Raw genomic sequence first — 72,089 nt, forward strand, 5'->3', positions numbered from 1 at the left:
ACAATATTACATGCAGCTTCAATCTCCGCAGCAACTAACGATAATACGTAACGAAAAGTAACACATTTAATAGTAAGTTTAAAAACGCATTAATACATATATTAAAGAGTAATTTGTACTAAACTAATTGTTGTGAGTTATGACAAATTAAATATAAGGGGCACAACAATTCGCACGTCTCGCCTGGCATAAGGCTGCCAAGAATCGGCAGTCAGTGATACATCTCACAAAACAAATTATGGAGGCACTATAATATTCTTGTTTTTGAATACTTTATTTTGGAATTAGGATTTATTTTCTCCTCGGGCATCAACCGTGGTTGTTCGTTTTCATACACTGTGGGACACATTCAAAGCACGCGGTGTGCAGGTGTTTATAAAGGGTAATATACGCAGCTAACCACCAGAGGGCTCTGTTGCAAATTCAAAATAGAGACATGTTCAAAACACGCGGTGTGCAGATGTTTATAAAGAATAATAAACGCAGCAAACCAGCAGAGGACTCTGTGTCTGTTGCAAATTCAAAATATTGACGGCGAAAGTAGAGCTGCTGCAACCCGAAGCTAGGTGGAAATAGTGTTATAATGAAGCGACGAGTGCGTGTTGGTACGTTATTTGATAGTGCAATTATATCGTCGATGTATCTACGAAAGCGTTTGTGTAGTTTTGAAATCTTCCGTAATAGTTTAGTGTGATAAGCTGTTGTAGAATGTTTGGTATAAGCAAAATATCGGGACTTATTCGTGTGATTGGTGCTATTCAGACCAAGCGCGCGGTAATCCTACAAAAAATCCTCCTGTCCTTAGTTTCTAATAACTTAATCATTTAATTATTGCCTTCAAGAGGATGTTCGGTTGACGATGTTTGCGAAAATGTACCAAAGAGAAAGTTATTTAAAAATACAGTTTGTGATACGTTGTACTGCGTGTGCAGTGCTATACAAGTAGTGTTTGAATGCTCCGGAGAGAATCTTCAACGAAAGATGTGGAGAGAGGGACGATTCAGTTTGCAGATAGCCTATTATGGGAACTTCCCAATAAGGAAATCCAGTGCCTCCGCCTTATATATTTCCCAGTTATTGTAAAGACGTGAAACTGTTCAGTGCAACTATTGTTGTTAAGTGATGTGATTTATTATCTTTTCAGTTCAGTGTTGCCTGACGATTTTTTGTTTATGTTCCCCTCCGGTGTCTAATTTGAAAATTACAGCTGATGAAATAAATTTAAAATTTGTGTTTACAAACATTTTCTTATCTTCCATACAGATGTTCTTGTTTTTATCAACATCTTACTTGAATAATCACAACTTTGGTTGTATATTGATTTCTCTAAAGTGCTTGACACTTGCATTTTATATTTTATAGGTGGTGAAGATGTGCTAAATGCACGAGATCGTCTCAAGGGAGCCCTGCAGGAAGTTTTAGAACATAGTGATGAGTCTTCAGTATCAAGCCAGGATGAAGGAATTCAGTCAGACTCCTTTGCTCGAGTCAGTGTCCCAGTCAAGAAACCAACAGTGTGAGTAAACATGTAAAAGCAGTCTACACAATCAGACGTAAGAGGCTAACTGATTCTCCCAAGTAAGCCATGGAGCAGTATACAAGGTAAAGTATCTGCTCCTCATGTTAAGTTACATTTACAGACTAAAAACATAATAGAAATATATTTTAATACAAATAGGCCGTCATATTTCTGGTTATAATGCAGAGTTGTACTGCACCACACATTACAGTTTGATTTAGAGAAAAGGAACTTGTAAATGAAGTGAATTGGTTTCAGGAAGTCTGTGGTTTTGTTTTATGAAACAAATAAACATGTTTACAGTATAGTACTCTAAAATAAATACATAGTTTTATCATCCAGTAATTAATAAAAATTACACGGTATGCTATTATTATAATATTATTATTTTCAGTAGCCATTTTGATGCAATACAGTTGATACGTGTTGTATCTTTACACATAGATATTGTCAGGTCTTGTACATTAAAGTTTGCTTTTCTGAGGGATATAATAAGTAATGAAATTATAAATTGTTTTTTCAGCAACAATGTCATCATCATCTCAGAAATTTGATGAGAAAACATATTTAGAGGGTAGTATGTTGTTACAAATTCTGCAGTATCATTTGCTAAAATATTATTTGCTGTTTTCTTTTTTTTAGTAGTTCCTGATGCAAGTAGGTTTGGATGCAAAGAACTGTATACTACTTTTGTACTGTTGTTGACAGAAACCAGTGGCATATTTACAATTTTCTTTCTTTCCTCTCTCTCTCTCTCTCTCTCTCTCTCTCTCTCTCTCTCTCTCTCTCTCTGGTGTTTTTTTTTGTGGGGGAGTGCCTTTTTTTAAATTCTGGGTTTACATTTAAATAGAAGCCTAATGACATTTATGAAAAATTTGGAGGAGGATATAGAGTTCAGAGAAAAGAGATAAAGACTTTGGGGCTTTCCCATGACATTATAAATCTTTCAGAGACAGCAAAGGACCTGGAAGAGCAGTTGAACAGAATAGACACCATCTTGGAAGGAGGATATTAGATGAACCTCAACAACAACAAAAGAAGGAAATGTAGTCAAATTAAACGAGGTGATGCTGAGAGAATTAGATTAGGAAATAGAAACTTAATGTAGTAGATGAGTTTCATGATTTGGGCAGCAAAAATTTTCAGTTGTAGACCCCAGCTAATCTGCCAGTCACATCAACCACTGGAACAATTTGCAGGAAATTTTCTCCTATCTTGAGAGCCAGTAGAATATAATGAGCACAAGGAAAGAGTTCCTCTATCCAGTAAAGTCACCACTTTCAACTGTGAAACCTTTGACATCATTATTGTGCTGAAAAATCCTTTCCAGAAGCCGTTTCTTGATGCAACTGATGATCTTATTTGCCAGTTCCTCCCAAATTTGCTTGTACATTTTCGTCACTTTACACATGACATTTTAGAATGGAGTGAAACTTACCCATGTTCTCGTCATCGTGTTTGTCAACTTCAATAGATTCCCCGTGTCCCCTTAATGTAATCTTGTGACGTCCACAAATAATCTCCACCTCCATGATAGATACTGTGCAGTTTCTATTTTTTTTCCCACCTGCTCCACCAAGCCGTGGTCCAGGCAATATTTTATATCTTTTGTCTTGTTTACCATCATGTGAACAAAATTGTCACCATTGATTACAGCAGCCTTACGGTAAGTGTTACCCCCATGGATGTTGAAAATTTAATAGCATGCTTCCATTTTAAAAACTTAAGAGGTTACCAGGGATCCAGTATTTTGATGACTACCTTAACTTGAACTTATCTTGGCGAAAAATGCACAGTACTTACAGAAGCCCATCCTCTTTGGGAGAGAGTACTAGCCAAAAATATTTTGGGAAAAATTATAAGTTGTGTTGGGCACAAAAAGGCTTTGAAAATGTTGTAGCTTCATGTGGTGCTCATCTTTTTTGTTATTTGATTGCATTTAATCATGTATGTCATACTTACAGCCTGGTGATGGAGTGTTAAAGCTTGATGTGTCAGTGAAAGAAGTTGATTTTCCTTCAAGATCTGACAAAGGTGATTGTGAATTAGCAATGATACTTCTAGTGTTGGAGAACTGCGGTGGCGGGAACAGGGGTGGATCATCCATTTTCCTAGAGTTTCTCGTAGTCGAGGTGTTTTGGAGAAGTAGTTTAAATTATCTCCACTTTTTGTTTTGCGATGCACTGTCTTAGCTCTCAGAATCAAGGTTTCACTATACTAGTGTTGCTAACACTGGTATTCGCAACACTTTTATATCAGTAATTTAACATCTGCTATGCAAAGAATCATGTATGAAATAAACTAGAACATTTCCTGGTCATTGAATGCTCTGACATTGTCTCCACCACCTCTGTGCTGCGCATTATTTCTGTATTCATTAACATTCATTTATGGTTACTGTAATATGGTGAGACTGAGCTTGTAAACTGTGTATTTAATTCACCACTGAAGTTAAACTAATAAGTATTACTAAAAGAAATCTGGAAACATGTAAGGTTACTATTTAAGGGGAGTTGGAATGCCCTAGCCCAACAGTGTTAAATTTAGTGACTTGGCTTCTCTGTGTTTCAAGAACCACTGTAGTCATTGACATGAAACTTTTACAGGACATTAAACTGTATTATGATTTAAGTCGACTGAACTGTAATAATTTCATTTCAACCACTGTTTTCGGAAATACAATTTTTTAATTACATGGTTAAAAGTTTGTGTACTTTTTTTGTACGTTATCGTAAATAATTTTAATTATACAGGGTGTTCAAAAAGTCTCTCCACAGTGCCGTATGATTGTTAGCCGTGCATGCCATATGATAGTTCGCCTCCCTGCCTTACTTCCCTTCAAGTGTACTCTCCCAACATTCCACTGTTTCGTTTATCTCAGCCAGCATCAGTAGTATCGTTGGTGTGTGTTGTTACGTGTTGATGTGAACGTTTAAGATTAGCTCCTCTGTTTGTTTGTTTCGTTTTTGTCATTGTTAAAATGCTAACCATTGAAGAATGTGTGTTTTTAGTCCAACGATTGTTCAAAGCTGGCTGTAAATATACAGTTTCAGTATGTCAAACATTTAATTCGGTTTTCCCAGAGACAACACTCCCACAGTGCGATACTGTGCGAGATTTGATTAACAAATTTCGAAGTATGGGTTCAGTGTCAGATGCACAGAGAAGTGGTCATCCTACTGTTTTGTCTGAGTATAAACTACTTGATATTTCTGATATAATGTCCATGAGTCCAAGCAAGTCAGTAAGAAAACTTGCCCAGGAAATTGATATTAGTGTCAGAATGGCCCACACAACTGTAAGGAAAAAATTAGAACTTTTCCTATACAAAGTGACAGTCGTGCAAGAACTGAAAAATACTTATCATGGCAAAAGACTGCATTATTGTCAATGGTTCAAAAATTTCGTTCAACAGAACAGAAGATATATTCTTAAAGAAACATTTTTCACTGATGAGGTGTGGTTTCATTTATCAGGGTACATGAACTTGCAAAATTCTCATATGTGGAGTACTGCAAATCCATTGTGTATTCATGAGGAACCACTTCATTATGTGAATATAGGAGTTTGGATTGCAATTTCTAGACGTCGGATTGTGGGTCCCATATTTTTCAACGAAACAATAAATACACAACGATACTGCAGTGGTATTCTGTATCCATTCATTGAAGAACTTGTGTTTTGTGAAATACTGAACTGTTATTTTCAACAAGATGGTGCAACTGCGCATACAGCTCACATTTCAGTGTCACTGCTTGCTGATGTTTTTTGGTGGTCGCATAGTTTCACAGGAACTTTGACCTCCACGTTCGTCTCACCTAACACCACCTGGCTTTTTCTTCTGGAGTGCAGCGAAACCGTCCAAAATCCATCGATGAATTGGAAACTGCAATATCCACTCTCACTGCTTCTGTTACAGAAGAAATGTTACAGCTTGTGTTTGGAAATATTAGACGAATTGAATTGTGTATTCAAAAAAGGGACACTTTCAACATTTAATGTGAAAATTTGTAAGTAAAAATGAATATTCAATAAAGTAATAATTTGTATTTCAATGAGATTCATTTCGATATATTCACTGCAGCATACCGCACATGCGGCTAACAATCATACAGCACCGCGGAGAGGCTTTTTGAACGCCCTGTACATAACGTTATGTTCTTCTTTTAGTTCAGTAGACTCAGGATATGTATGTTATTACTCCCTGAAAATTTGAATACTCTACTCGAAGTGGTTTCTAAGATTTATGGGAAAATGAAACGGAAAATGTAAATTTTCAGGAACAGCTTCTAAAGTTTCAAAAGACTATAACTCACTTTATATATGCTTAATTTTTTTTTAATTTTTAGTCACTCAGAAGCACCCTGCACCATACTGTATATTATCCTCTTGATCTATTTCCAAGTTTTTTCTTCTTTCTGGACTCCTTAGTGGTCAGTTGTGCTGCATACTCTGCTTTATCAATGCGAACTTTGTCCATCCATTCAAGTTCTCTGATGCAGTTTGCTCCAGTATTAATTTCCATATGCTGTAGCACTTTCAACCTACTAATGTTGCATCATTAAAAGCAAGAACAGCATCACTGACCCCTACTTTAGTGTCTTCATTCCAACAAAACATTTTTTGGTAAGCAAGTCCATATAAGATTATTGAACGACTAATTGGGATTTTGAGTAGACTATGCAGACACTTCTCCAGTAATTCAGGATTTTACAGGTCCCTGTAAATAGGTTTTATCATATCCATGACTGCTGCTGGGCTGGAATGTTTATGGCTGTATGAACTGTTTGAGTACTGGGCATTGCGGTAATTGCACCATGAATCAGATCCAGGAGGGCAAAGGTGGTGTAAAGGTTTTTTATCAGTTGTCAGTCTGTGGAAGAAGGTAGCCCATTCTACCTGCTTAATTTTCAACAAATACTCAGTATTATTTCTAATGGCCATCCCATAATACTGTCAGCCTGCCTCTTTCAGATTTTACCATCAGAAAGTTTCTTCCAGAATGAGATACTGGCAGAAGTAAAGCTGTGAGTACGGGGCGTGAGTCGTGCTTCGGTAGCTCAGTTGGTAGAGCACTTGCCCGCAAATAGCGAAGGTTCCGAGTTTGCGTCTTGGTCGGGCAGGAAGTTTCAGAAAGTTTCTTGTCTCTCAAACTTTGTTCCAACTTCCTCAGCCTGACGCCCATCCTCTTCTGGACATGATCTTTTATACCACAGCAATCCACAGCATTATATAAAAAAATTACATATTTTATTAGATCTTGAAGTGATGCATGTAAAAATTTTAACATTTTCAACCGGTGTAGATTATATTTAAAAAAACAAAATAAAATACTTCCCATGTGAGTTTATAATATAATATAACCAACGGTTGCTTCTTCAGGAAAGAGGGAAGGAGAGGGAAAGACGAAAGGAAGTGGGTTTTAAGGGAGAGGGTAAGGAGACATTCCAATCCTGGGAGCGGAAAGACTTACCTTAAGGGGAAAAGAGGACAGGTGTACACTCGCGCGCACACACACACACACACACACACACACACATACATATCCACCCTCACATACACAGACACAAGCAGACATTTGTAAAGGCAGAGTTTCATTGCCTTTACAAATGTCTGCTTGTGTATGTGTGGATGGATATGTGTGTGTGCGCGCGCGCGAGTGTACACCTGTCCTTTTTTCCCCTTAAGGTAAGTCTTTCCGCTCCCGGGATTGGAATGACTCCTTACCCTCTCCCTTAAAAACCACATCCTTTCGTCTTTCCCTCTCCTTCTCTCTTTCATGAAGAAGCAACCGTTGGTTGTGAAAGCTTGAATTTTGTGTGTTTGTTTGTGTATCTATCGAACTGCCAGCGCTTTTGTTTGAAGTCACATCAACTTTGTTTCGAAAATTGCTTTATAATGAGATAAAAACCCGAAAATGTGGAAAAACTTTTTTTCCATTGTAACTCCCTTAGTAGAGCATTAGTTTAAATAAAGGAGCTTTATTGCTTTATAAAAAGCTCTAGGCTCTATTTACTATTAACCAATCACAACATACACACAAACCAGTCATCAGTGACTCTCTTTTATGCAGAGATTCGTTTGGAAACCATCTGTAGTTGGCACATTGTAGCAGCACACAACCTGCTTCTTTACTTACTGAAGAAAGTTGTTTATCTTTGTTTACTACCGATAATATTATGATATTGTGTGCACTTGCGCAAGAAAACATGTCTGTAATTTCACATTTTGGGGGTGGGGGCAGCTTAAGCCTAGAATCTTCCGCCCCCCCCCCCCCCCCCCCACACACACACACACAGCAGCAGCTTTAAATATGCTGCTACCACAGACAGGGAAACTGTCACACAAGTTGCACTACAAAATTTTGTTAAATATTTTGTTTTCACAACTCAATATGACATCATTCAGGCAACTTACAGGGAAATCATGTTGTTGTTTGGACTTTTGAAGCATGCATGGCAACAGTTTATAGAATAGAGGAGCCCCCACCCCCATGTGGTTCTGCTTTCTCTGATTCCGTGCAACACATTTTGCTGTGCAAAGCTTGTTTCATGTGAAATTGTTCAGTGACCCATTGCCCTTATATCACAGATGTTTGTGAACATTGGGTGTAAGAATATATGTAATGAAAGCGTGTTAAAACTTTTTTCCACATTTTTTTGATCAAAACTAATGTTAGGAGTCCATTTTGAAATGTGGTCCTTTTTCACCAACTTACATTGAGAGGCAAGATAGCTTGTAAGTTATTTATAAACCAATCTCAAGCTTTTTGCTACTGTCATAATAAAGAGAGAGTACAGTAGTACCTCAATTATTCAATTTTCGATTAACCAAATTCTCAGATTATCCGACCATGTGTCCAACCATCTGACTGTGCCAGCGTTATTGTTAAATTTTACCCCTTTTACAAAAGGTACCCATCTGAGTCACCCTTCTCATGCGTGCTTATTTGTGATTAAGAAGTGTAAGTAATTTTGAAAAACTAAAAGTGGCAATAAATCAGAAAAGAAAACGTGTCCCCAATCGAACAGAAACTGAAGACTTAACAGAGGTTAGTCAGTTAGTAGATTAGCCTCTAAAATCAGTTAGTAAATTAGTCTCGGAAATAGGTGTTGGAGACACCTGTGAGACTGGAAAAAGAAACGAAAAGATTTGAGACTTTTTTGTTTTTATTAACTGTACCTGGTGAAAATGCTTTAAAAATAGAAAAACATTGAAAAAATCAAAACTTAAGCTCTTAGAAGACAATGTGTGGTTTGGTTTCGTTGGGAAAGGCATAAGGGAGCGGTTAGCTTCATCACCACATTAGGCAGGTTGCTATTCCAGGTGAAAAACTTTCTGATAATGATGCAAGTAGGTAGTTCATTAAAAATTTGAAAAAAAAGTCTCAGAAAATAACCTGGCAGCTAATCAGTTATACAACAGTGACGACACTGAGCTAAACTATAAATGCTCTTCCAAGAAACTCATGCTTCAAAGAATGAAACATTCACAGGCACACAACTAGCAAAGGACAGGCATGACCATTGCAACATGCAACAATTTAAGTGGTGACCATAAATTACCATTATTTGTTAATTGACAAATCTAAGAAACCAAAAACATTCGAAAACATAAACACATCATGACTTGCCATTCATTACAAAGCTAAGTAAAGCACTTGGATGATTGGTGATTTGTTTAAAGAACAGTGTCTCAATGCATTTGTTCCACATGTTTAAAAATATTTTAAATCAAAAAACCTACCACCCCATGAATTTTTATAGCTGGCCAACATCCCACCACCCTCAGTGTCTGAACTTCGACAAGGTGACAGGAAAGCTATGATTTTGGCCCCCCCATATGATTTCAGTAATCTAACCAAAGGACTGGGGTGTTATTAAGTGGTTAAAATGATGTTACAGGAGGAAGTACGTCAGTGGTCTGTGATATTTTTGAAGCAATGAAAAGTTCCAACATAAAAGATGCTGTTTACATAGTCACTCTACAAAAATCACGAAATAAAGTGTGTTCTGTTGTAAACTCAGAGCAAGAACTTCAGAATGTAACGAATCAGGTGCTGCAACTTTAGTTGCCAATTTGCAAACTCTTTGGAATGATATCCAGCATACTGATGTAGAGGAATGAGTAGCAGAAGGTCATGTTGCTGCTGTTAACAATGAAGAACTTGAAGACAACCAGATCATGGATCTTGCTTTGCAGTAGTAAAGTGTTGAACAAGAGTAGTCAGATGATGAAGAAAAGGAAGAAGAAGAGGATCAGCCAGTGCCATCAGAGTATGAGTTTGAGACTGCCCTCAAATAGTGGCAACAACATCAAACTGCTATAGCTGTGGGCAAAGAAGTGGCGTGATGCGGCTGCCATGTTAAGGTTTAAGAAAGTGAACCGAAAAACATTTTATGCTTTTTAAAATGTTAGGTTTATATAGCTTTCTGTTTTCCTTTCTCTTTATTATAAGTGTAATTTTAGTTTATTATGCTGTTTTGAGCACTGTAAATAACTTGTTTCGTTCTGCTCTGATTATTTAATATTTTTAGTGTTCCAACAACTGCCTGGTCCCAAGAGTGACAGTTAGTCGAAATTCTATTGTATAACAAGCTGGAATTTTGCATACAAATAACTACAAATCTGTAATGAATGTCATTTATAAAGATTTCATTTTGCAAATGTCAGGAATTCCCACCCCCCTCCCCCTGCGTAAATGACAAGTTTGCCATCTTAATTTTTGTTCCACATATTGCCTATTGTCGCACTTTTCAACATAAAAAAAAATCGGAAGATGTTTCTGCTTTCTTGCTATTTTTTGTGTGTCAGTGCCCCTGTTTCTGCTTTCTTGCTATTTTTTGTGTGTCAGTGTCAGTGCCCCTGCTCCTGCTGTCTGGTAAGTTATTCGAAAATAGCATACTAGCTGTAGCAGGCTACATGAAGTTTCCTGCTGTGCCAGGTGAAAATCTTATTTGTTCCCTATCATAAGTGTTAGAGATGAGATGAATTAGTCATCAACACTTTCTTGTTACCCACTTTCAGATTCTTCATAATTCATCTTTGATTGAGCGATTGTGTCAGAAAAAGTAAAATCATCCAGCTCTTTTCAGCAACATACACCCTTGATGTAGAAATCGTCATGGAAAACAGATGTTTCGTCACTTTTGTGTCGGTAGAAGTGTGTCACAAGTAAAGCAGTAATAGCAATGAGATTGACTTAATAGGCGCATCAAGTCTGAATCAAGCTGAATGATCAGTTTCTGAAGCTAAGGAGTACCTGTGAAAATATTGACTGTTTATTCTTCTCATCAAAGTCTGTATTTGGGAACATTTGAAGACAAACAACTTGCTGTGATCCTTTTAAAAGGCATAGTAAAAAGTCTTAAGAAATCAAGTGCATTTATGATTTCAGCAGCTCATCCATTGCAGTCAGGTTGGTTAGAGTATAGAGTAGCCAGTGAGAATCGGAGAATCTAATGACTTGTTTTGACAGAAAACATGAACTGATGATTTGTTTTCGATGTAGATTGTGTGAGATTGACTATTATTGATTTGGCTATTCTGGATTATAAAGTTAGTTACTGGTTTTGAACGTATTTTATGTTTTCAGAGTATGACAGGTTTTCTTGAGATATTGTTTAATATTCTAATGTTAACTTATAGTTTGTTTCTGAGTTGATAATGTCAATGAATGTGACAGAAGGAAATCTTGCTGTAGTAACAGACCAATCTGTAAAGAAGCCCAAAGTCTAGGTTAGATTGAAGTGGAACAGTTTGGTTGTGAGTTTGTGAAGCCAACAAATGTGAGTGGAGGAAAATTGGCTGTGGCAACAGACTGATTTGTAATGTAGACCAGTGATTGTTTTGAAAACATTGTGGATATTTTCCAAATGTCCAAATTTCTGAGATGGCTGCAATGCATGATCCTAAGAGTATTTCAGTTTTAAGGAGTTTTTTGTTTTATATAACATTCTGCACAATGTATTCCACTATGGAACCATGCAGTTTTGTACATTTATGGAATGCTATTTTCTCATTGGTTTCACCACCTTATGTAATCATCCAACTCATCATTTGCTCTGTTCACTTCCCATCTTCACCACGCAATCAGTCACCAACTGCAGCACCCAATGCAAGAGCAGCTGACATCATACAGCTTTTGCATATAAGAAATCTGTGAAGTTGTTTCCTAAATCATGGTAAGGAAGGATAGAATTCTTATATTTATCTCAGATACTAAACTTTGCATACTATGCTATAAGGCCATTTTACCTTCCACATTTTATAGTTTACTATGACAATGATATAGGTCAATTCTCCGGAGCTAAAAAAGACTGAAAGTGGCAAAAGTGTGTATAAGACAAAAAGACTCACTTGCTTAATCCAAAAGATTTGTACTTAGTTTAAGAATATCTGTTTGATAAAATTGATTTTACAAAGCTTTTGGAACGTCGTCCAAAAGAACATGGTACTGTAAACAGTCATGGGATTCTGAACATTTCTGTACATTTATCACCGAGATGTAAAACCATTGATGCTTGCCGCAGTTTTTTTCTTTTTCCTTTTTTTTTCTTTTTCTTTTTTTTTCTTTTTCTTTTTTCGGTCTGGAAAATGAGGAGTGCATGCCGCATTACTGTTTGTCTCTTAAAGAATATGATCTGCTTACTGTTTTGTTGGAGCTGGAATCCTTACAATATGATGAAAAAGTTGTTTTTAACCAATGGGTCCAACACTGGACACATTAATGACTACAGGCAATGAATTTGTTTTGTATCTCACCCATAAACTTCCGAATTTGACACAACATAATTACATATCAGAGTCTCACAGCCACTACTTAAAATCAAGCAACAAAACACTCCCTGATAATCTGTGCGTAATTACAGTGGCTTTAGGGAGGGGGGGGGGGGGGGAGGCTATACATGTTTGCTCCAAAATACTGCACAAAGCTTTCACTGGTAGAACATTCAGATAACCCTTCATCCTTTGTTGTGTATTATAAATTGGAGGATTGTATTAAGTCAGTGTCATTGTGTTGTATAAGTGATTGTATGCAGCATTATAAAAACACATTCTATGTTTCCTAGAAAACAGCTCTAACCTATATAGTCCCTACTTGAACTAATACCGCAAATCCAACATTGTATTTAATTCAGTGATCTCAGTTCTGCGCAATATAAAAACTTTAAGAACTTTTAAATTTGTAGCATTGCAAGCAAGATCAAAATATCTGTTTACATTTTCTAAAACTCAAGTTCCAAGAATAAAAACATTATATGTTGTGACATAGGAGATAACAAATTTCCCAAACATGTTACGGAAATGATATGAGACTGGTTCTACCATTCCTGGGACAAGAGTTGGTCATTTTTTCAAACTGTTGAATGAAAGTAGGTCACTGATAAAGCATAAACCTTCTAAATTCATACAAGTTGATCTTGGGTTTGAAAAAATGGCCTCTATCACTGTTAAAGAACATATATTTTCATTGCACCTGTCTACAGTACTAGTGGTGGCTTGAAAAAATTCTGGAAGTCATTGAAGAACATAAAGACGCAAAGGTCAAATTCATGACACCAAGCGGACCCTCCTCAATTTATTCATAGCCATTTCATGCAGATGTTTGTTGGATCCCATATGAAAATGTTTTAATGATTTTTGTCTGCTCCCCGCACAAGCATAGGTCACTTATATACTTTCCTATCAGATGCAGTATTCTTCATTGATGACTTGCTTAAAAGAATAAACACTTTTTACGATGCTATGAATGTATTTTATGTGAATTGAAGATCATTTGTTTTGCACTATTTTGAGTCATAAATGAAATGAATGTATTTTTATTTATGTTCTTTTAGTTTTAAGTCACTAACTTTTATGTTGAAAGATATGATAATAGGCATTATGTGAAACAAAAATAAGACAGTACGGCCAGATTCATTTGATATAAAAGTTTTCTAAGTATTGTACTGCGTAATAATGTAAAAAAAAAACTATACTGGAGAAACCACGTTTTGGCAACGATTACAGTGGCCTTCTCTTCTGGGCTGAGTAGAACCAGGAGGAGGCCACTAACTATGACTGAAATGGTTGTTTCTCCAGTATAGTTTTTTATGTTGTGACACAATACAATACTCAGAAAACTTTCATGTCAAAAATAAAGATGGTAAAACTTGTGATTTTGGCAACAACAAAAAATTGGAGAAATGACATTCAATCCTTTTATATTTCCAATGACACCTCACTGAACAAAACTGATCCATAAATAAACCAGTTATAGTGGTTACGAACTGTTAACCCATCTTTCCTACTGAGGTCAGTATTTGAAAATGACTCTCATCTCAAAATGGCTTCCTCAGTATAGTTTAATCAAAAATTATTTTAAACCTTTTGTATTGTGCACTTCCATACAACAAGAAAACTTTTATTCCAGATTATATTTTTACAACTTTGTTTTCGTCCATTTTAAGTACATACCACACTTTAACATTGTTTATACAGATGGACCCCAGCAAGAGGATGTCCCTAGTTGTTCTGCTATTTTCCCTAATAGGGTAAATGAAAGTGTGTCTTCCAGAACAATTTATAAATTACACTGCGGAATTATATGGCATTCTGATGGCACTGGAGAGGGTTCACAGATATCACTGTACAAGGTTTCTTGTCTGTTCTGACTCACTTAGTGCATCAAGAGCACTTCACTAAATATATCCAGTAGATGGGCTGATTCAGCTCATCCATGACTTCTTATAGCGACTCCAACACCTTGGCAAGGAGGTGATCTTTTGCGGGGTATCTGGCCACATCGGGGCACAGGCCAACAACATGGACGACAAAGCGGCCAAGGAAGCATGTCGGGTTGGTGCTGTTCAGCAATGTTCCATCCTGTCGCATGCCATCATTTTATTTTGTGACAGATGCAGCATGTGTCAGTGGGAGACTGAATGGTTGCAGTTGACAGAAAACAAACTGCAGTTTCTCAAATCGACCACAAAGGCAGGGCGGACTTCATGTCAGCCTAACTGCTGGAAAGAGGTTCTGCTTACCAGACTGCACATCGGACATAGCCCTTTAACACATGGCTACCTCCAGCAGCGGGAGGGTCCAACACACTGTGAAGTTTGTGGCATGCCACTTTCAGTTCAGCATGTCGTGGCAACATGTGTTCTGTATTCTGATATTTGGGCAGACCTCAGTCTCACTGAAGATCTGCCCACAATCCTCGCAAATAATGATTCCAGTGTTATATAGGTGGTGAAATTTTGTGAACTGTCAGGTCTTGTCCCTAAATTGGTGGGGAAGTGAGGTAGACTTCAATACATTATAAACTGCTCCACATGTGGGGACACCATTTGTCCCCACCCATGAGATTACCTTACTGACTTTTCGTCAGGGTGCTGATGACCTTGATGTCAAGTGCCCCTGATCTCAAATCATCATAGTCATCATCAGCTAGTTTTGTGCTGTTGTCTCATGCCTTAGTCTATGAGATCGCATACCCAGCCATCTGCCACTTACCCCATCTACCTGCACCCCTAGCTAGCCAACTGTTGGCTCCCCCCCCCCCCCCCCCCCTCTCCCATTAGTCAATAGACACTTCGTCCCCAACACCCTTCCTGCTCCCTGCCTCTCAACAACCTTCCCTCACCCCACCCCATATCCCCACTTCACCCAAGTATACTTATCACAATGTAGGGAGACAAAAGCGCACATGCTTGTGTGTGTGTGTGTGTGTGTGTGTGTGTGTGTGTGTGTGTGTGTGTGTGTGTGTTTGCTACAAGTTTGAAAAAGGAAGTGCGTTCTGAAAGCTATACAAGCTTTATACCTTTTGGTTGTGTATCTATCAATGATGCAGCAGTTCTGCCTTTCAGTGAGATGTCTCCTTTATTCCCAAGTACATCGCAATTCTTAATTAGAAGTTTCCATACATTATTAGATTTATAACAGATGTAGATGTCTGTAAATCTGGAATATACCTTTCAAAATCTCGAAGATAGCAGAAATAAGATACTGGTAGCAAAGGATATTTAGAACTCATACAAAAACCGTATGGCAGTTATGTGAGTGAGAGGACGTGAAAGGGAAACAGTGTTTGAGAAGGGAGGAAACAGTGTTGTAGGCTACCCCAATGTTATTCAATCTGTACATCGAGCAAGCAGTAAAGGAAATTAAGGAAAAATTTGGAGAGGTAATTAAAGTGCTGGGAAAATAAATAAAAACTTTGAGTTTTGTTAATGGTTTTATTTTGTCAGAAATGACAAAGAACTTGGAAGATGAGGTGAACAGAATGGAAAGTGCTTTGAAAAGATGTTTATAGATGACCATCAGCGAAAGTAATACAAAGGTAATGGAATGTAGTAGAGTGAGATCAAACAGTGTTGAGAGGATAAAATTTGAAAATGAACCTCTAAAAGTAGAAGACCAGTGTTACAATTTGGGGAGCAAAATAACTGATGATGGACAAGGTAGAGAGGATGTAAAATGTAGGCTGACTGTAGTAATAAAAGCATTTCTGGAACATTGAAATTTGTCGCTGTAATCCACCCAGTCAGCCACCCGTGCTGGCCCTGTATCGACTCCATCTGGCTGATTGAGGATGTGGGCTGTAGTGTCAGCTAATGTGGATGTAGTTTTTAGGCAGTCTCCCACACCCAGCCAGGTGGAGACTGGTTTGGTACCCACGTCCTGCATCAAGCAAGCATTTAGAAAACACACACTTTCATGTGGGATAACACTAGACACAGACACGTAAGGTGCATACATTCCTTGGTGGTGAGGCAGAAAGGATCGTGGGGCGACAAGGAGGGCATCCAGTATGGGATAAACACCAGGAAAAAGGAAGAGGAGGAATTTGTCAACTTCTAATATAAATTTTAGTGTCAGGATGCCTTTTTGGAAGGTATGTGGTCAGAGTGTAGCTTTGTGTGGAAGTGAGATGAGGAAGATAAATAATTCAGCAAGGAAAAAAGCTTTTTAAATAGTTGCTGCAGGAGAATGCTGAAGGTTAAAGAGAGAGATGGAGTTAAGAGTAGCTGGTGAGGAGTTAAGAGTAGCTGGTGAATTGATTTGACGTGGGGGGGGGGGGGGGGGGGGGGAGATTATAACACAACTTGACTACAAGAAAGGATCAGTTGTTAGGACACAAGCTGACATTGAGGAATCATTCACTTGGTAATGGGGAAAATGTGTGTGCAGAGAGGAGTTGGGGAGATACTAGAGGGAGATCACAGGTTAAAGACAATGAGCAGCTTGAAATGGATGTCGGTTGCCGTAGTTAATCAGAGGTAATGATAGTTGCACCGGATAAAGTACCATGGAGAGCTGCATCAAACCAATCTTCGGATAGAATACAACAACTTTCTTTCAAGCCAGCGATTACTTTACATCATTTAAGTTAAAGATCATTTGTAATTCAAAATTGGTTTAGGACCATCTCATCCTGTAAATTTTGTTTATTACGTGAATAATTTCTTGATATATTTATCACGGCCATCAAAGTATAAGTTAACATCACATGGCTTGGAGGAACATTATGTCTTGATAACATATCTTGTAATAAAGATACAGAAATCTCATATCATCTACTGACAGACTATCAGAATATAGAAAGCTTTGAAACAGGTTCAAGTAATATGTTCACAGACTCAGTTACTCCATTTCATTTGGTGCAACTACATGAACTCATGAACCTGTGGAAGAATCTCCATGGCTTGGGTATCAGAAAGACAAAACCAGAAACACACTCTCAGGTCGCAGCTGATGAACTGAATTAATTTTTGTCAACACCAGTCAACCTTGATGCAGAAAGGAAGTATCACCTGTAAGAACACTCAAGACTACATACTACAATAAACACAGAAAGAAAAGCAGTAATGAGAATCTGTTCTGAAATGGTTGATAAAAACAGTATTGGCATGACTTGGATCAAGAATGTAACAGATAACCTAGTAGCAATGTGAAAAGTAATTTTCTAAAATATAATGTAATTGGACAGATAGAGAATCTACTCACCAAGCGGTGGCAGGAGAGCACATGTATAAAGGTATTGAAATTTGCAAGCTTGTGGAGAAGTGTCGAATGGGAAAGAAGAGGCCGGAGGAAGGAGCCAGTGGCTTTAGGAAGCTTGTACATTTCAGTACCTTTATATGTGTATTCTGCCACTGATTGGTAAGTACATTTTTTTAATCAATCCAGTTAAGTTATATTAGTACCAGTCTTGACACACATATTTCATTTTTTCTTTCATGACTGAAAAAGAAACATACTGACTTATCCCTAAGAACAAAAACCCACAATCAAATTGTGATTAAGGCCAATTAATATTTTATTTGCTGAGTTTAAAGTCCTGGAATATAGTGTTCACAATCAATTGACTGAATGCAAGCTCAACATATATGACTAACATCATTCTGCTTCTCATAAACACAGTAAAACACACATGCCACTAATTAAGGTAATTTATTGCCTCAGACATGCCATAGACCCCATGAGGCCACTAGATGCTACTAGACTCAGCAGTTCTGTTCTCTTCATACATTTCTGTGTCAACAGCCTCCAGCTTTACTTAGGTGGCGCATTGGTTAGCACACTGGACCTGCGTTTGGGAGAATGACAGTTCAATCCTGTGTCCGGCCAACCAGAGTTAGGTTTTCCATGATTTCCCTAAATTGCTTTAGGCAAATTCCAGGATAGCTCCTTTGAAAGGGAATGGCCGTGTTCCTTCCCCCTCCTTCCCTAACCAGATGAGACTGATGACATTGCTGTTCGGTCTCTTCCATCAAATCAACCCAACCCAACCCAACTTAGGTGCCAGACCTGAAGAAATCAGTACCATTGCCCAAAAGAATAACTCTCTCTCTCTCTCTCTCTCTCTCTCTCTCTCTCTCTCTCTCTCTCTCTCTCTCTCTCTCTCTCTCTAAAATAATGATATGATGAGTGCACAACCTGTTACTTAAAGAAAACCTTAAAGAGTTCCAAGTAATTTTAGTATCATATTAAAAATTAATTAATTAATTCTGAATTTCACAAAAAATTGTCTTCTGCTCTTCTTGGTGATATCCCAATACTATATCAGAAAACTATGAAGAATTTAGGTATATTTTTGGATGATAATCTCAACTGGGCAGAAAATACTGTCACCACATGCAGAAAGACTCTGGCTTATCTCTGTACCCTTTAGATGTTTTGGAACATATTTCTGCAGGATGAGAAATAAGCTTCTGCAGTATCTTATTCTGGCAAACCTACATTGTTGTGATGTAATCCAACACAGCACAAGCAATAAAAATTCTGGGCAGTTAAAACTAACCCTAGTACCTGTGTGGGCTACATCTTCAACATCTGTATATTTGATAGTGTCAGTGTGTCATTTGCCCATCTATTACGATGCAGATCATAGAATTTGTGGGACTACCAAATGCTTTGTTTATGTGTGCCACAGGATACCTCATGAGAGATCAAGTACCTGTTAAATGTTCATCATCATACGCAAGCGCTCCGAGAAGTGCACATCTAAAAACAAGAACATTTGCAAACTTCTATGTCGCTGCTGTCCAGTTATGGAAAATGCTACCACATACCCTACACAGAGTGAAATCTGCCCTGTTGCATTTAAAAGAAGGTGAAGCAATTTCATTTGTCAGCCTTATACTCTTTCCCTAATAAATTGATACAAATGGCCATTTCTTTCATCCAAACAGTAACTTGATTTATGTCATAGTTATTTCTATTGAATTCCATATTTGATACAAGACTTCATGTGTGCCATGATGAATGTAATAGATTTTTTGAATAATGTATTACCATTGGTGCGAAGACTTCAAAGAAAATTTCTGTTGAATATCTTTTGTTTATTTTCAAAAGAAATCTCACAAATTGCCTGTGAGTCCTTCAATACCTTTAATATTGTTTTAATGTTCTTATTTACAATAATGATAACACCTGAATCTCCCCTTCCCCTTGGTCTACTCCTTTGTAACAAAACATATGCAGTAATTTTAATTCTGTTGTGGAAAAATTCTGGTAGCCGTATTAAATCCCATCTGGTAATATTTAACTCATCGTCCAGCTTCACTAACCTATCTCCAGATCCTGAAGTTGTGCAGTTTATTGTTCCTAAATAACAAGTATCAGAAACCGTATACAGCATTCACAGTAGCTTTTGAGCACTAGCTCTTTTTATAGCAATAATACATACATTCACACACACAATCACACAGACTCCCAAAGACACACTCCTGTAACCACTGGGTCATTCCACATCAAATCAACAAATGAAACCATTGTTTTCAACCTTACCCTCTTGGATTTAAATGAAATTAAGTATGCCTGTAGTACTCATAAATAATACCACAAATTAATTTTTTCACATTTTTCTGATAAAAAGTTACCGAGTAATGGACTTTCAAAAATTGAAAAAATTACAAATTTTTGACTCGCGAACAATGTTGTTTTCTTTATAACTCGTGTTCTAATTAAGCTAGAACAATAAAATTTACTTCATTGGAAAGCTCTTTTAAAGAGCGTTTATATGATACCAAACAGCATTAGTTTAATGCATATATACACATTGTTTATAAAAACAACATTGTTGAATTTATCGAATTTTGAAAAACTGTATTTTTAAAATTCTCAAAAATATATATGTGAAAGATACACTTTACATCTACATATTCTGAAAGTTTCAACTTCGGATGAGCATGCGATCACTATCAAAAGCAATTTTATGTTTACCATGATTCTCCTAAATGAAATTGTTTTAATAAGGAATTGAACGAAAATGAGTATGGCTTGGGGACTTTGTTTATTACTCTGATGAACTGGATGAAATCGGAAATAATTACCATCAAAATCTTTAGACTCTTGGTGAGAGGAGAGTTCCGCTCCAGGATATATAAAACTAGTAAAGAGCAAGTAACAGTATTAGTTTTGTCAAATGCTACCAGGACCCATAAAATGCCTTTGTTCCTTATTGGAAAACCTAAAAATCCTAGATACTTCAGAAGTATCAGAGTTCCCTTAGTTCATATATATATATAAAAAGTGCATGGATGACTGCCGAAATATTCATTGACTGGTATGACAACATTTGTATCCATGAAATAAAAAATTAAAATAAAATAAATAAATGAAATTGGTAAACAGAGAAAACTTTTACTGGATAACGCACCAACCAGTTTTACGACTGAACTGTTTGAGAGGAAATAGTATATTTACAGTAAAATTTTTGCCTTCTAATGTAATCCCTACTACAACCAATGGGTCAAAGTGTTACTGAAATATTAAAACAACTTTTACATAGATTGTTATCTGGTGTTGAAGGTAACATAAGTTTTTTTTTATCAAGCAAATGAAGTTAAAGGAGTGTTGTTGCTTGGTTGTCCTTGTATTGGATTTGATTGAAAGGAAGACTTTGAACAAAATTTGGATCAGAATACTGAAACAGAGGGGTGAAAATTCAGTAACTGGTTCAGATAATTCTGTGTGGAGCATTTAAGTGAACTAATGACAAACATAAAATATGCCAGGAACTTGGCTCCGATGATAGGATAAAGTGGCTCTCTTGTGACAGTAATGATCAAGGTTTTCAGATCATGTTGAATGACAAAATTGTTGAAAACATGTTGCACACAAACGAATGGCAGGAAATACAAGAAGATGAAACAAAAGAAAGCATGGATGTGGGAAATGGTGCAGGACCATCTCGCGTGGAAGCATTTCAAGTTCTGGATATGGCTTTCAAACGGTTCAGAAAACAGTACAGGATACCATGAATATGCTACAATTAAAACGAATTCATAATGTAGCAGCAATGAAGAAGAAAAATGTTTGTCAGATGACAGTTACCAAATATTTTTAAATAAAGATTGTCCTGTGTAACTTGTGTTTGATATTTCATGAGTAAGGTTGCAGTATTGTTGAAATTTCAAGAAAATATACAAAACTGTGTGTCTAATTTCTTTATAAACATTTATTTTTGTTGTTTTTAATAAGTTTAATTCATTGTCATGCTTTGAGTAAACACCTAATGTTGTGTATTAACCCTAGAAAAATAACCATACGATAATGTACCTAAAAGATATAATTTATTGTTGAGGTTACAGTATCTTTCTCATCACGCTGTGTGTGGTGCGAATTGGTGGCAGTCTGTTGTATTTATTTCCAGTAAAACAGATGCATGAGTAGTAGCCATGTTTTAATTCCAGCCAAAAAATTGGTTCTCATGGACAACCCCCTTCAATTTCATGGATGAATTTTTATTTAAAACTGGTAGCCAGAAAAAAAAAACAATTTTTAAATGTAGTTTCATGACTAGAGCTAAAACAGTTTCGTTCATGTCAACACTAATAACTTACACATATCCTGTAAACTGAGTTGTACCACATCATTTTGATAAAAGAATCATTCAAATTATCTACAGAACATATAAGTGACTTACTAGTTGTATGGTGTGAACATCTGAACTGGACATTGGGATTTCCTTAATCCTCATTAGGCAGTAATTAAGACCTCTCCACTCAGCTCTTAAAAGAGTTTTTTGCTATTTAAATTAATATATTTTTCCAACTTGGACATGCACCAATGTAGTAGTAGTAAGGGAACACTGCATCTAGCCTTTCTGTTGATGACAACACTTTCTTAATTGCACAGAAAGTTCTGGTTGAAAATTACGAATTATTTAGGAATAAAGGAGGTGACTCACCAAAAGACAGAAGCACCGTGTCATCAGTAGGTACACAAACAACTGGGGCAGAGCTTGGCTAGATTTGGAATGTATTTCCTTTTTTTAGTTGTAGGAAAAACATGCACACAAACACCAATACACTTACTCACATGTATTCGCCTGTCTCCCTACATTGTGCTCACTTGACTGCCAGCTCTTTACTGGCCCTTGGTGAGTGTACTATGGGGAGGTGCTGTGGCTGCAGTAGAGCTAGTATATGACATGGCTGCTTTCACAGGTGGCTCAGCCTGTAATGGGGTAGGATAAGTCTGTGACAGGACTGGAGTAAATGGTGCTGGGTGGGTGACTTGGGCAGGTCTTGCATCTGGCTTTTTCACAGATTGGTCCCCCGTGGCAGGGGATCAGGGGTGGGAGTGGCATATGGATGGACTAGGATGTTGTGGAGGGTGGGTGGATGGTGTAACACTACTTTTGGAGGGGTTGGAAGTATCTTGAGTAGAATGTCCCTCTTTTCAGGGCATGATGATAATAGATAATTAAAGCCCTGATGAAGGACATTGTTCAGGCATTCCAGTCCGGGGTGGTATTGAGTGACAAGGGGGTCACTTTTTTGTGATTGGTTCTTGTTATGGATATGAGGATCAAGTGTGTGTGTGTGGGGGGGGGGGGGGGAGGGGGGGGGGGTATGACACTGGAAATCTGCTGGTGATTCAAGTGTGGAGGGTATTGCCTGTCTGCAGATGCATATACCACAGGTGGCGAGGCTGTATTCACCCCATTCCACACACACACACACACACACACACACACGCGCGCGCACGCACACACGCGCGCGCACGGACACACGTGCGCGCACGCACACACGCGCACACACACACACACACACACACACACACACACACACACACACACACACTCTGCAGTGGGCTCACCATGGGCTAGTAAAGAGCTGGCAGTTGTGTAAACACAGTTTAGGGAGACAGGCATGTTTTTCCTATAACTAGAAAAAGTAAGTGCATTCCGAAAGCTAGCCAAGCTCTGTACCTTTCGTTTGTGTACCTGTCGATGACACAGCGCTTCTGCCTTTCAGTGAATTGTTTCCTTTATTCCTTTTTTAATTGCATATTTCTTATCTGTTTCTGGATAATACAGATAAATCATTACAAAAAGCCAGTTAACAATGTTACCAAGATAGATCACTGTTTTAGGGCTCTTTTAGACTTGCAGGCTGAAACTGCGTGTGCTGTCTTTGTGTTATGTAATGCTAATTCTTAGGACCGATACTTATAAGTGTGCTTTGCAGATAGTGTCTCTGAAAATGTTAAACAAGCTATTTTTCCTTACATAAGCTCATTTACACAGATAAATGTTTCTCTTGTACACAGGGAAGCGATTAACAGATCCCGGACACAGCGCAAGCGACGTCGACGTGAAACCATTAAGGAAGGGGATTTCCATCACACTTATGTGATGAAGCTGTTTGACAGAAGTGTTGACCTGGCCCAGTTCAAGGAGGATGCTCCATTGTACCCAGTGTGCCGTGCCTGGATGGCTAATCAGCCACATAACACAAACCTTGTACCAAAGTGAGTATGTGGTATGTTTACTAACAGGTACCTCGCTATAAGGCGACATAAAGACCTCCACAGGTTATTTTACAGTTATAGTTCTTACTCTCTGATAACAACTTGGGTCTGGTGCATTTTCAAAGAAATTTGTGTAATAATAACATCTCACCCAATTTATGGTTGCAACTTTAAATAATGTGGTATTATTAGAAGTGGTTGAGTGCCATCCATTGTCATATTTTGCATAATATTTAGCCAGTATCAGCCATTGATTTGAAGTCAAATGGGAGAGTAATGCTTGTTAGGTTCTGTTCTAAAATATTCTATTTTATTTAGTAAGCCACATGTGCCACTGTACTGGATGGTGGTGTAATTTCATGTGTCTCAGGGAATCGTGACTAATGTGCCTCTATTGTGAGAGCACTGTACAAAATTTTATTAAAAATTACTTCAACCACTGTAAGACGTGCTATATGAGAATGAGAGGGAGGCAGTTCAGATGAAACATTCGTTAGTTGGCAACTTCTGAGGCACATGCTACACCCTGTTCAATAAGTCTTGTTTAAATAAGTGGGGCTCTGTTTGGATCAACTCAGGTAATGCCGGACGTGCTTGGAGAAATTCTGTAAGCTCATATGATATTACCTGAATGACACAATTTCAGGACATTGGATTGAAAGAGGAGGAGCCGAAGATGAACTTAATCGACAGTGGCTTCCAGACTTTTATCTGTGAGGTTATGTGAAAGACTGTGTTTTTATCCCCCCTATGCCTGACACATTGAACATGCTTAGAGAAATTCTGTACATTCATCTGACGTTACCTGAATGACAATATTCCAGGACGTTGGATTGGAAAAGGGGAAGCAGAGGATGAACTTCATTGCTGATGGCCTCCCAGGTCACCAGACCTCACACCTTGTGACTTTTATCTGTGAGGTTACATAAAAGACAGCACTTTTATCTCCCCTATGTCTGCAGCATTGCATAGTTGAAGCTGTAAATTTGATGATGAGAGATCAGCTGCTTTGTGTGTGGCAGGCAATGAGCAGGCAAGAGTTAAGGTACGTGAGATTGCTAGTGCTGTGGGAATCTCGAATAAATAGGTACATAATATTTTGCATAAACATTTGGACATGAGAAAGCTATCTGCAAGATAGGTTCTGCGATTACTCACACTTGACAAAAAATGGAAGAATGGTTTGCAGCTTTTCAGGAAAAATCCGCAGGACTTTAAGCATTGTTTTGCCACTGTGGATGAAACATGGATACATTACTATACTCCTGAGACCAAACAACAATCTAAACAATGGGTTACCAAGGGAGAATCTGCACCAAAAAAGGCAAAGACCATTCCTTTGGCTGGAAAGGTTATGGTGACTTTCTTCTGAGATTCACAAAGGATAATCCTTGTCAACTATCTGGAAAAGGGTGGGGTCTTCAACCTCCCCTCGGTATGTTGGCAAAAATACTTGTTCAAAACCGGTGGTAGGCAGAAAACGTCTTCCGAGATTGTCCTAAATGCTTTCTCCGAAAATTATTTCGAGCAGTTAGTCCACGAACCCACGCGAATTGTAAATGGTTGCGAAAACACACTTGACCTCTTAGCCACAAACAATCCAGAGCTGATAGAGAGCATCATGACTGATACAGGGATTAGTGATCACAAGGTCGTTGTAGCTAGGCTCAATACCATTTCTTCCAAATCCATCAGAAACAAACGCAAAATAATTTTATTTAAAAAAGTGGATAAAGTGTCACTAGAAGCCTTCCTAAAAGACAATTTCCATTCCTTCCGAAATGACTGTGCGAATGTAGACGAGATGTGGCTCAAATTCAAAGATATAGTAGCAGCAGCAATTGAGATATTCATACCTCATAAATTGGTAAGAGATGGAACGGATCCCCCGTGGTACACAAAAAAGGTCCGAACGCTGTTGCAGAGGCAACGGAAAAAGCATGCGAAGTTCAGAAGAACGCGAAATCCCGAAGATGGGCTAAAATTTACAGACGCGCGAAATTTGGCACGTACTTCGATGCGAGATGCCTTTAATAGGTTCCACAACGAAACATTGTCTCGAAATTTGGTAGAAAATCCGAAGAAATTCTGGTCGTATGTTAAGTACACAAGCGGCAAGACGCAGTCAATACCTTCGCTGCGCAGTGCCGATGGTACTGTTATCGACGACTGTGCCGCTAAAGCGGAGTTATTGAACGCAGTTTTCCGAAATTCCTTCACCAGGGAAGACGAATTGAATATTCCAGAAATTGAAAAACGAACATCTGCTAGCATGAGTTTCTTAGAAGTAGATACCTTAGGGGTTGCGAAGCAACTCAAATCGCTTGACACGGGCAAGTCTTCAGGTCCAGATTGTATACAAATTAGGTTCCTTTCAGATTACGCTGATACTATAGCTCCCTACTTAGCACTCATATACAACCGCTCGCTCACCGATAGATCTGTACCTACAGATTGGAAAATTGCACAGGTCGCACCAGTGTTCAAGAAGGGTAGTAGGAGTAATCCATTTAACTACAGACCTATATCATTGACGTCAGTTTGCAGTAGGGTTTTGGAGCATATACTGTATTCAAACATTATGAATCACATCGAAGGGAACGATCTATTGACACGTAATCAGCATGGCTTCAGAAAACATCGCTCTTGTGCAACGCAGCTAGCTCTTTATATTAAAAACAAAGATTCCAAGACTTACCAAGCGGGAAAGCGCCGGCAGACAGGCACATGAACAAAACACACAAACACACACACAGAATTACGAGCTTTCGCAACTGGCAGTTGCTTCGTCAGGAAAGAGGGAAGGAGACGGAAAAATGAAAGGATGTGGGTTTTAAGGGAGAGGGTAAGGAGTCATTCCAATCCCGGGAGCGGAAAGACTTCCCTTAGGGGAAAAAAAAGACGAAGCAACTGCCAGTTGCGAAAGCTCATAATTCTGTGTGTGTGTTTGTGTGTTTTGTTCATGTGCCTGTCTGCCGGCGCTTTCCCGCTTGGTAAGTCTTGGAATCTTTGTTTTTAATATATTTTTCCCATGTGGAAGTTTCTTTCTGTTTTATTTGCAGCTAGCTCTTTATTCGCACGAAGTAATGGCCGCTATCGACAGGGGATCTCAAGTTGATTCCGTATTTCTAGATTTCCGGAAAGCTTTTGACACCATTCCTCACAAGCGACTTCTAATCAAGCTGCAGAGCTATGGGGTATCGTCTCAGTTGTACGACTGGATTCGTGATTTCCTGTCAGGAAGGTCGCAGTTCGTAGTAATAGACGGCAAATCATCGAGTAAAACTGAAGTGATATCAGGTGTTCCCCAGGGAAGCGTCCTGGGACCTCTGCTGTTCCTGATCTATATAAATGACCTGGGTGACAATCTGAGCAGTTCTCTTAGATTGTTCGCAGATGATGCTGTAATTTACCGTCTAGTAAGGTCATCCGAAGACCAGTATCAGTTGCAAAGTGATTTAGAAAAGATTGCTGTATGGTGTGTCAGGTGGCAGTTGACGCTAAATAACGAAAAGTGTGAGATGATCCACATGAGTTCCAAAAGAAATCCGTTGGAATTCGATTGCTCGATAAATAGTACAATTCTCAAGGCTGTCCATTCAACTAAGTACCTGGGTGTTAAAATTACGAACAACTTCAGTTGGAAGGACCACATAGATAATATTGTGGGGAAGGCGAGTCAAAGGTTGCGTTGCATTGGCAGGACACTTAGAAGATGCAACAAGTCCACCAAAGAGACAGCTTACACTACACTCGTTCGTCCTCTGTTAGAATATTGCTGCGCGGTGTGGGATCCTTACCAGGTGGGATTGACGGAGTACATCGAAAGGGTGCAAAAAAGGGCAGCTCGTTTTGTATTATCACGTTATAGGGGAGAGAGTGTGGCAGATATGATACACGAGTTGGGATGGAAGTCATTACAGCATAGACGTTTTTCGTCGCGGCGAGACCTTTTTACGAAATTTCAGTCACCAACTTTCTCTTCCGAATGCGGAAATATTTTGTTGGGCCCAACCTACGTAGGTAGGAATGACCATCAAAATAAAATACGAGAAATCAGAGCTCGAACAGAAAGGTTTAGGTGTTCGTTTTTCCCGCTCGCTGTTCGGAAGTGGAATAGTAGAGAGATAGTATGATTGTGGTTCGATGAACCCTCTGCCAAGCACTTAAATGTGAATTGCAGAGTAGTCATGTAGATGAAAACAGATTATTACAGATGCATATTATTCATTGTTATTGGACCATTTGAAAACCAAGCTACAAGAAAAACGCCGGCAGTTGGACTGCAAAAATGTCCTTTTCCTTAATGACAGTACATCAGCACACACCCGAGCAGTTGTGGTCACAAAATTAATGGAAATAGGATTCCAACTCGTTTCACATCCCTATTCTCCAGACTTGGCTCCCTCCGACTACTATTTGTACCCCAATTTGAAGAAATGGCTGGCGGGACAAAGATTTTATTCAAACGAGGAGGTGATTGCAGCAACTAATAGCTATTTTGCAGACTTGGACAATAATTCCTATTATTCGGAAGGAATCAGCAAATTAGAACAGTGTTGGACAAAGTGTATAAGTCAAAGAGGAGATTATGTTGAAAAATAAAAAAGGTTTACCCCAACCATGTTAGTAGTTTTTATTTTTGCACGAACTTTTCAAACGGCCCTTGTATATAAACATGGTCACACTATTAACACATTCTTAGTGTAGAAAAATCATAAGAGTACACACATTGGTGGCTTGTGCAAAATTTTACCAATGTGCTGCAATTTAGTGCCCGATAACCTTTTGACTTATAAGGGTATTAATTGAAAGTAAATTGGATATATTATTTTTACATAAATAAATTGAAGTTTAAATATATTTGAATTTTGTAATTAATCATTAACATGGCAAAGAAAAAAATAAAATGAAAAAAATCATGGTAGAAGTGAGAATTGAACCTGACCCAACAAATTGCCAGTAAGAGCACTTGATCCCTCGGACACGGCACTGTTAGGTTAACTGCTCCCCAAAAATTCCTCATACTCTGTGCTTACACGATATGTTACACAAACACTTTCACAGAAAAATACTGACCTGGTGCTGTGAACAACATAGCACTCAAAGTGCTGGAAGGGATGACATAACATCAGAGCATGCGCAATCAAAAATGGGCAGCTGTGTCCCTTCTCTGTGTACCAAGGGTGACTTATCATTTCAGCAGTAGACACTGATTTCAAATTATCATGGAGAGAGCACTACAGAACAGAACATGGTTTCATCCATTTTATTTGTGTTCCAGCATGCCTTCAAAGAGAAATTCTTAATTTAAGGGTTAATTCTTTCTTGTACTCAATGGGAAATAGCATAATTCTATTGAAATTACTGGCTTGCTTTCAAGAGAAATGACATAATATTTACAGTGTGCCCTGGTACATTAACGCATGAAAACTGGTGAGCACTGAGTACACATAAATTTTTGCATGCTATTTATGATTTGTGTTCGAACATAGTTACGCAGGAGTGGCAATGATTTTTCTCTCTCTACTTAGCAGTTAACTTTCTAGCTAATAGAAGTAAGAATCCCTGACAGCTGTAGTGATGATGTGATGTACATTGTAGGATGCGAACACCTACGCCAGAACCACCTACGGAGGATGTAATGGAACAAAATGCAAAGGATCCTGTACGCAACATGTACAAGATGCCTCCACCAGAACCCCTGCAGTTAGACCAAAAGAACTATCAAGTCAACATTCGAATACCATCACCATTACCCAGGGAGTGTACAGAGGATATTATTCTTGATTATGTGAGTGTTAATTACAGCACATGTTACTACTGTAGCATTGGCATGTTGTGTAATATTTTATTTTACTTTGAGAGAAGTAATATTTCATACTACTTTGTACAAACTATGAAGCACAAACTGAGCTTTACACAATTTAAATAAGATCTATATTAATAATAAAACTCTAAAATCATTGTGTCTGTGTGTTTGAACATGCTTAACTTGAATGTAACTCCATCCCCATTGGCCCTGACAATGCTTGCTGGATTCAGTGAGTCTACAGAAAGGTGGGAGAATTACTCGCCCCCATTCTTGGTCCACTGCCAGGCAAGGAATATCAACGATCCAGTATATAAGACAGCCTTGCTGTAGTCCATCAGAGTGGGTTTATAAGAAGTAATCAAAATTGAGCCCGACACTGAACTCAAGAAACTCCCCTTTGATGAGGTTTGTCACTTGCTGATACAGTATTTTGGACATGAAACCCGTGTGGTGACAGAATGGTTGCAGTTAACCCTGCCCCACAAGTGATCTGGACAGTTGTTTGCAGCCTGGATCACTGATTTGCAGGCTCTCTCTTTCAAGTGTCATTTTTAGTGTCCTAAATATGCTACCTCTTATGCAGACTCACTAGCCTGGTTAACATCTTGAGGTTAAGACCATGATGTTGACCCTGTCTGATCCTTTTTTAGCCAATGTTGCCCAGATTGGAGACTCATGAGCTGATAGCGTCGGCAGCGGACATCCTTTCTTCTAATTAGGAGGTGGCTCAATTACCTGTGCACGGAAAATGGCCCCAAAGGTAAACCCCGTGGTCCCACCACCGCCAAATTACATTTTGTTGACACTCAAGTTCAGCACAGTGGCCTTGCTTCATTGCCTGCCTTCACCCACACCAAACTTGGTGAATGCGTGACAGTCACAGCATCATGCTTCCCGCTCTTGTCGGTTTTCAGATCCTCAGCATCATTCTTCTTCTGCTTGTTTGGTGAGCTAGCAGTCCTCTTCCTGTTGTCATTTGTTGCAGGTTCAGCGAGACTGACTGTATGTATAAGCCTTGTGTGGGGTATGCTGTCACATAGGCCATTTGGCAGCAGTTTGTGACAGTCAGCAAGTGCAAGTCAGATATTGCATGGCCCTGTGATTTCACTGGGCCCATGGGGCAGCCTTCACATGTTCATCCCAGTGTATTTTGTTTACATTTGTGGGGAGGTGGCTGGTTGAATTTCTAGGTGAAGTGGGAGTGATGGTCAGCCTCATTAATTAAGATACGTGCAGGCTCCTGGTGTGCCCAGAGTTGCAAAGGGTGCTACATTGGGATGTGTCTTATAGTAAATAGTGCATTCTTTTGTGGGGGGAATTCTCTGTCTCCGCACTTTATGTGAATTGGGAACAGCGACGTACATTGTTAGTGGTCAATTCATCGTTGGCACAAAATGTATTTGGGCTTGTGCTTTTTCTGTTTTTGGCTTCCAAATTGTTGACGAGGTACATTATCATGATTTGGACTCCTCACTGTGGTCATACTGCCCACTATTGGAGAAAACTGTGGGCCATTTCTGTTAAGCTGCTGGCCCCATTCCCTTTGCCATGCACGACAAGAAGATAAAGGCTGAGTTGCAGTGTTGGCAGGATCAGTGCTCAATCTCTCTTACTCCATTGAGATATTAGACTACCCTTTTGGTAGTAATTCAAAAACTCAACAGTGCCGTGTGCTAGTCCAGTGATTTTAAACAGGTGGTCAGTGTGCAAGGTAAAGTTGTTGGAGGGCCAATATTTTTCACACATAAACTTGTGCAGCCTAAGATTGCTGCTGAACGCAGCCTCTTGGACTTTCTTGGTCCTCAACACCCTGTTTGGGCTTTACCAGTTTAATAACTTACCTTTTGGAATTAATCACTTGCTTTTCAGAGTCTCATGCATACCAGGAATTTATCAACACTATTTGGGGCAGTTGATTTAGGGCATTTCCCATTGCATCAATTACCTTGATGAAATCTGGGTGAAGGGCCCTACTGTAGAGGAACATTTACGAAACCTTCAATCAGTTTTCCAGCACCTCCTGGAAAATGTTCTTTATTGCAAGCTGGAAAAGTGCAGTTTTTCTCTCCAAAGAGGCATTTTTTTGGACATGTGCCTACCAAAGATGTCCTCGTTCCCATGGACAACGACATCACTGCCATCATCAGCTTGCCAGTGTAGCTCCGGTCTATTTTGAGTAAGATTTTGAGCTATGCTCAGTTCTTTTCCTGGCCATGCGCATCTGTCATCCTGTTTCCTTTTTCGCCAGAAGGGTGTTAAACTTTATCTTTTCTACAGATTTTCAGGTGGCTTGTCAGTCTCTCAAGCAGTGTTTGTGTTCTGCGCCATGTGTGGTTTCTTTCACACCAGGTAATCCTTTAATCCTGGCCTGTAACACATTCCAGTATGGCATTGGTGCAGTCTTGCTCCATCAGAACTTTGATGGCACCAAATAGCCCATCACATATGCATCGAAGATGCTTTCTGCTGCCATGCGTAATTATTCACAGTTGTAAAAGGAGGTGCTAGCTATTATTTTCAGTGTTAAAAAGTTTCACATTTTCTTATATGGAGCAATGTTCCTCCTCATCACTGACCTCAAGCCGCTGGTTTCTTTATTTGACCCTTGTACCAAACTGCATGATAGGACTGGCCGCTGATGGCAAATGGTGGACCCTCTTTCTCAGTATCTATTGTTAAGACATTCATTACCACTCCACCGCCTAGCAAGCCAATGCTGATGTGCTGTCCCAGCTACAGTTCAACCAGCAGGAGACTCTCATGTTCATGATGGATGGTGCCTTACAGCACACATTGTGGGAGTTTCCGTTGACAGCACGAGAGGTCACTACAGCCGTGGGTGCTGACTGCTTCTATGGAAAATCATTTTGGTGTCCCAGATGGGTCAGCTGTAGTGCCTCTCTTTGGGAGCGGGTTGGACATGGCATATGTTTCTCCTCTAATGTGATCAGCTCAATGTTGTCCAGAGAGTCCTCCTACTTGCCACGGAGGAGCTGTGCTGTTGAGAGGTCATACCAGCGGTGTGGTGCCCTTGCATACTCTAGGTGCTGTGTGTATTGCAATGGATATGACTCTATTATGTCATTGGTGTGATGTCGTGTCTACTGGCCAATGATCGATTGTGACATAGAACTTTTGGTGGAGGCCTGTGGGGCCTATTTACAAAATCAGTCTGTACTACTGTGCTAGTTCATTCCTTGGGCAGTCCTGGGGCACCGTTGGGGCAGTGTGCTCATATATTGCACAGATCCTTTTTTGGTCAGCACATGGTTGTTACTGGTCGAGATATTGTTAAATTTCCTGTACTTAACCAAAATCTCCTCCACATCGATGATTGCCACTGTTTGCACATTGTCCGTTATTTTAGCCATTGAAGAAGCTCGAGGATCCTCATGGCCGACAGTGGTAGGCAGTTTGTGTCATGGGAGTTTGAAGACTTCTGCATTCACAATGATATCCAGCATCTGACTACCGCTCTGTTTTACCCCGCTTCTAACTCGGAGGTGAACTGTTTTGTTTGTACCTTTAAGACCCAAATGAAGAAGTCAGTGTCTGCTTCTCCTCATAATGATGCATTGTTTAGGTGACAGTGGTCCACAGGTGCAACCTGGTGGAATGTTCTCTTGAACACCAGCCGCAGGGTCTCCTGGAATTGTTGCACCCTTAGTTGCATGCCATGGACTGCTGCAGCCCACCACAATTTCCTCCCAGAGCTGCTGTTAAGGCCACTCCTTTGGCTGCCATGTGTTATGGTGGACCACAAAGATTGCCAGTTGTTTGGGGTGGATGTTGATAGGAAGCATATGACCCGCAATGCGAATCAGTTACATCCACACACTATCATGAAATCACTGTCATGGTCATCTGGCATCTGGACAGTCGGATGGCAGGGTTGGTGACGACATTTTTCCGGGTATGGACCTCCACTTGCAGTGGTGCGCTTACCCATTGCCACCCCCTTTGCACTCTCCACTATCCTTCTGTCACCTGCAGCCTCCAGCCCTAGTGATGACAAAGAAGACTGAAATTTCACTTAGCGTAAAACACAGATATTATGGTTATTTACAAGGCACAGCATGTTTGTAAATACTGGATGTAGAAAGGGAAGTTAGACTGCCAATAAACAATGGCAGCAGATGCAGAATATTCCAGAAGCTTCTCACATTCTACATAATATTGGGTGTGTCCCAGGGAAACGTGATGGGACCCTGGCTATTCATATTATGTATTATTGACCTTGCAGACAAAATTAATAGTAAAATCAGGCTTTTTGCAGATGATGTAGTTATATATAATGAGGTACTATCTGAAAGAAGCTTCATAAATATTCAGTTAGATCTTGATAATACTTCAATGTGGTTCAGAGATTGGCAACTTTCTGTAAATGTTCAGAAAGGTAAAATTTTGTACATCAAAAAATGAAAAAAAAATAGTATCCTATGACTTTCATATCAGTGACTCACTGATGGAATCAGCCAACCCATACAAATGTATTGGTTTAATACTTGGTAGGGATATGAAATGGAATGATCACATAGGTTCAGTTATAGGTAAAGCAAGTAGTAAACTTCACATAATTGGTAGAATACTGGGGAAGTGCAATCAGTCTACAAAGGAGATTGCTTACAAATCACTTGTGTGACCAGCTCTAGAACATTGCTCAAGTGTGTGGGACCCATACCAGATAGGACTAACGGGGGATATTGAACGTGTACAGAGAATGGCAGCAAGAATGGTCACATGTTTGTTTAATCCATGGAAGAGTGTCACAAAGACACTGAAGGAACTGAACTGTAAGAATCTTGAAGATAGACGTAGACTATACTGGGAAAGTGTATTAAGAACATTTCAAGAAATGGCTTCAAATGATGACTCTAGGAATATACTACAACCCCCTATGTATCGCTCTCATAGGGATAGTGAGGATAAGATTAGAATACATACTGGACACACAGAGGCATTCATATTATCATTCTTCCCACACTCCATGCGTGAATGGAACAGGAAGAAACCGTAGTAACTAGTATAATGGGACATAAACTCTGCCATGCACCTCACAGTGGTTTGCAGAGTATAGACATAGACGTAGATGTATGGAGAATGCCATGATACCTTGGGCATCAAGTTTTCAGCCCCGGCAGTTGAATCGGTAGCAATTTGGTTTCCAGAAACACTGACATGCCACCCGCTATTTCGCCGACAACGTATTAAAATACACACATCAAAAAAAGTTTTTCATCACCTCGGTTCTGAGAGTTTGGAACCTGTACAGAAAATTGGAATAGAGGTCAACATAAACATCATTTGTGCCCATTTTATTGCCCATGAAAACCACACATTGCATGTGGTACCACCATACAGCGAGACCTTCAGAGATGGTGGTCCAGATTGCTGTACATACTGGTACCTCTAATGCCCAGTACCACATCCTCTTGCATTGATGCTTGCCTGTAATCATTGTGGCATACAATCACAAGTTCATCAAGGCACTGTTGGTCAAGATTGTCCCACTCCTCAACGTCGATTTGGCGTGTGATTGGTGGGTCATGTCATCCATAAACAGCCCTTTTCAATTTATCCCAGACATGGTTGATAGGGTTCATGTCTGGAGAACATGCTGCCCACTCTAGTCAAGTGATGTCTCTATCGTGAAGGAAGTCATTCACAAGATATGTACGATGGGGTTCGAATTTTCGTCCATGAAGATGAATGCCTCGCCAATATGCTGCCGATACTGTTTGCACTGTCGGTTGGAGGATGGCATTCACGTATCGTACAGCCATTACGGTGCCTTCCATGACCACCACCAGTATATGTCGGCCCCACATAATGCCACCCCAAAACAGCAGGGAACCTCCTCCTTGCTGGACTGTGTATAAGGTGTTCGGCCTGAGCGGATTGCCTCCAAACACGTCTCCGACGATTGTCTGGTTGAAGGCCTGTGTGACACTCATTGGTGAAGAGAACGTGATGACAATCCTAAACGGTCCATTCGGCATGTTGTTAGGCCCATCTGTACCTTGCTGCATGGTGTCGTGATAGCAAAGATGGTCCTCGCCATTGACGTAAAGTTGTGCATCATCCAGCCTATGCACAGTTTGAGTCATAACATGACGTCTGTGGCTGCACGAACAGCGTTATTCAGCATGGTGACATTGCTGTCAGGGTTCCTCCGAGCCATAATCCATAGGTAGCAGTTATCCACTGCAGTAGTAGTCTTGGGCGGTTCCTGTCTCTCTGTATCTCCTCCATGTCTGACGCCATCACTTTGGTTCAGTCTGAGATGCATGGACACTTCCCTTGTTGATAGCTCTTCCTGTCACAAAGTAACAATGCGGACTGCAGTATTGACTGTCTAGGCATGATTGAACTACAGACAACACAAGCCATGTACCTCCTTCCTGATGGAATGACTAGAACTGATTGGCTGTTGGACCTCCTCCGTCTAATAGGCGCTCCTCAGGCATGGTTGTTTACATCTTGCGCTGGTTTAGTGACATCTCTGACAGTCAAAGGGACTCTGTCTGTGATACAATATCCACAGTCAACATCTGTCTTCTCGAGTTCTGGAAACCAAGGCGACGCAAAACTGTTTTTGATGTGTGTAAATGTATTATAAGGTTTCACATACTATGACTTTTTCCAGATCTGTCTGAGACATCACAACATACTTTTGGAGAGAGTTGAAGTTAATAGCTTTAGAGGTTCAATGACTAAGTGGTTCACTTCATTTTTAACTGTTAGGAAGCAAAGGACCATGTTAGGGAGCGCTTGCAGCTCTCAAAATTATGGGACAAACTACTACTGGCCTGTCACAGGATTCAATTCTGTGGCTATTCCTCTTCCACTATATAAATGACCTTCTATCTTATTCTGATAGAGTGCACATTGTGCTCCTAACTGCTTATGCAAGCATCATAACCAAGCTGAGCAGAGCTGTGGCAGCACGAGGAACAATAAAAGATATATTCAGAAGTATTGCTGATTGGTTCTCAGTAAGTGGTCTATCATTGAACTTACAAAAAATACAATTCATTCAGTTCTGTAAAGGTGGGATATCCTTAGCAGTATGAATGGGGAAAGGAAATACTTAAAACAGTTTATTCAAACTTCCTGGTTGCACATATTTATCAGAACTTAAATTGGAAATCACTTACTTCAGTTCTTTTCCAGCACCAGAGTTGACAACATTTCATCTAAGTGTCATTGCTGTTTTTGATTAGGAAAACATTTGAAAATAAGATTATGTCGCATGATTTCTTATGGAATAATTTTCTAGGACAAATCCGCAAACCAGCATTAAAGTTTTCATTGGACAGAAACAGGTATAACTTGTTTTGTCCATCCTCAAACTTCAAGTAAGCAAATTTTCAATAAATAGGCATACCAGGAACAGGCGCCCAATAAATTTACCTCTTCATGGAGTTTGTTGTGAAGAATTAGTTGCAGCTTGAAAAGAGTAACAACATTCCTTAAGAAAGATAAAACAGGAAAAGAATAGCCTCAACTATCCATAACTTACAGAAGGAAGCTAAATATGCAGTCATCAAAATATTTGACAAACCATCTTCTGAATTAAAGGTACCAAAAGGTTGTGGAAATTTTAAAAACAAATTGAAATGATTTCTACTCAACACCTTCTAGTCTGTTGGTGACTTTCTGAGTAGATGGTATGTATTTAGTTGAGTTACATTTATTAAAACTTGTGAGTATTATTTTTAAACACTCAGTTATGTAAATGGCTAGCAAGTAGCCTGAGAAAATCTATCTTATTTGCAAGCTTGCTTACACATTTCACATCATAGTAAGTTGTTGCACATATGACAACTGAAATGAGCAAAAAAATTATGTAAATGAAACTAAACAACTAAACTGGTATGTCGTGGCTACCTGTAGGTTTTTATCCATCAAATCTACCATGAAAAAATGGAACATCAAATAACACCCATGGCTGTTGAATTTGATATTTTCAGTGTGTTTTCATTTCTTTCCTGAAAAAAGCCAAAATGGTGGTCACCAGGTATACTTTTGCATCTTCTGGGACAACAGCAACAATCATTTAATATGGCTGTTAAATGTTCTGTAGCTCTCTCTCTCTCTCTCTCTCTCTCTCTCTCTCTCTCTCTCTGTGTGTGTGTGTTTGTGTGTGTGTGTGTGTGTGTGTGTGTGTGTGTGTGTGTGTGTGTATTAGCAATATTTGGAAACAAATGACTTGTGGAATGAAGTACTGTATAAATTGTGGATTATATGCGGGAAATGACCCTGGAGTCTGATGCAGCAGTTATTAATTAAAAAATTTAGTTATTCGAGATGTGTACATCAAGGAATAAAGTAAGATTCTAAAACTTTGGAAGAGTATCATGTGCACAGATGATATTACATGCCAGTTGTTGGTTAGTTTGCCATAGCAGACAGCATTTTCATCTTCAAGTGTTATTTCTTTTATAAATGTGTTTGTGGCCCCTGATTTATCCCTGTGCAAAATGTATTTTTGGAGCCAACATTCGCGTTTTGTCTTCCTCGTATTTAACTCTTACCACAGCTGTAATGCCATAACCTGCACTAATGTTAATACCCTCACATACTATGATTTCAGTTGATGCCATATTGAAAGCTGTGCAACTTGTAGAATTTGTGATGTCCTGTGTGAACGGTAGTTCACAGTACCACTACGTAATGCCCCAAGTTATGGCATCACATTAGTTGTATGTGAACCTGGCTTCATTTTACTTTTCCTTATCTAAGCATATTTCAACTTAAGAAAGTTTCACTTTCATGTTATGCATAGAATAAATGATTGGACTCAGCAGCTGCTTGATCTCTTAAGCTTATGATCCAGGAATGTACAGTAAATTGAGTATTGTAATAAATATCCATGTGTGAAGTACATCTGTATGTACTGTAGATGCGACATATTTTACAAATATAGATTTTAAGTCCATTGTTATGACAGACCTAACATTTGACTTTCTTTTGACATAGGACATACAGCCTGCTGTGCCAAAGGAGATGCTATTGCAAGAACATCTAACTCGCTGGACAGCTGTAAGAAAAAAATGGATTGCAGCTGCTCAATATAATGAAAGTCGATATGGTGATAGTGGCAATATTCTCAGAGCAATATTCAAAAGGTATTTTCACAGAATTTTGGTTCTATTGCTGTAGTACTTCTGTTAAAATAAATATTGTCACACCGTAACCAGAATCAAGTCCAAATTTGAATACAGGGTCATGAGTAAAGTACAGCACTTAGCACCAAAACCACATGTATTACTGACAATACAAACATAAGAAATTTTGAGAACCATCTGGAAATGACAAACACTAAGAATATTTGCTCACAATCAGATTTGAACTAGTGGGGTGCAGCATGCCAGCTAGTGGTGATAACTGTTGCTCCTTACTGCATGCAGCTCAGCTTGTGGCGTTGCTCCCTCTCCTGGAGAAACAGTGACCTGGGTTTTATTTTATTGTTATTGGAGCCAAGTACTGCATCCTAGATCTAGACATTGTCAGTGTGCCTCTTTATGGCCTTGCTTGAGGATTTTTGCATTCAGGTCATGTTTGAAGGTAGCCTCTCAGATTCACAGTCTTTGAGTCTGTCTTCTGTTTCTTTGAAAGAAAAGCCTTCGGAATCAGCTTGCACCTTAATGTTCTGGGACTCTGTATGGAGAACATGGATGAAATCTCTACACTTTTGTCTGCTTGGCAATGAATCATAATCCTGACTTCATATGTGACGTCAGATTAGCAACAAAGGAGATGGTACTGCCCAAAGTACCATTTTAGTAACTTTTCCAGTAGTCCCATTGTCCCCACAGGCATAAAAATCCTCTTGGGCTGTATCCCACTGGTTCATATTTGTCATTCTAGCGGTCTTTGTCCTTATAGCCCAGATCACGTAAGAAACAGATTGACCGTCCTTAAAAAAAATAGTTTCCCCGTCGATCAACCGATGTCGCAGGCAACGCGACAATGTTACCTGACCTGTCCATGTCACGGAATTGGCAACGCTGTATCTTCGGTGACGTGAATGACCATGATTTGTGTTCGGCTAGAGCGCTGCGCACGGATTGCGTTCGTCACACAGCTGACTGTAGACCACGATCGGCTATGGTTTTTCCCGAGTTTTCAATCAAAGAATGTAGATTAGCTCCTGTAATTCTCCAAGCCAAGTTTATTTCTACTGTACGGATACTTCTCACAATCATTTGGGAAATGAAATAAATGAAAAGGAACACACAAATATTTCTCGTGAGTTACTGTTTAAATACAGACTGTATTGCAGTCGCATAGGTTTTACACTCGCCTTCCATGGCATCTATTTCCTCTTTGTTATACAGCTCTTCTGATACAGATTATGGTAGTAAAAAGATCTCCACGTGCAGGTTAACACTAGAAAATTTTCAAAATCTTCTCAACGTCTTTGAAATATAATCCATTAATTTACTGACAAATATTGCACTGAGCAGTGGGTTTCGCGTCCTGACATTACCGACATAATTATTTATTTTGCATAGAGTATGTATAGGGATTAGGTGATTTATAACGACAATATATTTTTCACATTGAGACTAAATAAGTTTAAGAAACAGATTTTGCTTCCTTTCTAAGTATTTCTGTAAGCATTCTTAAGTATAACCACATTTTGCATTTGATTACTGTTAGTTGTAAAGAAATATAATTTCATTTACGCACATAATAATGATATCTTCGAAAAACAAATATTGTGAAACTTTAAATATCATGAGTACAAAAAAATTCTGTGATGGTAAACATCTTAACTTTGCGGTCAGCACATCTACTATTGTCACAAGCAGTACTGTTTTGCTCAGATTTAACACATTACTTCTTTCTAATTAAACGTGGTAGAGTGATCAAGGAAAGGCAACAAAACTTATTTGTGCAGCCAAACGGAGAATTGTTATTTGGTACTTAAATACAATATGTATAAACTACTTAGGTTTTATAATTTTCAGTTTTGAGACAGTTCTACTACACTTATCTTTGAATATAGTTCTGCAACTGTAATACAATTTTCATTTCACAAGATGATTCAAAATGAAAAGTCTGTGTTCTCCACATTCCTCATCGTCCAACCAGTGAAAGTTTTCAAGTTTTGATTTGATGTAATTAACAATCCTAAACTTTATATTTCTCTTATAAATAACCTGTCAAAAACAGGACTCGTATGCCTGTAAAGACATTTCAATAATGTTGCTAAACTCAAAAGTTGGAGCGCTGAGTCCCACTGAAGAATGACACAAATTCTCAGTTGCATATTTTTTATGGAGAATAAATAATCCCCTCTTATGTTGAAGCTCACTGCTACATGTAGGTGTCTCCTTGCATCTCAAACAAACATACCTTTCGATGCATATGTGTGCTAAGTAGCCAGCAAAATATGCTACTGAACACTGTTCAGAGGAAAGGTCTTGCTGTGAGGAAGACAAATACTCGTCGGCCTCGGTGGTACTCCCTTCTTCATCCATAGAGGAACCAGGGGTATTCGGAATTCCGACATTTCCAGAGCTCTTCAACAGCTGAGATTCATCACCTTCTTTTTGCAACACATAGTTGTGCAGTAACAGCATCTTGTCAGTGTCATACTCACAATTTGAAGCGTCAGAAGGCTTCATTAGTGAGTTAATAGTGCTTGTTCGGAACAAGATCCTTAGTGTTCTAGCTGTTGGATTACGGTTGTAGCCTCCTTTCTGACGGTACACAGAAAATGAATTCTCAAGAGCATCTTGATTCAATCTGGTGGTCAGTAAAAATTTAATGCTGACAGTTTGTTCCTCAAGAAAAAACTGAGCAATAGCATTCACAGTCTGGATTAAACCCGTAATGCATGGTGATGCCATTATTTTACCTGTCCCTTTTTTTTGTACTGAAGACATCCTTTGCATTCTGTTGCATTTCCATTACTACTGGGCATTTTTCTGATAATGCACACCTATATGGAATAGAGGAAAATGTGGTCCTGCTGTTAAAAACATCAAACAAATTCTATAAAAGTAGCTGTGCTCTCTGCTGTATCACTCTGCAATTCTTTAGTCGCTACACAAGTTCTGATAGCTGCAGCAAGAGTGGCTGAGGACCTGGACTGCCATTTTTACATTCATTTTCTGGAATGAATCAGATTGCAAATGACTGTCAGTGAGTTTTACCAACATTCTGCATTTTTTATTCTTCTTATCAATGTCATATGTTTTCCTTGCATCTTCGAATGAAACAACAGCGTTGTTGAAAATGAAGTCGCCACTAAGCAGATTGTTTCGTATGCTTTTGAATAAATGTGGGACATCATAAATATAAAACAATTTCTGTCCATTTACAATAAAATAAGGTTTTTCAGGCGTAACATGTAAATGCTTCACAACACTTCGATTACTAGCTCCCTGATCACAAACGACTAATTTTGGCTCTAGGTTTGCATTTTGCAATAAAATAATTAGTTACTGTAAGAGTCCCAATAAATCCGCATGTTTTACTCCTGAATTAGACAGCAATTTCCAGTTACTGTAGATGCCTCTGATCATAAAAACAAGTGCATAATTTTCAGGAAGTGGTTTCCTTCCCCAATCACCCAAATCTTCTAGACCTTCTACTAAATCGAGATCTTTTGCATATTCCAGATGACGCATTATCGACATCTCATCAAAAGATACTACACATGCCTTTTCTAAATAAGTGTGTGCCTCAAATTTCTTGCTAAGTTGACTAAAAAGGTTTTTGTTAAACCCTGGTAGAAATTTTGTGACGCCAATCCATCGTCTAATTGTGGACAGCCCAGGTAATGCGATATCCAATTTTCGCAAAAATTTATATGCTGCAGGGGATTTGTAAAAACAACATCAGAGAGAGATTTTTCTCGATAGAAGACCACGGATGGTTTTTGCTCTTACACTGCATTGCATCCAGTGCCCTGGAGCAATTGGATGGGAAACAGAAACTGCTTACACATGGGCAATATTATTTGAGCTCCTTCAATGCAGTAATCTATTCTTAACTTTTGACAAGTAGGAAGTTTTGTTTTTCAATGATCTGTTCATATTATGTATTTTATGTCTCAGTTTTTGGTTTCTAGGAGTATCCTCATCATCATGACGTAGCATACAGCGTTTTCTTTTAACCTGTCTCGCACGCATTTCTATGATTTCTTTCAGGTCTGGAAATGGTTCACACTTTTGTGGTGTTGCATTTGTTTCTACCAGAAGGTGACTAGCTGCACTGTATATTCTCCTTGGAATGTTCACTTTCAGTTCAGGTGATGACAAACTACTCTTATCTCTAGTTCCCTCACATACTGCTGAAAAACCAGTGTCAGATGTAAATTTTACAGGAACTGCTGTGTGTGTAAGCCGTTGTTTCGTACCGTTCATGAATGACTTTTCATCAAAGTGGACATCACACAGCAGTCTAGTGTGCATTTTTTCTGGGTCCATATCCAACAGTTTGACATTGCCTGTAAAATCAGAAAAATACATATATTTATATACCATTAACACATTTAGTAGCTCAGTCCACATTAGCATGATAAGAAGGAATCTTTCATTAAGTATTTGCTAAGAGAGATCTTTGTGTGCAACCTTATTTGGACTTTAAATATTATGCTATTATGATTAATTCTGGGAATGTGGTCCTATGGCATTTTAAGCCTGGTCAACACTGAGCGAACTAAAATAGGAAAAACTGCATTCTCATATGTGTAGACGAATTTGAGCCAACGACATTCAGTCGTGTTTAGTTTGTAAACTTTAATTGGTGCCCACGGTGTTCTGAAGTTCCTGCAAAAGTTAAGAAACACGTGATTTCTAATCTCTTGCTTAGTAATTAAAACAGACATTGCCTGTAATGTTGTTTCCCCTTTAGTGCTTAGCTTTTCACAGTGAGAAGCAATTAAGTAGCGAAAGCATAACATCAATGTTTGCAAATGTTTGCGTGATGAAATGCTGATTCTGTAGCGTGAATTCCATTCACCACTGCGAGACAATAACATTCAGTCTTTTTCGGTACGCATTCGATAGTGTTCGTTACTGTTCAGCTGGCTGTCGGTTTTTGAGTAAAGCATCAAAAGAAGTGTGCCTCGTCTCCCATTTGGCGTTATCAGCACGGAGAGTACTCGTCTTCTTGCGAACTGCTTTATGTTGCTGCTAGTAAATTTCCTCTTCAGGTGTAATGAGGAGCCAGCAAAAGGCGTCAACCGACATATGTGCAAAATTCTGGAATAAATCTAAAGAAGGCTGGAGCTGCAATTCAGTGTCAAGTGCACTGGCAGTACTTCCAAACGTTTCACATCTACGTAACAAATTAAGCCACCAACGATTTATTTTCCTACGCTACTTTGTTTGCTTTGTCAAAACCAGTGGGCAAAATAATCTTATCTCAATATCAAAGATTTACATCGTAGCTGTAACTAGAAGTCTGCGCGGACAGGAAAATGCCGCCGTCCGTATGTGCACCGCATCCACAAGATCATTATCCACATCTGCCGAGTTGCTTATCCGCATTATGAGATATTAACATTTTGTAAAGCAGTTTAACCCACCACTGCTCTGAAAAGAGACTTGTGCCTGGCCTGAATTTTTGTCTGCTGATGTCCGCACTTGGTTGTGATGCGCATTAGGCTTGACATATTTCAGTGACAGTCATTTCAAATTTAGATTCTTTTACTTTGCATGTAACTTATCGTAAATGATATAAGAGTGGCACAAAACGATGTATTTTGGATTGTTGTTGAAAGGGGGCTGCAAACGCCGTAAGATACAAATGAAAGCATTATTTCGAGCATATTTTGGTGGTGTCAACTTTGAAGAGCCACAGACGGCGAAACATAATTATGTTAAAAATTTACTTTGTGTAGTTTAAAGATAACCTGCAAATATTCACAACAGACGTACGCTTTTATTTGCAACACAGTTATTACTGGGGATATCCGCACTCGCGCAGACCTGTTACTACAGGTAGTGTTGTTTTCGAGTGAAAGCTGTGTGAGGATTATTAGCGCACAGACAAATAAAAGTTAAAATAGGCAGTGTCTATAGTTTGCATGCTATGCTCATTCTCTTATATCTCTTCCCTTCATTCCAGTATAAACGCTTGTTCACACATATAAACGAATGGCAGTGAATATTGGCGAATTACCTATGAATACTCCTTTGCAGCAGTGTAAACGAGGTTTTACACTCGTTCACTTCGTTTTCTCTAGTATATACCAGGATTTAGAGGGACCGATGACCTAGCAGTTAGATGATGGCTATTATTCATTTATTTCACTGTTGCGATTTCAGCTCTAGAGCCATTTTAAAGTACCAAGGGAAAGGTCTTGTAAGGTAATGCTTCTTAAATTGTTTACCAAATGTTACCACACTATGCTTTGCATTTTGTTATACATATCTTATATTGGTTTCAGTTTTCACATTGCACATAAAAATGCCTCTACAGCCAAAATTATGATAGTGAATTGAATAAACAGTTTAAAAAAGTCCAAATTGCAGCAAAGATTTCATTAAAAAATTATATGATATGATTCTTGTACAGGATGGGCTGCCACGTTATATCAGAATATAAGATCGACAAAATTTAGATAGGTTTGAATGCTTAGAGCTCTTTATTAATTCGTTGTTGTTGTTGTCTTCAGTCCTGAGACTGGTTTGATGCAGCTCTCCATGCTACTCTATCCTGTGCAAGCTGCTTCATCTCCCAGTACCTACTGCAACCTACATCCTTCTGAATCTGCTTAGTGTACTCATCTCTCGGTCTCCCTCTACGATTTTTACCCTCCACGCTGCCCTCCAATGCTAAATTTGTGATCCCTTGATGCCTCAAAACATGTCCTACCAACCGATCCCTTCTTCTAGTCAAGTTGTGCCACAAACTTCTCTTCTCCCCAATCCTATTCAATACCTCCTCATTAGTTACGTGATCTATCCACCTTATCTTCAGTATTCTTCTGTAGCACCACATTTCGAAAGCTTCTATTCTCTTCTTGTCCAAACTAGTTATCGTCCATGTTTCACTTCCATACATGGCTACACTCCAAACAAATACTTTCAGAAACGACTTCCTGATACATAAATCTATATTCGATGTTAACAAATTTCTCTTCTTCAGAAATGCTTTCCTTGCCATTGCCAGTCTACATTTTATATCCTCTCTACTTCGACCATCATCAGTTATTTTACTTCCTAAATAGCAAAACTCCTTTACTACTTTAAGTGTCTCATTTCCTAATCTAATTCCCTCAGCATCACCCGATTTAATTTGACCACATTCCATTATCCTCGTTTTGCTTTTGTTAATGTTCATCTTATATCCTCCTTTCAAGACACTGTCCATTCCGTTCAACTGCTCTTCCAAGTCCTTTGCCGTCTCTGACAGAATTACAATGTCATCGGCGAACCTCAAAGTTTTTACTTCGTCTCCATGAATTTTAATACCTACTCCAAATTTTTCTTTTGTTTCCTTTACTGCTTGCTCAATATACAGATTGAATAACATCGGGGAGAGGCTACAACCCTGTCTCACTCCTTTCCCAACCACTGCTTCCCTTTCATGCCCCTCGACTCTTATTACTGCCATCTGGTTTCTGTACAAATTATAAATAGCCTTTCGCTCCCTGTATTTTACCCCTGCCACCTTTAGAATTTGAAAAAGAGTATTCCAGTCAACATTGTCAAAAGCTTTCTCTAAGTCTACAAATGCTAGAAACGTAGGTTTGCCTTTTCTTAATCTTTCTTCTAAGATAAGTCGTAAGGTCAGTATTGCCTCACGTGTTCCAACATTTCTACGGAATCCAAACTGATCTTCCCCGAGGCGTGCATCTACCAGTTTTTCCATTCGTCTGTAAAGAATTCGCGTTAGTATTTTGCAGCCGTGGCTTATTAAACTGATAGTTCGGTAATTTTCACATCTGTCAGCACCTGCTTTCTTGGGGATTGGAATTATTATATTCTTCTTGAAGTCTGAGGGTATTTCGCCTGTCTCATACATCTTGCTCACCAGCTGGTAGAGTTTTGTCATTACTGGCTCTCCCAAGGCCGTCAGTAGTTCTAATGGAATGTTGTCTACTCCGGGGGCCTTGTTTCGACTCAGGTCTTTCAGTGCTCTGTCAAACTCTTCACGCAGTATCGTATCTCCCATTTCGTCTTCATCTACATCCTCTTCTATTTCCATAATATTGTCCTCAAGTACATCGCCCTTGTATAAACCTTCTATATACTCCTTCCACCTTTCTGCCTTCCCTTCTTTGCTTAGAACTGGGCTGCCATCTGAGCTCTTGATATTCATACACGTGGTTCTCTTCTCTCCAAAGGTCTCTTTAATTTTCCTGTAGGCAGTATCTATCTTACCCCTAGTGAGATAAGCTTCTACATCCTTACATTTGTCCTCTAGCCATCCCTGTTTAGCCATTTTGCACTTCCTGTCGATCTCATTTTTGAGACGTTTGTATTCCTTTTTGCCTGCTTCATTTACTGCATTTTTATATTTTCTCCTTTCATCAATTAAATTTATCATACAGTAAAGCTGCATGTCCTCGGGAAAAATTACGGCTATAATTCGTACTCGTAACTAATTTATTGATTTACCTGAATTTAAAATTCACTCGCGTAACCTTTCTTTGTCTTTGACGGGAAATCTGAACATTTTTAGTTCTGGATTTGTTTGTCTACTTCTTCCACAGTTGATATACTCGCAGGCCCTCGGCATGACGACTCGATCCACTACCACCGGTATGTCAGAAACAGCTGTACTTCACAGACGCCAAATAGTGGAAAGCTGCACACGTTCGGCCGATGTTGCCACATATTTCACAGAACGGAGTGCCATCTAGTGGTTGATTCCACAAGTAAGGGTGTGACGCTGTTGCCACCTGGTGGCCGTTCCCTGACAAGGGTTGCCTGCCAGACCATGCGATCGGGCAATCTGTTTCTTACGTGATCTGGGCTTATAGGAGTTCAGAGTTCATATTTGAGCTAGTTTTATACTTCGTGTATCCATTGTCGTTCCAGCCTCACAACTTCAGAGCAGAAAGGACAGTGTAAAGCCTATAGTGTTTTGCTTCACTATGGTGTATGCAGACGTCTAATAGCCTTCTGTAGGCCTTTCATTAGCTGAGGATGGGCACTTATCATCGTGTAGGTGATGTAACAATGTGAAATTACCTCTGATATTAGTCTAGACTGGAAAACTTTAAAAATCATGCCTTCTACAATGAACTTTGCTATTTCTGGAGCTTCAGCATTTGATAGAGCTTCGATGACAGCATAGAAAGTGGGACCATCAGTGCAGACTATTATCCATGGATTCCCATTTGTCAACTTCAAGAATCTCCCCAAGACATCAATTCCAGTCTGGTTGAATGACACTTTTGCAGCTGGATTTCATATCATGTGTCCCGGAGGTAGTCAAGGCAAGTGCTTAAGTTGTTGGCTCACATAGAGTCTTAACAAACTGCAAGGGACCTGTCCAGTAATACGTGCATCTAATTTTGTTTAGAGTATTTATGAATCCCAGGTGACCACATGTTGGAGTGGCATGGAAGCGCTTTCAGGATAGCTAGCTGTAGAAGAGCTGGGATGATGAGAACCATTTACATCGTAATTGATCATAGCTCCTCTTAGTGTTACTGATTGGAATTCTCCTTTGATCGACTTCTCCTACTTCAAGGCGTCTGTGGCTCTCAGTAGTGCTGGAGCTCCACTCTGTTCAGCAGAGTGTCATTCAATGCAGCAGTGATGACTGAGATTTCACCCACACTGCTCAGTTATGTCAAAGGATTCCCTTAAAAGCTTTCAGCTCATGTTTGCGTCCACTTTTTATGCCACTGTGATATCATACTCCTGAAGCCTAAGTGCTATCTTGCCAGTTGACCCAACGGATCCTTCAGGCCATTCAACCTGCTTAGAGAACAGTGTGCATCACAGTGATGGTAATTTGCAAAATAAGTATGGCCAGAACTTGTTGATGGCCCAATCAAATGCAAGGCACACATTCTTTGTTCTGAAGTGGTATGTCTTGAGTTTTGAGATCTCTCTGGAAGCATAAGCTGTCACCTTCCTGAATTTGGACTAGAACCACTAGTGTCGGTGGAAAGTTCTGTCTCAGGTTCATTTGAAAGATGATGGAGATTGGTGCTGAAGATTGAGGCACCTTTTCAACATAATCAGTTACCAGTGTGAGAGGTAGCAGGATCAGTACCGAGCATCACGCCAAATGTCGTGTCGTAACCACCATAGAGTCGATCTCTGAGTGCAGGTTCTTCAGTGAAGTAGAACACTTAGCACACTGAAAGCATTTTTATTACTGTTGTATCTGTAATTGAAGAAACAACAAATAACAATTGGTGTGAGTTCCAAATTCTGTTTATTGCCAACAGTTCCACAATAACAACACAACTTGGTGCTTGATCAAGAGTAGCGACTGGGCTGCAGAGTCCAAGTGCGGTATGGTAAACAGTCGTAGTGTAGCATCGTTCCGGGGTGTGACATCGATGTAGCACGTAGGTAGCCCAACACGAGACTGCCAGGCATGGCGGCGTATGCGGCTGGCTATATACGGCGAGTGGCGGAGGAATATGGCTGCCATACCCGAGTCCACTTGTCGTGTCTTGTTACGATTGGCAGTGTGGCCTCATGTAACTATCTCTCGGTAGGACGCCAGCCATTGTTGCCATGACAGTGCGGAGGCACTCACTGTGTGAGGCCCGTGCCTGCGCTGTACAGCTTTGCAGAGCTGCACATAAGCGGGGTGTGCCGGCCATTGGCTGTATGACGTAAAGACCGTGGCCACGCAGCTGCAGGTGCCACGGTGTGGGCATTGACTATACCAAAATTACTGACACCAAATACAGACAGAACAGAACTGCCTTCTGGATGGAGGGTGCTCCTATTTACAGAAACATCAAATGCTCCAGAGTAAAAATTATAAACATAAGAAGTCTGGAGCTTTCTAAAAATGGCAGATATTGAGTACAAATATATGCTTATGATTAGTTTTGAACTAGTGATCCCCAGCGTGCCAGCAAGCAATGGTAACCGGAACTTCATACTCCTGACAATACTGTAAAATATTAGTTCTACAGAACAGATTGTACACACTAATCTTATTCCACGACAGCTTCCTCTGTTATGGAAACTTTGTGAAAGTAGCTAAATTGTGAACAAGATCCAAAAAGAAGTTATTGCTTTCAGCAACAAAAATGTAGAAAGAAAAGACAACTGCATTTTTTCAGAAGATTTATGTAAAACTGTCTTTCTCGGCTATATAGATAGTGTCATTCTGCTGCCACAGCACCCCAGATTTTCCAGATTTTGATTGGTTGCCATACTTGACTCCATGCATCAGCTGTTACCATTGGAATTAAAAGTTTTCAATTCTTCACAGTGAAAATGTTGGGAAAACACTTGACAAAGTTAAAAAGTGTGTAAATTCTGAATAACTGCAAAAGAATTAAATAATCCCTAACGAGAGCATTGGTAGCTCTATGAGGCTCAGGCAGTTCATAGATGACGCTGTTATCTATAACAAGGCTGCAATACCAAAAGACTGTAACAAAATGCAGGAAGACCTGCAGAGGATTGATGATTGGTGCTGTCTACTTCAATCAACTTAAGAATTGCCGTCCTACACAGTGGAGATATGTATCAAGAAACAACAACCTTCTGTGATAGAGCGCTTTTTGATATACACAGCAAATGACAGTCTGCCAAGCTGTATTGTTCCTTAAATGGCAGTACATGCCTCTCCAAGTCGTTTTACGTGTTTTCCTATTATATGTTTTTAGATTTTCATGTTTGATATTATTAACTATTTTTAATTATCATATTCTACGGTTATAGAAACTGGATGGATCCCAACTCATGGTGAGCACCAGTAGTGCTGTGTATAGTTATGGTTTACTTTATTGTTAAGTTGTGAACTGCAGTTCAAAAACGATTCATTAGTAATAATTTTTCTTCCTCTCATTTTAGGGCCCAGAATCTCTGAGATGAAAGGGAGGACATGGACTGTACAAAGAAAAATATGTTGATGCGCAACCTTGAGTACCAGTCATCCTGATTTTCATATGAAGGAACGAAGGATGCATTTAAAGCAACATGGTGCACATAGAACTGTTACCCTATCCTTGTGTACACTTTGTTTGTGTCTATATATATATATATATATATATATATATATAAAAAACTGTGGTTAAGGAAAACACACACACACAGTAAGCATCAATAGTTGCTAAGTAAACTTCAGGCAGTCCATTTTCAGAACTCACCATTTTTTGTGCCTTTCTGGTGTTTAACATCTCTTCTACTTACTGAATAGTGATCAGTACTCATATCAATACTATATTCCATTCTACTTTTTTCAACAACTTATGAACATATTACTTTGAGGATTGTTCTTTCTCCACCGGTGAAATACCAATTCTTTGATCTCCAAATATTTAATACAGCTATAACTGACACACCTCTAAATTATTATTTCCCTCACAAGATTAAATTTTTGTAGAATTTATATGACCAGTGGACTGTGTAAAATACGTAATTTAATAGTAATTGTTCTATATGTATGTACCTTACTGTGTGTGATGAAACTAGAATGTAGAATACTGTCAGAAATTTGAGTGACTGCCAGACAGTAACAGCTAAAATGTTAATTGTGTTCAGATAGAACTCAAAATTTTGTTCATATGGTATAAATATATTTGAAATTTAAAAAGTTTTTACATCCTTTTTTCTTTTGTACCTTACAATTTACAGTTGTTTTGGTCATTGGGCCAAGAAAATTGCAGCTAAAATAAGAAGACAGCACTAGTAACAAGTAATTATGGTAACGTTCTGTTATGGTTGATTCAGTAAAATGATTAGAAATTAAGGAAGATCAGAAGATCGGTCCATGTTTGACTCTTTATTTTTAACCAGAAATATAACCTCACTCAAGTAATTCCATCACAAATTATGAACATAGGAATACATTGCGTAAACAGCTGATATTAAAGTAATTGTGCCAGTGTAAAATAATAGAGCAGTTCTCAGAATGAAACAAATGGTTTGAACACTACAGTGCTTTACGAGGCACAGACTTAGGTGGTTTTATGTCTAGTCTTCCTCTGGCCTAATAGCTGGTTCTCTTGACCTTTCATGACAGTGAACATAGAATCTATACACAGGTTAATGTATTATTTTTACAAGTCAAAGATATCATTCTTAAATTCAGTGTTCAACTGCAGAAGTGCTCATTGTAAAGAAATAAAAGTGCAAGCAAAGTTCTGAGAAGTGCGCTGAAAACAGCTAGTGAGCCATTGTGATCTTGTGTTGTGACGTAGTTGCAGATTACTTACACACATACCAATGGCATCACAAACACCATGTAAAAACAGCTCAGTGCTCCAGAAATGTTGGTCTTCATCCTCACAGCTGGATGGCTATTGAAATAGGAATCAGCAGGTTTGCTTTACTCATATAGAAATGCCACAGAAATTGTGAAGGCTGGATGGCACTGTTTGGTGAACTATTTACCTTATTGCTGTCTATTTACTTTTTGGAGACCCACCACTGATACCTGCTGAAGACTGAACCAACCATGTGGAATTCTTTCAGTTCTACATCTTCCTAAAGATATAATTTTGTTAATATAATGTAAATGGATAGATGAAAAAATCTACTCACCAAGCAGTTGTAAGGGAACACACAACACACAAAAGAATTCAACTTTTACTAACTTTTTGAGTCAGTGGCTCCTTCTTGTGGGAGAAGAGTTGAAGAGGAAGGAAGACAGGTGAAGGAAAAGGACTGGAGAAGTTTACGGAAAGGGGTACAGTTCAGAAAGGTCACCCAGAATCCTGGGTCAGGGGAGACATAGTGGATGGGATGTGAAGTAAAGAGTCTTTCTTTCTCATTCTGTCCAGTAAGTCTCCCCTGACCCAGGATTCTGGGTGACTTTTCTGAAGTGTACGCTTTTCTCTAAAACTTCCACTCCTTTACCTTCACCCCTCTTCCTTCTCCTCCAACTCTTCTGCCAGAAGAAGGAGCCACTGGCTCCAAAAGCTTGTAAAAGTTATGTTCCCCTGATGCTGCTTGGTTAGCAGATTTTGTATCTGTCCATTTACATAATAAAGATATACTTTGTCCCTCATGTATACTTCATTTATTAATATAACACTAATGAGTGTACCCTGCCTCTGGTGTAATATTCGGTTTTAAAGCAGTAATTTTGTAAGGAATGATGACCACTAAAGACATTTCTATAAGTGTGTTGTTAGGACTACAAAAAATTGTTGTTTATTATGTAGTCAAACTATAGGGTGCAGCAACATTAACTTCCTAATTTCAAAACATAATAAGTTTCATTTTATGAATAAGGATTTATTATAGTTTTAATAATACAGGTACATATCTTACATCTGCCTGGATGTTGCAAGTCCAATTCATCAAGTTGTAAACTGTTGCTGGGTGTCATTTTCTTCAAAAAACCAAGGACCAACAATCCCAGCTAAGGAAATTGCACACCACATTGTAATGCAGTAGCTCATGTTTTGTTTGTTGACACATCCAGTCAAGTGAAAATGTGCTTCATCGCTGAAAAACCAATTGTGTCCTCAGGAACATTTTCGAGAAGTGTGTCACATGATTCCTCCAAGAACTGAAGTCGCGCTCGGAGAGTTGCTGCACAGTCGCCAACTTATACAGATGGTATTAAAGGTGGTCATGAAGAATTTGACCCACTGAATGACCAGAAAGTCCACGGGCACAGAATTCTGTGGGGATTGCAAGATTGAAGCTCTCACTGTCTCAGTGTTCTTACATGATCTGATGGGCTGAGAGACTCCAGTTCTTTGTCTTGGCATACTTGTGGTTTGTCTGAGCTTACTGACCCATGTAATAATATATTTCTGGTCTGGGACACAAACCAACTGGGCTTCATTGAAACAGTTTCGGAAGGCACGCTGGGTTGTGATCACAGAGCATCAGTTCAAAAAGTAGGCCTTGACAACAACTACATGCTCCCCACTGTACCGACACACGGAGGTGACTGTCCTTGAAGAGAAAAACATTTTAAAACTGTCTTCCAAATGAGACCACTCCCATCCTGCTACAACTGCAACAGCCTCAATGGTGGGCATGACAAACAAGAAAATTATGTTGCTGCACCTGGTATGAGTGAAAGGTTTTTAAATGGCCATGATACAAGTGTTGGAAGGTATATGGAGAATGAAAGTCATTAAAGAAGATATCTGAAGTTAATTTTATTTTGTATTACATATGGTATGGTGTGATCAAAAAGATAGAGGCACATAATGAATGTGTGTCTGTCCCCCACACAGTACAAAGTGGGATGTTAAATGGAGCTGTAACTTTTATAATGTGATGACCATGCCTTCAGCATAATATCATTGTTAATTTTCAGCCATGTGTGAGCTGCCAATTCTGTCAGATGCATTTGTTAACTTTTAGGTATGTTTAGACAACTTAACTGCTGTCACAATTTGGGAATGGAACTCCTTGACATATTGCTGCAAGAGGAAAGATACCTTGCACTTGACTGGAACATTGAAAGAGTGTTATACTGCCTAAAGAACTTGATGGTTTTGTTTAAGTTTGTAATATGTTAAAATGAATGTATTGCTAGTAAAGCAAGCTTTGTTTTTCCAAAAGATTTTCCTCTAAATGTGAGAATACATATAAACAATGTTACACTGAAAGATTGAAAGAAACTCCCCTGTAGAACCAAAGTATAATTTACCCTATGTTCTCAGAAAAAAAATCTTTGCTACTTTGGAGAATTGCCGCCCACATTCTCTGGGATTTCTTTGTTGAAAAAGAAGCTATGCAAGAATTAAGATTGATAGTCACAACTTTATAAATAAAGATTTTTGTCCTTGTATCAAAGTACAGAGTGAAGTACTGTGTTCCAGTGCAAAGATCTTCAACAAGATGTCTGCAAACTTAAACCAAGAAATTGGAAATTTCTGTGAATTTGAAAGAAAATTACTAACATCTCTTACTATCAAATCATCTTGCAAATTATTTGAATAGCTACATTTGAGTAAAATTAATTACCCAACTTACAAACTTAAACAGTTGTAAATAGGCCTCTAAGCTTACAGTATATGCTAAGCATGCAGAAGTAGATAAATAGCAGTTACTGAGCATAACTGTGAGAGCTGCTTTTGCTTTCAGAATTGCAATTTCTCTGGTAATTATCATGTTCGTTTATACCTTTTATAAGCACAAATGGAATTAATTTAATGATAGTTAATTGTTAGTACAGTCTACAATGGTGATACCTGGCAGCTACTTCTCCCCCTGAATAGTAATAATAATTCCACGCCCGTCAAGGCCCTCTTTTCAGAAAACAATATTTAAATAAATGAATTCGTGTGCCACATGGTCATGAGATTAAACTACTGTTTTAAACTAATCCTAGGACATTGATGTGCCAATACAGAATTCAGATATGGGAACAAAAATTACTATGCTAAGAGTATAATAACAATAATGTACACTATTTGATCAATAAGTATCTGGACACTCCACTATATTGTAGAACTGACCACTAGGTGTCATAAAAGGTAGACATGCCAGTATAAAAGAAGTTGGAAGTATTGTGTTGTTAGTAGAGAAGCAGTAACAACCAAAAGAGTTGGTCAGGAGAGCTCAGCGACTTCAAACTGTATGAGTAACAAATCCATCAGGGACATTTCAACCCTTCTAAATTTCCCTGTGTTGACTGTTGGTGATCTGAATATGAAGTGCAAATGAGAAGGAACAAACACAGTTAAATCAAGATCAGGCAGATCTCATGTAATTACAGACAGGGATTGTTGAACATTGCAGAGAGAGATTGTAAAAAACCACATGAACTCAGCAGGAGGAAACACTTGTGAGTTCCAAATTGCTACCAGCAGTCCAGCTAGCATAATGGCTGTATGTAGGGAGTTAAAAAGAGTGGGTACAATGGTCAAGAAGCTCCTTGTAAGCCACGAATTTCAGTACTCTGTGCTAAAAGATGCTTGAGGAGCTGTGGAGAGTGATGACATTGGATAGTAGATGACTGGTGATTTGGAGTGATGAATCACACTGTAACAATGTGATGGATGGGTGTAGATTTGGTGAATGTGTGGAGAACATTACCTAGCATCATGTATAGTGCTAACAGTGAAGTATGGAGGAGGTGGTGCTAAAGTGTGCGGGTGTTTTTGTGTGAGTGTGGTTTCATAGTTAGGATGTGGTCCTCTTATCGCACTTATTGAAATGCTAAATTCACAAGTGTATGAACACATTTTACAACATTGTGTGCTGTGTATAGTATAGGAATGGTTTGGAAATGATGATTGTATCAGCATGACAGTGCAACCTGTCACAAAACATCACCTGTGAGGCAATGATATGTGGACAATAAGATTCCTGAAGGGGACTTGCCAGCCCCAAGCCCAATAGAACACCAATCTTTGGGGTGAGTTATAACAGCAACTTCACTCCAGAATCCAGCATCCGATATTAGTACCTTCCGTGCTGTTTGTCCACATATGTTCATACACCTCATTGGAAGTGTTCCCAGTAGAGTTCTAGCTGTGATAATTGATTAGATAGTGAACCTGTATAGATAGTAGTTTAACTATTTTCATATTCAATGGACCCATGCTCCATATGTTTTCGCATTACTCGAACAAACCTGTGACCATTTGTGCTGCCCTTTGTATGCATTCAATATCCCCTGTTAATCATATTTATTGTAACATTGTTTGTTGTCTACAATACCAGATCAAAAATGACAGTAAGATTCGTAAATATAATAAAAAAATAAAAAATGGCTCCCACTGTCCATCATTCAGTCTGTATGTTGCACAGAAAGAAGTACTGTATTCTGCCGAAGTCTAGTGATATAAACAATGTAACAGATAATAACAGTACTTCACTTTCTAACAGAAATCATATCTACTTGACCATGCCTACTCCAGAAAAGAATTTCTGAACTGGTAATAATATGGCATTTGGCAGAGAGGCTGAACACAGTTAAGTACAAATCACTGGATAGTGAGAAGCTGCAGTTATTGATCCATTGAACAAGCAAATAATTAAATGAATCGAACATGGAACTCTCAAAGTGATTTATAAACTGACTGCATTTTCCCAGCAAGCTGACAACAAACTGACATTTGCCACTTGCTTTAAATAAGCCTATGGAATATTTCATTTTGTACCATTTCATGTCCATACAAATTGTAACCCTTTGAGTTTTAGCCGTAGGATGTTACAGTTCTACATTTTGTGAAGTGTGCAGCTTTATATTTCTGAACATTAAATCAAGTAGACAATTTTGGCATTGTGTTGAAATATTTTCAAGATATGAATGGATATTTGTGCAGTTTATTTCAGATAGTACTTCATTATAGATAACTACATTATCTGCAAGAAGTCTGAGGTTACTATTAACACTATATGAGGTTATTAATATTCAACATGAATAGTAGGGATCCCAGTACACTTTGAGGGGGCATGCCTGAAGTTTCTTTTACTTCTGTCAATGACTCTATACCCAAAACAAAATAATTCATTCTCCATACCAAGATATCATTAATCCAGTCTCAAATTTTGTTTGATATTCCATGTGATCATTCTTTTAATAATAGATGTTGGTATGGTACTGAGTCAAATGCTTTTTTAGATGTCTGGAAGTACTGCATCCACCAGGTCGACTTGATCCAAGGTTTTCAGTATACCATGTGAGAAAAGAATGAATTTGGTTTTCACATTAATGATGTTTGCAGAATCTGTGCTGTTTGGTATGGAGGAGATCTCATTGTGTTGAGCTCAGAATATGTTTTTTTAAGATTCTACAACAGACTTACTTAAATTAGATTGGACAGTAGATGCAAATCACATCTGGCACTCTCCTTGTAACCAGATGACACGTACTTCGCCCAACCGCTAGACATTGTTCTTTGTTTAAGGGATATGCAGTATTTTGTGCTTTAAATGGGAGTTGGTTCAGCTGCAAGTTCTATACAGAATCTGACAAGGGTTCCTTTGAACCTTGGAGCCTCATTCAATTTTTTGTAATTTCTGCAATTTCCCAATACCACTGACACTGCTATCTTTATCATTTAAGTTAGTAGTGATGCAGGAATTAAACTGCGGACTACTCATGTCTCTTCTTTTGTAAAGGAAAATTTGAAAATGGAGCTAAATATGTCTGCTTCTGATCTGCTACCCTCTATCTAGTTCTTCTGTTATACATGAGAGCCTGGGCACTTAACTTTATTGTGACCAGCAGCCGTTGTATATGACCAAAATTTCTTCGGATTTTGAGAGAGAACATTTGATAATATTCTGTTACAGTTGTCACTGAAGGTGTCATGCATTTTCTTTTGACAGCCAAACACTGTCAATACAGCATCTCTCTATCTGTAAACATATATTTTGCTTTACACCTGTAAGTTTTCGTAGAGATTCCTTTACAGTTACTGTATACTTAGGAGGGTCCCTAAAATCATGAAATGTTTTAATAAGCACGTATCTATCCATTGCATGATCAACTATTCAGATTCCTTTACACTTCAGGCATAGTTTCTCCATATGCTCTGCACGGAGCTAAATGTTTTGAGTTCCTCTTAGAGATGTGAAATAACTGCCTTATCATCTCCCTTACTGAACGTGTAAATATTTCTATTTTATTTTAGTGGTGGATTTGAGTTTCTTGTCTAGTGTGACAAATTATCTTCATCCAATTCTCATTAGCCTATCCTTCTGATATACACTTAGATTTTTCTCATAACCCTCATTGCTGTCAATTTTGGGGTTCAGCGAGCTTTCTGCAACTGACTGATATTACGTGAGTTCCACTGCTTTTTAACAGTACTTCAAATCTTATTGACACCTTACTGTGAATGTTTCAACAATTATCTCTAGAATTTTAATCATGTCATTTGTGTATTGTGGAAGGGGTTACGCTAATACTCTGAAATCTTGTGCAGTACCATTATCTGAATTACATTGAGAGTCACATAAGCTAAAAAGAATCCATTTGTGAGGGTGCACTCCTCACACAGTTGGTCATCTAAGCCTCTAATGTGTTTTGCACCCCTGAACAATGACAGTGTTGGAAGACCCCCAGTTTTCAGCCAAATCCAAGAAGACGCAACCTAGCTTCTCAAAGAACGTTGTCCTTCCAGTTGTCTCAGGAAAGAGTTGCCACAATCAATTCTGCAGACATTACTATTCTCAGAGACTGCAGCCCTACAAATATTTCAGCACTTCTGAAATTCTGTATCTTGAGGCCCACAACAAAAGTCATCCATGATGGATTTATTGAAGATCTGCCAGGTCCCTACAACAGGAACACTGACGTTTCATGCAAATTCGTGTTATCTTGTCTTGGATGGAGAGTCATCATCAGATGTAGACGTAACTTCAGGTGTGCCCCATGAAGTGTACTGCGATCCTTGTTCATGTTGTGTATTAATGATCTTGCAGACAATATTAATAGTAAAATGAGGCTTTTTTCAGATAATACAGTTATCTACAATGAAGTACTGTCTGAAAGAAGCTGCATAAATATTTAGTCAGATAATGATAAGATTTCAATGTGGTGTGGAGATTGGCAATTTTCTCTAAATGTTCATAAATGTAAAATTCTGCACTTTACAAAACAAAAAAAGTACTAAAAACGTACTATGTCATGACTATATCAATAAGTCACTATTAGAACCAGCCAAAGCCAACTCATACAAATACCTGGATATATCACTTTATTGGGATATGAAATGGAATGATCACATAGGTACAGTTGTGTGTACAGGTGGTACATGACAGTTTATTGGTAGAACAGTGAGGAAGTCCAATCAATCTCCAAAGGAGATTGCTCACAAATCACTCATACAGCTGGTTCTAGATTGTTGCTCAAGCGTATGGCACCAATATCAGGGGATATTGAACATGTATAGAGAATGGGAGGACGAATGATCGCAGGTTTGTTTAATCCATGGGAAAGTGCCACAGAAATACTGAAGAAATTGAATTGGAAGACTCCTGAAGATAGATGTAAACTATACCGAGAAAGTGTATTAACAAAGTTTCAAGAACCAGCTTTACATGATGACTCCAAGAATATACCACAACCCCCTATGTATCACTCACACAGAGATTCTGAGGATAAGATTATAATAATTACTGCACACACAGTGGCATTTAAACAGCCAATCTTCCTGCACTCTATATGTGAATGGAACAGGAAGAAGCTCTAATAGCTGGTACAATGGGTCGTACCCTCTACCATGCACCTCAGGGTGGCTTTCTGATTACAGATGTAGATGTAGATTCATCTTTTATTTTTTATTTCATTTAACAGTAAGGAACAGACATTGCAGAGGAAGTGGTCTTAAGTTACTGCAAAGAATTCAATTGTCACAACCAGCAGGCAACAGATGTAATGGTTACCACAATCACCAAAAGCTGAGAAGCATTGGAACATCACTGGGAGTCAGCATGAGAACTTGTTGGGGCTTAGTGGGAACATGTACACTCCTGGAAATGGAAAAAAGAACACATTGACACCGGTGTGTCAGACCCACCATTCTTGCTCCGGACACTGCGAGAGGGCTGTACAAGCAATGATCACACGCACGGCACAGCGGACACACCAGGAACCGCGGTGTTGGCCGTCGAATGGCGCTAGCTGCGCAGCATTTGTGCACCGCCGCCGTCAGTGTCAGCCAGTTTGCCGTGGCATACGGAGCTCCATCGCAGTCTTTAACACTGGTAGCATGCCGCGACAGCGTGGACGTGAACCGTATGCGCAGTTGACGGACTTTGAGCGAGGGCGTATAGTGGGCATGCGGGAGGCCGGGTGGACGTACCGCCGAATTGCTCAACACGTGGGGCGTGAGGTCTCCACAGTACATCGATGTTGTCGCCAGTGGTCGGCGGAAGGTGCACGTGCCCTGGGACCGGACTGCAGCGACGCACGGATGCACGCCAAGACCGTAGGATCCTACGCAGTGCCGTAGGGGACCGCACCGCCACTTCCCAGCAAATTAAGGACACTGTTGCTCCTGGGGTATCAGTGAGGACCATTCGCAACCGTCTCCATGAAGCTGGGCTACGGTCCCGCACATCGTTAGGCCGTCTTGCGCTCACGCCCCAACATCGTGCAGCCCGCCTCCAGTGGTGTCGCGACAGGCGTGAATGGAGGGACGAATGGAGACGTGTCGTCTTCAGCGATGAGAGTCGCTTCTGCCTTGGTGCCAATGATGGTCGTATGCGTGTTTGGCGACGTGCAGGTGAGCGCCACAATCAGGACTGCATACGACCGAGGCACACAGGGACAACACCCGGCATCATGGTGTGGGGAGCGATCTCCTACACTGGCCGTACACCTCTGGTGATCGTCGAGGGGACACTGAATAGTGCACGGTACATCCAAACCGTCATCGAACCCATCGTTCTACCATTCCTAGACCGGCAAGGGAACTTGCTGTTCCAACAGGACAATGCACGTCCGCGTGTATCCCGTGCCACCCAACATGCTCTAGAAGGTGTAAGTCAACTACCCTGGCCAGCAAGATCTCCGGATCTGTCCCCCATTGAGCATGTTTGGGACTGGATGAAGCGTCGTCTCACGCGGTCTGCACGTCCAGCACGAACGCTGGTCTAACTGAGGCGCCAGGTGGAAATAGCATGGCAAGCCGTTCCACAGGACTACATCCAGCATCTCTACAATCGTCTCCACGGGAGAATAGCAGCCTGCATTGCTGCAAAAGGTGGATTACACTGTACTAGTGCCGACATTGTACATGCTCTGTTGCCTGTGTCTATGTGCCTGTGGTTCTGTCAGTGTAATCATGTGATGTATCTGACCCCAGGAATGTGTCAATAAAGTTTCCCCTTCCTGGGACAATGAATTCACGGTGTTCTTATTTCAATTTCCAGGAGTGTATATTTACACAATTTTTCAGTTGTTAATCAAGAAGGAGTCAAATGTATGAATGCAACGTAAAGGAAGTCAAGATTAAACAATATTGTGTATTAGGAATGGTTTCTTGAACTGAAGTAAGATGCCACCACACCTGCAGTTCACAGCACATATAATGTTGCACCATGTTTGCCCTGAAATAAAATGTGCCAAAAAGTATTTTAGGTGCTCAACTTGTCGTAACTGTGCTTAAAGGCGTCACCAAATTCGTCTGTGAGTGAAATCTGCCACAATCCATTCACCTAGTCCCATTCAATGGAAAATGTGTGTAGTACATAGATTTGTTACATTATGCAAGAATCTTTTAAGGTGTATGTGGCTACGATGAAAAGTAAACTGAGGTTAGAGTTGGTTTGTGGGATTTTTTTTGTTGAGTAGAATTCTTGGTACAAACCGCTGCAGTACAAGTTTTTGTTTATGACGTACTCTTAGTATTTAGCTAACTATGTAGGAACTATATCAGTATCTGTCAGCAGGGATGGGGTCTTGCAGCTTCTTTGGCACCTACTCAACTGACCAGAATTATCCCAAAGTGAACACTGAATCCTGCCTCAGTTTTTATCTCCAGCTACACATAATCCTTTTCTACTCACACCTAACTATCCACAAACGTCAATCCAAAAATTTCTGCCGCCACTTTATACTCATAAATTGCTACCTTTATGTTTGACAACTCCAAGTGACAAGCACTCTTGACAACTACTCTTTTGTTCCCAAGGCCATTACAGACTGACACTGTACTCTCCATATTATCCAGAAAGATCTCTCTTACCATTACCTCTTGCCCTGCAGTTGCCAGTTTACACCATTTAATCACACAATAACACAAAGGACTTGTAAAACTTAACCATGTTCTCTGCTGTGGCTTTGGTTATCCCTTGATATGCGCTTAAGTATGAAATATCCCTCCCACTATCCTTCTATCCCTCCAAAAGTGACATTTCATTGTCAGCATGACCTCTGTAACATACTTAGCTGTCTTTGTGCTTATGCACATCCTTACTCCATAGTTTTTATTTCTATAGAAAACCCTGTTACAAGGACTATTCCATATATCTGCACACAATTTCTTAATTGTCTCTGTCACTGGGATTTTTCAGAAAACCAGAGGCCCTTGTGAAAGCAGCCTCTTCATTTTGATGAATGGCCACCACTAACTTGTGGTCAGTGGCCAACTACACAACCTATCTGTCTAGAATCCTGCTCAGCATACTGCTGTTGCTATGGTGACTGCTGTATAAAAAGGAAGAAAAAAAGAAGATTATTGTTTAATGTTCCTTCACTGACAAGGTAATTAGAGATGGAATGCAAACTTAAGTCTCTACAAGGATGGAGAAGGTAGTCTTAAGGGGAATAGGATGTCACAAATTTTTAAAAAATTCAATTTTTCAAAAATATGCCTGTTTTGTAGCACTCATCTTTCTGAATAGTTTGATGCATAAAACACATATATTTGAGGGATTATAAGACACATTATTTGGTCTTAAGTGTACCAAGATGCAGTGCCACACCCCTTTGCACAGCATTCTTCTCTCATACACAAGAGAAGAATATCTTCACAGGAACTCCTTACCAACTGCTGTAATGCAAGCCATCAAACTTATATTCAAGGACCATGCAAATGAAAACATATTGAAGGAATGTCTCCATGGCAGTACCCAAAACCCAGATGAAAGTTTTAACCAATGTGTATGGGAAAGATGCCAAAAGCCTTTTTTTTTACGGAAAGAAATGCACTTGCTATTGGTGTTTTTGATGCAGTTACATGTTTTAATGGTGGTGTACAAAGCAGGAAATGTGTTTTAGAGAAAATAGGAATTAAGCCCGGAGTGATCTGCATCAAAGCTTTGTATGCGATAGACAAAGAACATGTAGTGAAAGCAGACAAATTATTTTTGGAGGTGATAAAATCAAGAAGAGTGCATCATAGGAATGTGAAACGGAAGAAAACTGATTTAGGAAATGAAAAAGACATGCTGGACAGTTCTAAAAGAATGCCAAATACAAGCAGAAACTTTAATAGCCATTTTCTACAAAACACAAATTTGTTACTTAGGTACATGTAACATCCAAAATAAATATCCTATTACTTTAAAACATGCTATGCTCATTAAACACAAACTCCTAAATGCAAAACTGTAGAATTTTCCAAATCTATTAAAAACTGTGGTAAAAACTGAGATATATTAACTATAAAATTTGAGTTTCTTCTAAACATGAAGTTTAAAATGTAACAGCTTATTCATTTTATCAAAAATAAAATAAATTCTAGACTTCCATACAGCTGTAAGTATGGTTTATGTACTGTGCAAAATTCATCGAGGAATCTCTCTTACTTACAAAGAGAAGTGTACTTATAGCAACAAAGGCTTCACTGCGTGAAGAGTTTGACAGAGCACTGAAAGACCTAAGTTGATACAAGGCTCCGGGAGTAGACAACATTCCATTAGAGCTACTGATAGCCTTGGGAGAGCCAGCCATGACAAAACTCTTCAATCTGGTGAGGAAGATGTGTGAGACAAGTGAAATACCTTCAGACTTCAAGAAAAATATAATAATTCCAACCCCAAAGAAAGCAGGTGTTGACGGATGTGAAAATTACCAAACTATTACTTTAATAAATTACGGCTGCAAAATACTAACACGAATACTATACAGACAAATGGAAAACCAGGTAGAAGCCGACCTTGTGGAAGATCAGGTTTTTTTTCTGTAGAAATGTTGGAACATGTGAGGCAATACTGACCCTACAACTTGTCTTAGAAGATAGATTAAGGGAAGGCAAACCTACGTTTCCAGCATTTGTAGACTTAGAGAAAACTTTTGACAATGTTGACTGGAATACTCTCTTTCAAATTATGTAGGTGGCAGGGGTGAAATACAGGAAGCGAAAGGCTATTTACATTTTGTGCAGAAAGCAGATGGTAGTTATAAGCATCAAGGGGTATGAAAGGGAAGCAGTGGTTGGGAAGGGAGTGAGACAGGGTTGTAGCCTATCCCTGATGTTATTCAATCTGTATATTGAGCAAGCAATAAAGGAAACAAAAGAAAAGTTTGGAGTAGGTATTAAAATCAATGGAGAAGAAATAAAAACTTTGAGGTTTGCTGATGACATTGTAATTCTGTCAGAGGCAGCAAAGGACCCAGAAAGGAGTTGACTGGAATGGACAGTGTCTTGAAAGGAGGATATAAGATGAACATCAGCAAAAGCAAAATGAGGATAATGGAATGTAATCGAATTAAATTAGGTGATGCTGTGGGAATTAGATTAGGAAATGAAACACTTAAAGTAGTAGATGAGCTTTGCTATTTGGGGAGCAAAATAACTGATGATGGTCAAAGTAGACAGGATATAAAATGTAGACTGGCAATGGCAAGGAATGTATTTCTGAAGAAGAGAAATTTGTTGATATCGAGTGTAGACTTAAGTGTCAGGAAGTCCTTTCTGAAAGTATTTGTATGGAGTCTAGCCCTGTATGGAAGTGAAACATGGACAGTAAATAGTTTAGACAAGTAGAGAATAGAAGCTTTCGAAATGTGGTGCTATAGAAGAATGCTGAAGATTAGATGGGTAGATCACATAACTAATGAGGAGGTATTGAATAGAATTGGGGAGAAGAGGAGTTTGTGGCACAACTTGACTAGAAGAAGGGATCGGTTGGTATGACATGTTCTGAGACATCAAGGGATCACCAATTTAGTATTGGAGGGCAGTGAGGAAGGTAAAAATCGTAGAGGGAGACCAAGAGATGAATACACTAAGTAGATTCAAAAGGATGTAGGTTGCAGTAGGTACTGGGAGATGAAGAACCTTGCAGAGTAACACGGAGAGTTGCATCTAACCAGTCTCTGGACAGAAGACCACAACAACAATGGCATCAAATGCAACCAATTGTAAGTGAAAAAATGATGAAATTTCACATGTAAAAAAAAATTATTTTGTTATGTATTTTAACTTCCATTGCTATGAGTATGAATCCTGAATCCTTCCTGGTCATGCCGACAAAGTTTTATGAATTCATATGTAAAAGTATAGACAATGGAAATCAAAATGTCCTGGGTTACCTGTTTTATTCCAAGTCAGCTCGTTTGACATCCTACCACCCTTAAACAATTTAGGGAAACCAAAAAAACCTAAAAATATTTGGATGGATGAGAGCTTGAACTCTTCTCCACCTTGATGTGAGACTAGTGTCTCAATTACTGTGCCACCTCATTTTTTAACTTATGTACATCCATGGATTTTGTGCCATAATGGGTTCCCCTTCAGTTAGCAGATTTTGTGTATTACACAGGTTAGAACAATTCCTCACTCTCCAGTATTCTTCATCCTCCACATATCTCTTGTGCCTTTTGTTACTCTGGATCTCCTCCCTGTGGGTCCGGGGATTAGAATAGGCTCAAGGTATTCCTGCCTGTTGTAAGAGGCGACTAAAAGGAGTGTCTCACTTTTCAGCCCTATGAGTTCAGGTCCCATTCTATGGTTTGACCTGGCACTTTCCAAATTCTACAGAAGTGCAGGCCATATGGGGAAGGACACCTTATGTGGTGCACAAGTGCCCTTATATTCATGGCTTTGTATCTCCACTTGCGATTAAACTATTTGAGCAAGGACACTTTCTGGTGTATGTCATCTTCTTCCATTGTCTCCTGTCCTCTTTCACCCCCATGACAATATAGGATTTCTCTGCACCCAATATCCAGCACGGTAGCCAGTTCGTTGTGGTGGGCCCATCATGTACCCATTTGGTAGTAGCCCCCTCACAATACAGGGATCGCACTGCTGATGCCTGAGCTGTAAACTCCCCACGTATGCCAAGGAGTAGATGCCTGTCTTCTTGGGGCATCAGGACTCCTGGCAATGGCCATCATGCCAGTTGTCTTTTGCTGTGGCTGGGTGGCACCCGTGGGGAGAGCCCCTGATCAGAGTGGGTGGCATCAAGGCAGATGACCCGCAATGAAGCGGACTAAGTCATCTTTTGCTGGTGACTGTATGGCACCAATAGTCTCTAAGAAGAGCATGATACAATAGAATGCTGACAGGTATGACCCTAAATTGTTTCCCTCCCTCGCTACACCATGAGAGGAACGTAGAGCTACAGAACGGAGAGAGCCATGTTCACCTCAGTTTTTAGTCTGTAGCAGATCAGAGGGGGACTCTTTTCTACCTATGAAGCCTCAATTTATCGTTGAGGATAAGTTTGAAGAGGTTAAGTTCGGAGAGTGACAGTGCTGTCCATGGTGCGAAGTGGTGCAGTGTTGATTCAGACAGCACCCCCTGCCCAATCCCGAGCGTTACTCGCCTGTGACAAGCTGGGTGATATTCCTGTTTCCATCACTCCCCATAAAAGCCTCAACATTGTCCAGGAGATTATTTTCAATTGTGAACTCCTCTTACAGTCAGACGACAAGCTCCGCACCACTTTAAAATGGTGGGGTGTTCATTTCATCCAGCACATTTACATAGGACCCAAAGACAACAAGGTTGCTAGCAGTTCCTTCATCTTGGCCTTTGAGGGTGACTCATTGCCTGAAAAGGTTAACGTGATGGTTTACCACTGTGACGTTAAACCATATGTCCCTCCCCGGTGCTTTAAGTGCTGGAAGTTTGGACACAAGTCTTCCCGCTGCAGTTTCAGTGCCACGTGTTGAGACTACAGACGTCCACTAAACTCAGATACTCCATGTGAACCACCTCCCACTTGAATCAACTCCCCTTGCTTGCCAGACTGCCCAGTACTCCAAAACGAGTGGAAAATCATGGAGTACAAGACCCTGGACCGGTTGACTTACACAGAGGCTAAACGTAAATTCGAAAGATTACAACCCATTCAGTTGACATCAACATACGCTGCAGCTACATCACCATCCCAAGTGCCAGTGGTCCTCACTCTGTGCCACGAACTGTGGGTCCTCCGGGCCACCAGAATACATCCACCCCCTTGGTGGTATGTGGCAAATCTTCCTCTGTTTCTCCCAAAGCACCTACTTTGGGAGCAAGCCCCCCCACCCCCTCCAAATGCAAGGGACATTGATCTCCTTCCAGAGAAGCAACAGCTTCCTCCGGCTCCTCTCACGCGGAAGGGATCCCTTGGGGCCCTCTCTCCCAAGGTCTCCACTAATGCCACGGCAGACACTCGCCAGTGGCTCAAGGAGCCAAAAGCTGCTGGACGAAGAGCTTCACGGTCTTTGGTCTTCCTCTGTGCCTGAAGCTGCTTCAATGAAATCTTCCCAGCAAGCCCCTAAAGAGAAGTGAGAGAGCAAACAAACTAAGAAGTAGTCTGCTAAGAAACAGGACCCTCTCGTGATCCCAACACCACCATTCCCTATCAATTCTGCATCTGAGGATGCAGTGGAGATCTTAGCATCCCCTGTGGACCTGGATCTAACTGATACCTCATTCACCATAAAAATGGCTATAAATACTCAGTCAGAGACAGCGGGTGACCCTGAGGCATAACCTGCTTCCTTGTGTGCTTCTTGCCTTCCCAGCCTCATGATGTCATCCTCCAGTGGAATTGTGGCAGTTTTTCCACCACCAGGCTGAGCTACAGCAACTGTTAAGCTTTACACCTGCTTTCTGCATTGTCCTCCAGAAAACCTGGTTCCCCTGTCCTCCTCGACTATAAGGGATATTACAGGAACCATAGCAACTATAATAGATTGTCAGGTGGAGTTTGCGTCTATGTCCTGAACTCAATTTGCATTGAACCTGTGCCCCTCCAAACCCCTCTTGAAGCTGTGGCTGTCATGATAAGGACAACACAGGAAATAACTGTCTGCAATGTATATCTTCCTCCAGATGGTGCAGTATCCCTGAACGCATTGGCAGCACTGACTGATGAACACTCTAAACCTTTCCTACTTTTGGGAGATTTTAACACTCTTAACCCCTTGTAGGGTGGCACAGTTCTTACTGGCCGAGGCAGATATGTCAAAAATTTAGTGTCACAACTCGACCTCTGCCACTTAAATACTGGGGCTGCCACATTTCAATGTGGCACATAGCACATATTCGGCCATTGACCTATCAGTCTGCAGTCCTGGCCTTCTCCCATCTATCCACTGGAGAGCACATGACGACCTGTGTTGTAGTGACCCCTTCCCCATCTTCCTGTCACTGCCCCGGCATCTGGCCCATGGACACCTACCCAGATGGGCTTTAAACAAGGCAGACTGAGAAGCCTTCACCTCTGCTGTCACCATTGCATCTCCGCCACATGGTAACATTGATGTGGTGGTTGAGCAGGTAACAACAACAATCATTTTTGCGGTTGGAAACGAGATCCGTCGTTCTTTAGGGTGTCCTTGGCGAAAGACAGTCCCTTTGTGGTCGCAGGAAGTTGTTGAGGCAATTAAAGAGCATCGGCGAGCTCTACAGCGGCACCCTTCCCTGAAGCACCTCATAGCCTTTAAATGGCTCCGTGCTCATGTTTGCCAGCTTATCAAAAGGTGGAAACTGAAGTTGGGAGAGGTAGGTCGACCATTGGGTACCATACGTCATATTCCCAAATCTGGGCAAAGATCAAATGAGTTTTTGGGTACCAGACGCCAACAGGTGTTCCTGGAGTTAACATAAATGGTGTGTTATCTACCGACGCAAACACGATTGCCGGGCACTTAGCTGAGCACTATGCTCGAGCCTCTGCATCAGAGAATTACCCCCCAGCCTTTCACAATCTCAAATGGCAGATGGAAGGCAAAGTCCTCTCATTCACTACACGCCACAGTGAACTCTATAACGCCCCATTTACAGAGTGGGAGCTCCTAAGTGCCCTTGCACATTACCCCGACACAGCTCCTGGGCCCAATCGGATCCATAGTCAGATGATTAAACACCTCTGTCTGACTACTAGCGAGATCGCCTCATCATCTTCAACCGGATCTAGTGTGATGGTGTTTTTCCATCATACTGGTGGGAGAGCACCATCATACCAGTGCTCAAACCTGGCAAAAACCCACTTGATGTAGATAGCTATTGGCCCATCAGCCTCACCAACATTCTTTGTAAGCTGCTGTTGGGTTGGGACCTGGAGTCACGTGGTCTCTGACTCCATGTTAGGGCAGCTTCTGCCGGGCTCACTCTACCATTGATAATCTAGTGTCCCTAGAGTCTGCCGACAAAACAGCCTTTTCCAACACCTGGTTGCCATCTTTTTTGATTTATGAAAGGCATATAACACGAGCTGGCAATCATATCCTTGCCACATTATACAAGTGGGGTCTCTGAGGCCCACTCCCCATTTTTATCCAGAATTTCCTGTCGCTACGTACTTTCCATGTCCAAGTTGGTGCCTCCCATAGTTCCCCCCATATCCAGGAGAATGGGGTCCCAGAGGGCTCTGCATGGAGTGTGTATCTATTTTCAGTGGCCATTAACGATCTAGCAGCAGCTGTAGCACCATCCGTCTCACCCTCTCTGGATGCAGACGACTTCTGCATTTCATACTGCTCCACCAGTACTGGTGTTGCTGAGCAGCACTTACAGGGAGCCATCCACAAGGCACAGTCATAGGCTCTAGCCCACGGCTTACAGTTTCCGGCCACAAAGTCATGTGTTATGCACTTCTGTCAGCATTGTACCATTCACCCGGAACCATAACTTCACCTTACTGATGATTCCCTCATTGTATTAGAGACATATAGATTTTTAGGACTGGTTTTTGACACCCTATTGACTTGGCTTACTCACCTTCGTCAGCTTAAGTGGAAGTGCTGGCAGCACCTCAATGTCCTCCATTGACCACACTTGGGCAACCCATGGCTATCTACATCTATATCTACATCTACATGGTTATTCGGCAATTCACACTTAAGTGCCTGGCAGAGTGTTCATCGGAAAACTCATACTACTTCTCTACCGTTCCACTCTCAAATGGCACATGGGAAAAAGGAACACCTAAATCTATCCATTCGAGCTCTGATTTCAATTATTTTATTATGATGATCATTTCTCCCTACATAGGTGGGTGTCAACAAAATATTTTCACATTCGGAAGAGAAAGTTGGCAACTGAAATTTCATAAATAGATCTCGCCACAAAGAAAACTGTGCTTGTTAGTTTTGATGTGGTATCATTATACACCAAGGTACCCTTAAAGGACTCTTTATCTCTTATCGGCCAACATTTTGATAAGAACATTACGGCCTTATTTGAACATGTGCTTTTATCATCTTATTTTCAGTTTAATGGTGAATTTTATGAGCAAATTGACGGTGTTGCCATGGGAAGCCCCCTCTCCCCTCTGGTAGCTAATTTATTCATGGAAGACTTCAAGGACAAGGCACAGGACTCAGCATGTTTTAAACCTACGGTCTTCTGGAGGTACGTGGACGACACATTCGTGGTATGGCCCCATGGTATGGATGAATTACATAGATTTCTTGAGCATTTTAATTCCATCCATTCTAGCATTAAATTTACTATGGAAATAGAAAAAGATGGCTGCCTCCCCTTTTTGGATGTTGTCGTTCGCCGTAAAAGTGATGGCACATTAGGACATGCCGTATATCAGAAACCAACACACACAAATCTATATCTTCCTGCCAGTAGCTCGCCATCACCCTTCACAGACCATGGGTGTCCTTAAGACCTTAGTGTATCGGGCGCACTGTATATCCAATAAAGACAATTTGCAAGGAGAGCTAACATACCTCAAGAGCATTTTTAAATTGAATGGATATTTTCCGCAACAAATTCGTAGAGCTTTCGACGTAAAACCAAAAAAGCAGGTATGTGATGGGGAAGAAGATAGTAATTTCTTCAGATCTAGTGCGTTTTTGCCCTATGTGGGTGCTCTTCCTTCAAAGATAGGCCGTATTCTTGAGAAACACTGTGTTAAGGTGATTTTCCGGCCCTCCACGAAGATTGCGGCTTTACTCGGCTCTGTGAAGGACGATTTACTGCTTCGTAAGGCGGGTGTGTACCAGATTCCTTGCGGAAATTGTGAGCACTCATACATAGGCCAAACAACATGCACCGTTCTTGAGAGGTGTGTGGAGCACTGAAGATATACACGCTTATTACAACCAGACAAGTCAGCTGTGGCCGAACATTGTATTGATATGGGTCATTCCATAAATTACGGTGATGTGAAGATTTTAACATCCACCTTTTCTTTTTGGGAATCTATATTCAAGGAAGCTATAGAAATTTGATTAGCCAACAATTTAATAAACAGAGATAATTGTTTTAATTTGGACAAAGCATGGAATCCGGCTCTTGGAGTAATTAAATTGCAGAGAAGTCGTCATCGTGTCACCGCCGCAGATAAAACATCGATAAGCAAATCGAATGTCTGAACGCCTTCGGCACAGGCGGCACATGTGTAAGCGTATGCCTGTGCCGCTGATCAGCATCTGTGACTTGCATGCCCAGTACCACCGTGGTGGAGCATATAAGGCCACTCTTGGCACCTTGTCGTCAGTGACTCGCTCTGAAGATGGCCAGACGATACGCGTCCGAAATATCAGTAGAAGAAATTTTATTTGTGCGGCTGCATGCCAAAAATTTAATGGATTAGTAAAATAAAA

The 72,089-nt window shown here is 39.8% G+C and overlaps 1 protein-coding gene across 1 annotated transcript; it reads left to right on the forward strand.

The window, feature by feature from the left end:
• The first annotated feature begins 413 nt into the window (after window positions 1–413).
• LOC126272601 (protein lin-37 homolog) lies at window positions 414–50,742 on the forward strand. The gene is made up of 6 exons (XM_049975547.1): window positions 414–605; window positions 1,363–1,516; window positions 23,570–23,770; window positions 29,375–29,564; window positions 38,568–38,716; window positions 50,561–50,742. Exons 1-6 carry the CDS (start codon window positions 584–586, stop codon window positions 50,574–50,576), a joined length of 732 nt encoding a protein of 243 aa, XP_049831504.1. The 5' UTR covers window positions 414–583; the 3' UTR covers window positions 50,577–50,742.
• The last annotated feature ends 21,347 nt before the right edge of the window (window positions 50,743–72,089 follow it).

The sequence above is a fragment of the Schistocerca gregaria genome, chromosome 1 (genome assembly GCF_023897955.1).
Source record: "Schistocerca gregaria isolate iqSchGreg1 chromosome 1, iqSchGreg1.2, whole genome shotgun sequence".
Lineage (NCBI taxonomy): Eukaryota > Metazoa > Arthropoda > Insecta > Orthoptera > Acrididae > Schistocerca > Schistocerca gregaria.

Excerpts from the sequence above, each read along its gene's own strand:
- LOC126272601 (XM_049975547.1), top strand. The coding sequence starts at position 584 with ATGAAGCGACGAGTGCGTGTTG. Across the intron at positions 606-1,362 it reads GAAGCGACGAGTGCGTGTTG|GTGGTGAAGATGTGCTAAAT; the intron begins GTACGTTATTTG and ends TATATTTTATAG. Across the intron at positions 29,565-38,567 it reads AGGATATTATTCTTGATTAT|GACATACAGCCTGCTGTGCC; the intron begins GTGAGTGTTAAT and ends CTTTTGACATAG.